This window comes from Amphiura filiformis, chromosome 16 (genome assembly GCF_039555335.1).
Source record: "Amphiura filiformis chromosome 16, Afil_fr2py, whole genome shotgun sequence".
NCBI classification, from domain to species: Eukaryota; Metazoa; Echinodermata; class Ophiuroidea; order Amphilepidida; family Amphiuridae; genus Amphiura; species Amphiura filiformis.
The window spans coordinates 22,712,264-22,784,352 of NC_092643.1; the positions used below are offsets into that span (position 1 = coordinate 22,712,264).

The 72,089-nt window shown below is 37.4% G+C and overlaps 2 protein-coding genes across 3 annotated transcripts; both read left to right on the plus strand.

The window, feature by feature from the left end:
- Window positions 1–36,674: 36,674 nt before the first annotated feature.
- LOC140135738 (uncharacterized) lies at window positions 36,675–55,483 on the plus strand. Of its 2 annotated transcripts, XR_011856565.1 has the most exons (7): window positions 36,675–36,938; window positions 44,342–44,429; window positions 44,979–45,032; window positions 46,682–46,721; window positions 48,936–49,060; window positions 53,849–54,759; window positions 55,138–55,483. XR_011856565.1 is itself a non-coding variant. In XM_072157338.1 (6 exons), the coding sequence occupies exons 2-6, from the start codon at window positions 44,366–44,368 to the stop codon at window positions 53,947–53,949; spliced, it is 384 nt and encodes a 127-aa protein (XP_072013439.1). In that variant the 5' UTR covers window positions 36,675–36,938; window positions 44,342–44,365; the 3' UTR covers window positions 53,950–54,819. The 2 variants fall into 2 exon arrangements, 1 of the variants encoding a protein (XP_072013439.1); XM_072157338.1 differs by lacking the exon at window positions 55,138–55,483 and having other exon boundaries at window positions 53,849–54,819.
- A 1,115-nt stretch (window positions 55,484–56,598) lies between these two features.
- LOC140172495 (uncharacterized) lies at window positions 56,599–59,050 on the plus strand. The gene is made up of 2 exons (XM_072195641.1): window positions 56,599–57,717; window positions 57,992–59,050. Exons 1-2 carry the CDS (start codon window positions 56,599–56,601, stop codon window positions 59,048–59,050), a joined length of 2,178 nt encoding a protein of 725 aa, XP_072051742.1.
- Window positions 59,051–72,089: the final 13,039 nt, after the last annotated feature.

Genomic DNA, 72,089 nt, shown 5'->3' on the forward strand with positions numbered 1-72,089 from the left:
CCTGGGACATCATGTGAATGTAGTGTTTCCTTCTGTTGCTGATCAGAGTATCTTCTACACACATCACATTTTTCAACATAGTCTTTGATCTGTGCTGTCATCCCTGGCCAATACATGCTTTCGCGTGCTCTTGACAGGCATGCTTGTATGCCTTGATGGGAAGCATGAATATTCTCAACCATTCTCCTGCGTGCTGCTGGAGGTACTACAAGTCTTTCTCCCTTGTAGATTAGATCTTTCTGCACAGTTAGTTCTTCTCGGATGCCCCAGTAAGTCTTTAATTGCTGTGGAACATGTTGCTTATCTTCTGGCCACCCACGAACTATCATGTTGCGTAACTGCTGCATGATTTGGTCTGCTATTGTCTCTCTTTGGATAACATCTATCAGACTCTCTTCAAGGTCTACCTCTTCAAGTAGATTAACTGCTTCCAATTCTAGTTCTTGCTGTATATTGGTATCATACTCTGGAAGGTATGCTCTGCTTAAGGTGTCTGCTAATACTAGTTTGCTTCCAGGTGTGTATTGAATTTCATAGTCATAGGTTCCCATCTTCAAAAACATACACTGTTGACGTTTAGGTGCTTTGTGAAGCAGTTTCTTCTGTATGATCTCGAGAGGTTTGTGGTCACTCTGGATCCATACCTTTCTGCCATAGGTGTAAGCATGAAATCTTTTCAATCTATACCATGCTGCTAGAAGCTCCTTTTCAATTTGAGCGTATCTTGTCTCAGTGTCAGTCAGAGCTCTGCTAGCATATGCTATTGGCTGGCCTTCTTGAAGCAAGGCTGCACCTAGACCTGTCTCCGAGGCGTCAACTTGCAAAGTTACGTCTTTCTTACTGTCAACGTAGCGTAGAACTGGATGGGCTGTCACAGCTTTCTTGATCTGGTCTACAGCTTTGGTGTGGTGATCTGTCCACTCCCATAGTACATTCTGCACAGTGAGTTTTCTTAATGGCTCACAGAGATCGCTCAAGTGTGGCAGGAACTTACTGAGATAGTTTACAAATCCCAGTAGACGCTGTATTCCTTTAACATCAGTTGGTAGAGGCATCTCTCCAACTGCTCTAATCTTCTCAGGATCAGGTTTCAATCCATCTTTGGATATTATATGGCCAATGAATGGCACTTCTTCCATTCAAGCTTGGCCTTATCTTTGTTGATCTTCAAGCCAACTTCTTGGCATCGCTTCATGAGTTCCCTGAGATTCTCATTGTGATTTTGTACTGCTTCTTCTTTTGTCTCTCCAACTCCAAATATCAACATATCATCTGCTATGGACTCTACTCATTTCAGCCCTGCAAGTGCTTGCTGTTGGCGTCTTGTGTACTCTTCTGGTGCGCTTTTCAGCCCAAATGGCATGCGCAGCCAGCGATATCTGCCATAAGGAGTATTGAAACATGTTAACTTTGAACTAGCTTCATCTAGTTCAACATGCCAAAACCCATTTCTTGTGTCAAGTACGCTGAATACTTTTGCTTGATGGAGTTCAGGAAGAATTTCTTCTATTGTAGTCATATGATGATGGCTTCTCTTTATGGCCCGATTCAAGTCTTTCGGGTCTATGCAGATGCGCAATTTTCCTGATGGTTTCCTGACTGCTACCATGCTTGAAACCCAATCTGTAGGCTCAGTTTCTTGAATGATTATCTTGCGCTGTACCATGTCATCAAGATCTGTCTTGAGTTGTTCTTTGACTGCAACTGGTACCCGCCGTGCTGCATGGACCACTGGTGTGACTGTTTTATCAATCTCTATATGATACTTGCCAGGTAATTTTTCCAGTACCATCAAATACATCTGGATATCCTGCTTCTAGTTGCTGTATTGTCAGAGGCCGTATTTGGATATTCTGCTTCTAGTTGCTGTATTGTCAGAGGCCGTATTTGTGCTGTTGTCATATATAATTTCTATCAGGCCCATGGCTTCTGAAGTTTTGCGTCCCAAAATCGGTACATATTTGTCAGAGCTCACAATTTCAAACACTACGAGATATTTTCTCTGGTTCTTCGGGTTTATCACCTTCAGTTTTGCTTTGCCAATCGGGCGTACAAGATTTCCATCATACATCCTCAGGATGGTTTCTGTCTTCTCCAATTTGTATTTCATGTTCTTCAAATGACTCTTGCTGAGAACATTGCATGAAGCTCCAGTGTCTATTTCAAACTGAATTTCTTTCTGCTTCTCTATCATCATTGTTGCTATGATGCTCTTTTCCAACTTATTTACTTCCACAACTGTTATCTTGTTAACTTCGTCATAACTTGTGGTAGACTCATCTGTGTCTTCACCTTGGTCGATTCTGTTAACTCTTTTCTGTGATAAACACACATTACTGAAATGGTGCTTCTTCTTGCATTTGGTACAGGTTTTTCCATAAGCTGGACATGCTTCTTTACTTGCTTTGTGCTCTTTTCCACAGTACATGCAATTCTGATGCTCTTGCCTTTTGTCTTTGTGGTATCTAGGATTCTGCTGGTCCTGTTTAGTATATCTGGCCTTGTTACTCCTTCTTGCATAATGTATTTGCTGTTCACTACTGCTCGCCATGCTTTTTAACTGCTGGGTTGTTGCCTCACTTATCTTAAGTGCATCTATGGCTATCTTAAGTGAGCACTCTTCTTCTTTTCGGAACAGTCTGGCTCTGGCTGAATCATCTTTACATCCCAGTATCAGAATGTCTCTGATCATATCCTCTTCATCTTTAAACTTACAGTTAATGGCCAGATGTCGTAGCCGATCCACAAATTGCTCTGTATTTTCATGCTGTTGCTGTACTGCTCTATAAAAACAGTATCTATCATAAAGTACATTGTGTTTGACAACAAAATTATCTTCCAAAGCTTTCAAGATTTCTTTGGCATCTGCCATCTTGTCATCGGACAATTTCAGCCCAAGAAGGATTCTCTTACAAGCCGGTCCCTTCAGCGTTTTTAGTGTGGCTGCTTGTACGGTTGTATTCTTTTTGTCTAATTCTGTAGCAATAGCATAATCATTATAGGCATCTTTAAATGTTTTCCAGTTTTCCCCCGTGTTGCCTTTGCATATCATATGCGGCGGACATGGCAACTGGAACTCAGCCATGATATATTTGCACTTGTCGCCGAAGCGCCTTGAGTTCGTTGAACCTCAAGATAATCGCCGAATACGCTATTAGTAATTAGTATCGCCGAAGCGCCTGGAGTTCGTTGAACCTCAAGATTACTTGCCGAATACGCTATTAGTAATTAGTATCGCCGAAGCGTCTGGAGTTCGTTGAACCTCAAGATTAATTGCCGAATACGCTGCCGGGATACGCTGTTAAGTGTTAGTATCGCTGTAGCGCCTTGAGTTCGTTGAACCTCAAGACTAATTGACGGATACGCTATTATTATCGCGAAGCACGTTTTATTGTCCAAAAAGCCTTGATTTATGCTCAAAATCAAGAAAGCGTCTGTTATGCATGTATATATGAAATTGTATGTAACTGCATGTATGTATGCCTTTTTGCGCGCAAATTTGTGTCGTGCTATGCAGATATTTAAATAACCTTGCAATATAATACACACTTGATTTGCCGAAATTCTTGATTTCACCATGGAGGTAATTTGCTGCCACCATGATTTCACTTTAAATTAAGACTGAACATGTCATGCTGCTGATCATGTTCGTATGTATACACTTACTCATGTTACTACTACTAGATCTGGAGACTGTGACTAGCTAGGCTGTAACTGCCACTTCACTTGCTATTAAAGTAAGTAAGTTGTAAAGCTTACAATTCGTGCTTATCATGCACCATAAAATACCATCAGAATACATTGAATCTGTTATTACTTTTGCTTTAATGTTACTGTACATGTACATGTATACGTGTTTACCGACACTCGTGTGCCAAATTCTGCAGTCATTCACTGCCACACAGGCTCACAGGTCTGCTATCTTCATCGGCTGTTTTCTGCAAAACACGGCTCCCGATAAGGCTGTGTATTTCCCTGTAATTGCTACACCAAATCTGACACCATGTCTTATTCTTATGCTGGGGTTCGGAGGCAAATAAGTGATTCATAACACTTGCAATCTACGTAGCAATAATCAACATTTATTCACACAGGGCGCTGCCATCTTGGAACGGGTTGCCAGCCCGAACGACGTGAGTCAGTTGCCAAACGTAATAGCCTAAATCAGATATCACCACATCATATAACAGTTTTTAGTCATTTGACCTTAAATGACCCCTGGGAGGGGGCCCCGGGGTCGGATGACTTAACGAACATAGACTTCTTGTTGCCAGGACAGAACTACACCCACCCACCGAGTTTGAGCCCCGTACGACCTACGACGGCCTCACAGTAGCAGTCACAGACAAAACCTAAATCTACAAAATATATCCATTACTCGTCGATACTCGAAAGAGCTCAAAATAAATAACTTAGAAAATTTTCTTGATGTCCTTTAACATGTTTCCATAGTTAGCCATGGGGATCTATTCTGTAGAACTGTCCGCTTTATTGGGATGTCTATCGACCATCGACGAGTAATGGTCTAGTCTGTATTTTACTTTCTTCCCCACATCAAGTTGTTGTACCTTGCTCTTTTTCTTTCCTGTTTTTCATATTCAAGGTATCCTCTTGTATCGTTTATTGATCCTTGATGTGTTTTGTGTCCTCGTCCGTTGGATTCGCCATTACCCACTTTTTCATAAAGTGGCAATTCATAAATTAATTTATGTTGGCGTTCGTCAAACTAGTGTAGTATAATACCTGTTATTTGTGACTTCTTAAGGGTACACGATGTATTGTTGGTCGAAGCAACAAAAAAAAATAGATTTTCATTATCTAAATCAATATCTTATTGGAAAATAGCACATTAATGTTTTACAAAAGTTCATTCTACAAATTATATACTTTGAAAAACAAAAGTGTTGTTGTGTCAACCTTCTTTACTACATAACTCAAGAACCACAGGACCTACAAAAGTTTATTTGTGATATTTGAATTCTTCCACACACTCGCTATGAAATGATCAGTGCAACTTTTGCCAAAGCGCACTACCATTCGCAAGATGCTGTGAACTACCAAATCGCAACAGTTTAAAATAGTTTCAAATTCTGGTTTTTACACGATTGTAATGTACTTTAGTCAATAAAGATCAAGACTTTAGGTGCTGTAGTTTTGTCAAAAGATTTTGAATAAAACGATGGAACCGGCGTTTTATTATTACGATGGAAATATTAGTCGACCACGTATGCACAGTACGTTAATAACAAATCGTAACAGTAAGGATCCAGTGCAGGTCGCCTGCACCGCTTCTTTTATAGCTTTTATGTTCTACAGGGGACCACCTGTGTTCCAATAATTTAATCTTTGAAAACAAAAACGGACAAAAACATTTCTTGAGTTAGTAACGTTAAAGAGGGTAATGAGCATGCGCAGATCGTTAAAAAGAGTCATTAATACATTCGTAGTGGGAAATATACTATACGTATCTTTTTATTGTACATGTGGTGTGGTGTGCTTAAGGCTACATGCTCTTTTTGGTTGAAATTTTTGGCGGGAAATAATCCCGCCAAAACATTAAAGTAATCTTTTTCCAAAACTAAATATCATAGTCAGGAAATTAATGATGCACCTGGTAGCTTAGAGCATAACTTTCATTATACTTAGTTGCAATTATCCCAGATAATTCTTGATTTGTTTTTACAGAGTCTTGAATTGTCGAGGTTTTTGATCAAAAAACATCACTCGGTGTATTTTGAAACTCGAGGCATTAACTCTTCTCAAATTAGCCCCAAATCGCACTTTACTATATACACGTGTAGCAAACACCAATGAGAATAATTGGACGTTGTTTGCGGAGCCTAAATTTGGTTTGAATTTATTTTACAATAATTCTAAGGTGAGAATTTTGACCTAACATTTCCTTTTTGGATTTCCAATTTAAATCCATTGATATGTGATATATTTTGAATAAATAATGGGTACGTTTACCTTTCTGCAACACTTCCTGATATCATTGGACATCTGCTGATAACCAACATTTTAGCTGAAAACAGTCCCTTCCTATCATTTTTGAACAAAATATGGTTCAAAATTACCTACACTACGCGTATATACAGCGAGGTACTGAATAGAGAGCTATTTACGGTGGGGTATCTATTGTTGCTATTAGGGTATAGTTAGTATAGTATATCTTCCTGCAAGTGACAAGATGTGTCAAGCAGGTGCATACATAAGGGCGGTATATTCAAATGGTATTGTCTGGATCATTGAGTATCGATTGCGCACGTACATACACGGATGTGTGTGGTCACTCCCCAGGTTTTGACATGAATTACAAATGACGTCGTTAATGACCCAGCGTTTTTATTATTACAAAATTAATCGTCGTTTATCACGAGTCCTAAGAGTCATACCAGTTCAATTCATCAAAATTAATTTGTATTAAATGAAAAACAAACAGACAAGTAGAGTCATATGTCTTTCTATGACTGTATTCCTACCAAAATCCGATTTTGAATGCACTAGAAACGTGTTGATATGTATATCTTTGAAAATCGCCGAATGTTAACCACAGTCACCGTGGCACAGTAGGCATCTTTAGCATTCATATTGCCTTGGCAGTGGTTCGAACCCTGGTGTAATTGTTAGTATTTTTTATTCTTTTTACTAATGCGCTGTGCCGTTTTTCAAACACGCCCCTGAATAAAATTGATGGGCAAGTACCCTTAAGCCTGAACCGCTCGGTCTATCTCGAACAAAATCGCCACGCGTGACTGTTTAAGAAAATAGTGGATTCGTCCTACTATCACGGCAATTTTTGACACGAAGATATAGGGATGATGACGCTGTGAGGTAAATAGAGCAAGAAAGCTAAAGCTCAATGCGTTGTTATCCCCGTGCTATTTATACATGCATTTCACTTTCCATTTTTATCTTCTAAAACAAATCATATTCAAGGATATAATTTAGAAACTGTCACTCAAGATTATTTGATTACATCCTCACGTAAAAGATAATGACGTCTGTAATTGTTTTGCGAATTCGCATTAAGTAGAGTTCCTAGTCGCAGAACGTTTTCTCTTTTCTCTCGACAGTTTGGCAGTCCGATGCATGCCGCTATAAAAGCAAGAAGTTAGATTTTCACATCAATGTTAAACTTTTCGTATATGAAATAAATGCAAGTCAATTTCTTCATTATACTTAATATAATTGTGGCCGATGTTAATCGACATTAGACAAATTAACTTGCAGCGATGAATACTGGGAATACTACCGTGAATAACAGTGTAAACTTGTCTGGAATATGTTTCATTGTTCCCGCTTTTGTTGGAACTCTAGGCAATCTTGTTGTTTTGCTTGTCATCGCTAAATACAAGCGACTCCAGAAGGTAGGAAATCTTTTCATTGCTGTTCTAGCCTGCACTGATCTCTCTGTATGTGGATTTGTTATGCCAATTGCTATTTGGAGGACGTTCACTAATCAACAATGGTATCTCGGAAACGCGTTGTGTAAAATCTGAAAAACGGTAAATCTTTTAACAGCAGTGGGTACTGTTTGGAGTTTATGCGTTTTGACTTTTGATAAGGCATTGACGTTCCGGTACCCATTGTCGTATCCCGCACAGTGTCATCGACCCTATATCTTCATGGCAGAAATCGCCATGGTAGGTTGAATCCACAGCCACGATTGGCCATTTGGTTCAGACCTTTGAAGCTCTTTGAGACGAATAATTAGTCGAGGGACATGACTAAAGCTACTCACAATAGTCGGGTAATTGATCTTGGTTGTGCGTGAATAAGCTTGTATACCCCATTGAGGTCAATGGTCATCGACTTTTATACTGCCTAGTAGTGAGTGCAGCTGTACTACACGATGTAGTCCATACAGGACCAACGCAATAATTATAAAATTAGAGTTTTGGTCCGATTTTGAGTTCAAAGCGCAAGGCCAATTTTCAAAGCGCATTCTAGCGACCATCATATCTGTTCAACACGTATTTTCAAGTGTATGAGACCACATCTGGTTTCTTGAGAAAAATTCATTTACGGGGATATTCATCATTTTCTAACCCGGTATCCGAAGATTTTCGTCTGATATCAAAATCGTGCATAGCAATTCACGTGTATCGATCCCGTGTATTCATTTTAGTGTCTCTGCTGCACCAAATAATTATTAGCCAGGCGGTGTCGGTGTGTCCCGCCAGTCGTACTACTCTAAAGGCATGTACTGGAATATCATGTGCATGGTTGCTGTCTGCTGTACTGGTCACCCCAATACTAGTACTATATACGGTGTTCGATGAAACTCTCCATATCTGCTTAGTATCAGTCGGTAACGCATATCGGGTATTTATTGCCTGCTTCAGTTATTACATCCCTTGTGCGATAGTACTGATCCTTAATGCCTTCATTTTTAAAGTTGCACAAAAGAGTTTCTCAATGACTCGCAAACCTTCGAATTTACAGGTGAACTTACGTAAGAACAAAATTAGACCACAAGCATCTCCGCCGGAACAGGACAACTTTAACATACCCGTTCCAATATCAACGCGCAATTCAGGCGAATCCGTGAATAATCATTCTGAGAATTCAATGGTACCCGGCGTCAGTGGAACCTTACAAGTTAATCGGCGAGTAGAGGCGAACAAACATGTATTAATCACTCGAGAACGCAAAGCAGCAATCGTCATCGGAATCATCTCACTGGCATTTGCCATCTGCTGGCTGCCTTTCAGCACCTATCTGCTCATCGCTGGTACACGCCCTGAGCCGGCTAATAAAATACCACGCAACATTGTCGAGTACTTACGCTGGTGTGGCTGGCTCAACTCGGCGATCAATCCTTTCCTTTATGGTCTTTTGAAAAGAGATCTGCGAGATGGACTGACGAAGCTACCAAGTGACCTTCGCCAGTTTGTATTGCTATATCATACTGACACGTAGAAGAGCTGAGTACTCTGATTTTAATCGAGACTTTTTTTCGAAGCTTTCTTTTCCCTCTCAATCGTGATTGCTTATGTATGTGGTTTTTATGATTTTCCATGTATTGTATTTGCCTGTGGGCAATTGACAATTAAAACACTGTTAGCTATTAAAAACGCAGTTCTAGTGTGTGGCTTTGATATGCCACTTGCTATTTGGAGGATGTTCACGAATCAACAATGGCATCTCGGAAAAGCGTTGTGTAAAATCTGGAAAGCGGTGGATCTTTTAACAGCAGTTGGTACTGTTTAGAGTTTATACGTTTCGACTTTTGATAAGACATTTTTGCTATAGATTTATACCAAATCAGAATAACGTAACAAAAACTTGATTATCAATCAATATTCTGATGATGCTTTTCGTCCATGAAAAGCGAAACCGTCAAACTAGTGAGTAAAATTTGGTTTTGTTATATAATTGTTTTGTTTTACCTATTTATCTACAAACCTGATGAATCTGTTCAGTAATCTCTTAACTAATCACCTAGACTTATGAGTGCCCATCCCTTAACACAGATGGAGGTGAAGCCATATATCCATGGTGATTTTGATCGGGTGACCGGAGTTACTAGGCGCGGAAAGTCCGTAAACGCTCTCGTTTGCCGTTCGCCGTTATCGCCCGCGTCAAATGCGTGCGAGGGGCAGGGGCTAGTTTAGACGAAAAAAGGCCTGCCTTGCAAATGGCAAAAAGTCTACACGTTGGAAAGGTTTACTTTTGTTGCAGTAGGCATCAAGTGGGGTTCGAGGGGTAAATTCCCCTAATAATATCAAAAAAATCATTTTGGTGACACATTTCTGACCTCACGTAAACTTCTATTAGGTGCGGTATTATGCGGACATTCACAGCCAGGTTAACTGGGGGGTAAGTTGTGAATGATGGGGAGACATCGGTTAGGGGAGGTACCGTATATGCAGACCAGCCAGGTGGGAGGGGACAAGTTGTGACTGATGTTGGAGACACAATTTCAGTCTACAAGTTTAGCTAGCTTTGAGGTTTTACATTTTAGAACAACTGGTTTAAATTGGTAATATTTTATATACTATTTTTAAACTTCCGTGTATGCAATAATAGTCTAGGAGTAAAATCAGTCATACTGGTCTTAATTAAGAATTGAGTTCAATACCCATGTCTACCAATATTTGCTACCATGAGGTGTTAGGATATATGCCCTCTAGATTTGGGTAATGTGCTCAAATTGTAAAGTACTGTTTTGCTAGATGACACGAAAGGTCACACAGGGCTTAAAAATTGAAAATGCTTCGATCTTGTTAAGATATGTCAAATTACCCGTCTGATAACAAGGGTTAAGAAAATGTATAGCTTGTGCTATCTACGACCTATTGTTATTGCGTTATCTTACATCTCGATATAGTGAACGTCAATTTGGCAATATTATAGGTGTCTCAACATCCCATTACCTTGTTAGCCTTCTTCACCATCAGCATCAAGGCGCAGAAGGCAGTCACATTGTTGGAACTGTGGTCCTTACGGATTTTTCCAAAGCGTTTGACTTGGTCAACCATACCATACTCGGCCCCATTGGTGTCCAGATTCTCATAAACGATGCTGCTCAAAATTCCACTTCTAGTTGTTAGAAATACGTGGATAACCTGACATTTGCAGAGAATGTAAATGGATCGCAACCCTCCAGCTTTTTACAATCTGATCTTGATCAGCTTACTGAGTGGTCCAAGGGTAATTTGCTCAAATTAAATCCCTCCAAATGTCAGGCCCACCAAGTTTGCTTCAGTAAAAATAAACCCCAGGCTGGCGACTTGAGAATCGGTGCAGAACCACTGTCATATGTCACGGAAGCTAAGGTCCTTGGAATTTATCTTCAGGACAACCTCAAGTGGGACACTCAGGTTAAGTTGATCCATGAACCAAAACCGTCATTTGCCTAATATTTGTCATCAGACGAGTAATTTGATATATATTTCAACATTGAGATCGAAGCATTTTCAGTTTTTTACTCCTATGTGACCTTTCGTGACATCTAGCGAAAAACGTACCCTACAATTGGAGTCAACTACCCACCCCGTTAAAATGATTTAGAGGGTCTATACTAACACCTCATGGTAACATGGGTGTTGAACTCAACCATTTTTCAAAACCCCTTGCTCTTAGACTAGTAGGCCTATAACAAGTTTAACAAGTCTAGGAGAAATGGCAGTCATGTTGCACACCGACATCGCCTGGCTAATTATTACTTGGTGCATAAGAGATACTAAAATCAATACGCCGTAGAAGTGACGTCATAATCGGATTAACTACCATAGCAATAGATGAATACAATTTTGAATAGACCGCCCTGCACTACAAGCAGATTGTACTGATCACCTGTGTATGTCAGCAAACATAGATTGAATACAATACCGCTGTATTCAAAGATACTAATCTTACAGGTGCGAGTGATCAGCCTTTCTTTGACATCTATGGTTCAATGCATCGGTACCGCGTGAACGTTGTAGTGCAGGGCGGTATAGTCAAAATTGTATTCATCTATTGCTATGGTAGTTAATCCGATTAACTACGTCACTACGGCGTATACCCGGGATCGATACACGTGAATGTGCTATGCACGAGTTTGATATGAGACGAAAATCTTTGGATACCGGAGTAGAAAATGATGAATATCTCCCGTAAATGATTTCGTCTAAAGAAGCCAGATATGGTTCCTTGCACTTGAATATATGTTTTGAATAGATATGATAGTCGTTATAGCTAGCGTCTTGAGAAAGAAGCTTGGTCTTGAACTCAAAAACTGACAATAATTCTGATTTTATATGTGCCGACTATATAGCGCAGTGTATAGGCCAATCGTGGCGGTAGTCTAAAAGCAGATGACATATGGCGTACCAAGGTCACTCACACACTAGCGAGGTCAGTCACCCATGGTCACCGGGCTATTGTCAGTATAGCCTTAGTCAGATGTCCTTCGGGCCATTATGCGACTTAAAACTATTAATTTAACTTTAAAAAGGGATGGACCGCGACCGGGACAGTATTGATTCCATGTGAAGTAAAAGTAATGCTTTTGATATATTCTTTTCTGCAGATGATTATAGAATCGAGTAGGTAAGATGCCATGTTGGGTAGTACTAGGTAAGCCCAAGTGAAACTACACATGAAAGAGTAGTCAGGATGAATGCTGTAACCGTCAGAGCGACTGACTTGTAACAATTCCATCAACGTTTAATGGGCTATTCCAGAAAATAAGTGCACACCCCCTATAGAGGAGTGAATTTGAAATGAGAGAAAACTCGGATTTCCAAGCTTATCACTCTACAAAAGTCTGGATTTCCGGTCACAAATAATCAAAGAAAAACCCGGATTTCCATATTCTTCATTAAAAGTGAAAATAACCCGGAAATTTTAACCACTTTCATGTTGAAGTTTCGGAATTCCAACTTCATATTGTACAGAAGGGTATAGAGGAGTGGCATTAAATATGAGGAAAAATCCGGATTTTTTAGTGACAAGTGGGTAAAAGTCCGGATTTCCCAGGGGTATAGAGGAGTGACATCAAATATGTTGAAAAAATCCGGATTGCAAGGGGTATAGAGGAGTGACATCAAATATGTTGAAAAAATCCGGATTTTTTAGTGCAAATGTAAAAAAGTCCGGATTTCCAAGGGGTATAGAGGAATGACATTAAATATGTTGAAAAAGTCCGGATTTTTTAATGACAAATGTCAAAAATTCCGGATTTCCAAGGAGTATAATAGATGGCCTTAGATACGATGAAATGTCCTGATTTTTTAGCGACAAGTAGGAAATGTTCAGATTTCCAAGGGTTGTAGAGGAGTGGCATTCAATTTGATCAATAGTCTATTAGAAAAAAAAAAAATATTTTGAGGTTATAGACATTAATTATGATAAAAGCAACACAAATTAAAAAATTAAAATTTTTTGACTGTGAGTGTATGGGGGAACAATTTGAATACAGTACAATGTATTTGTATTTTTTAGCCACAGCCTACATGGTTGATTTCTTACTGGTTTAAAAGTTTAGGACTTATAATTTCTCTTTTATATTTTTACATATTAAATAAATGTCATTTTTATTTTTAACATGATTGTGAATTTAATATAAGCTGTACAAATGTGTATGTTGTTTATTATTGAAGTTAATGGGCTACTAAAGTACTATTGAAAACTTTTGAAATTCCTTTCTTTTCAAGACATATAAACCAACTGCATGATTTTTGAATCACACTTCTGATAGTAATCTGATATGCGTGTATTAGACTATGCTTTATCACAGACACAGGCAGAGCAGGGTTGTATATCTGATCTTTAACCTTGAGCCAACCACTATTTAACCTCTAGCTCTTTGATACTGTATGTAGCGGGGAAATTTGATTTTTTAAGGTGGAGTATTTGCACTGACATACAAATTGCATGTATACTAAGTATACTAGTACATGTACTTTCTATGGCATTGGCATTATGCTTTTGGCATTTTGCATATATATATATATACTTATTTACACCTATTGAATATGTCATATAATTAAATACACAAATTTGTTTGTAACAATTTCCATGAGGTTTTTTTTGCAAAAAGGGGTTTATGGAAGTTCCCAAGGGAAGTTCATTGCTTGAAGGATAGGAGTCATAGGACTACTTCCAATTCCAGAATTTGGGATCATATTATCGGTTCTTACATTATGCAGACTGGCAGACTGGCAGACTGTGGCAGACTGGCAGACTGGATTGTTGCATGTTCATGAAATACTTTCCATCATTATAAAACTGTTATTTTTTACAACAGTTGCTGTGTAAACAGGTACATCCCAATGTCATACTTAATAATTGTATGTATTCAATTCAATTCAATTTTTTAACAAATACCCCTATTGTATTGAGCAATATATTTGGGTTGACCCTCATGCAAGGAATTCATCCTCTTGTGTTCCTAGTATTATAATGGATAATAGTGTCACTAGGATCCACAACATGCTCATATATTTAAGCGCATGCACAGATCTGTAGCGCCAAGACATGGGTACGAGCGTTGAATGAGCTGGCCGACGAAGCGGATAAAAACTCATACTCTGCAACTTCAGGTCAAATTTTGCACTATGAATGTTTAATTCAGGTTATTAGGCTATGCCATTGGGATGCGGTCTATGTGGTCCATATTGTGTGGTGGCCTAGATTTATGATAAATAGGATGGAAAGTGGTTGTCAAATCTTAATAGTGTTAGTGACCCTACAGACTTTTTATTCGATGTAAAATATTTGATGTAACATTATACATATCTACGGTATTTTTGGTATTTTTTCGCCAGCCCATACGTGGGCTGGTATCTATTTCCAGTATTTAAATGTTTAGGGGCTGTGCCATATTTATGAGCCCCCAGTGTGTATGTGTGTGGGGGTGGGGGGGTAAATTTAGAAACGGCTCGCCAAAAATTGCTTGCCCCCGGGGCCCCCCCTCTCGGCCCGCCAAAAATTCTTTGCCCCCCCCCCACTACTTGCACATCCCAATTTACAAACCTTAAATGGTCTTGATAAATGTTGCGGCGCAGCGAGCAGGAAAATTTGCATATTAAGTGTTTCAGTACCGTAACGCTTTCCTAGGCCTTTTTAGCGCGTTTTATTCAAAAGGCGCCCCATGAATGTGTGTCAAAAATCGCTTTCCCCCCTCTCGGCTTGCCAAAAATTGCTCCCCCCCTTCGGCTCGCCAAACATTTCTTACCCCCCAAATTTTACCCTCACCCAGGGCTCATAATTATTGCACAGCCCCTTATAGTTCTAACGAATGTTTGATGACGTAAAATCGATAATATATTTCTACCAGATATTATACGTAACATATATCGATTTTACGTCAGACATTTGTTGTAGCTTGTTGTCTCGCTTTCCTTGACACCAATTTTTATGAACCTGCAACAATCTGTGGCAATTTGAGCCTGTATGACCCTGACATGACCTTGATAATTTTTGTCCACCATTAGGGGTAGTTCTAACCTGACATTACTACCACTAGTATACCAAATGGTATATTTTGATTCTAGTCTCATATTCTAACCCAGTCTGCCTCAGTCTGCCAGTCTGCCACAGTCTGCCAGTCTGCTTAATGTAAGAACCGTCATATTATCCTGTTTTGCCAACTTGATAACACAAACTATTATACTGAAAAGTCATATTTAATGTTTTATTGGTTATAGGTCTATATACCAAAAACATGTTTTATAGGGTGTTTTTGTATGCTGTGACAATCAACCCTATAGTAAATTGTACATATTCAGTAAATACCAGTCTATCATGAATCATGATATCAATATGTGACCCGCACTGACAAAACCAGGAACAAGTCGCATTTTTGACATTTCATAATTTGAATAAAAATGTAAACACAAGACAATAAGCTTTAAAATGATACCAAAATTATATAGCATCAATACTTTTCAAGATGAATAATTTTGTAAATGATACCTTGATATTTTTGTCAAATTGCTATTCTGAGTAATGGGCCAATTAGTTTCATAGCATCAATACTTTTCAAGATATGGATAATTTTGTAAATGATACCTTGATATTTTTGCCAAATTGCAATTCTGAGTAATGGGCTAATTAGTTTTCTGCCTATTGAATAGGGATTATGCATATTTCAACTGTTATTTATTGATTAAATAAACCTCTTTTTAATAAGTACTTTCAATGATTTGAAAGTCCACTTAGTCCCACAGGTTTATACCATGAAATTAAGAATTCCACAATTTAATTTCTTTATGGGAATGTAATCTTTAAAGGCCTATAACTCAAAAAACATGTCTGGCGACTTGTTCTGGGGTTTGTTGGAGCTGGTCACATATGCAAAGGAGTGTTCAGAAATGGGGGTTTGAAAATAATATTTTGTAATGAGTCGAAATGGAACGTAATGGAAATGGGTCCAACTATTTACCAATAATGGAAATAGGTCCAAAATGACCCAAAATAATAATATTAATAATAATTATGATGATGATGATGATTAAGTTTTGTAAACTTAGGCCAAGTAAAAATTGTTCATTTGTGGTAGGTAGGCCCCCTCTAATGATCACAAAACCTTCCAAAAGTGTTTCTTATATAAAGCATTTCAACTTCCTAGACATCTTTCAAAAAATGTTATAACTCAATTTCAAAAAACTTTGAAATTGAAGTTACCTCAAAAAAGGAAGCGGTAGCATGCTTTGCGCGCATTTTGGACTATTTTCATATTTTTAGCTTAAAGTTATTTTTCAGGGTCACTGACAGCCAATTTTTTGCACATGTGCATAATGAACCCAATTTTCTTGGTGCCCCCTTTTTTCGACAAAAAACTGCCATAGACCCCTAGTGTTGTAAGGCACAGGTCACTTTCATATTCGAGTCCCCTGGCTAAATCCTAATCCTTTAGTTAGTTTTAACTGGCAATAAAAGTCAAATTTCAATAGTTTTGCAATTTGAGGGAAATTAGCTAAAAACATGCAATTTTGCATGATTTCTTACAATTGCAGTCACAATATTCAAAGCTCAATTCTATGTATTCAAAATTTTGAGTATAGGCTGTGAGTTTGTTCATAAATTTAATATTTTATGTTAATTTTGAAAATTGAGAATAAAAGATACAATTTTTATTTAGAAATTGTGTTTTCTGAAAATTAGAATCCATAACCTGAAATTGGTTTTAGTACAAGGCTGGTCTTGATTGTCATGGCCAGGATTTAGCTAAGCCTATATTTCATTTGCCAAAACAGGATAATATTTATTTTATTACAAAAAATTAGTATTGTATTTTTCTGGAGCCAGAGTAGTGTGAGCATCGGTATTATTGGGATTTTAGATGCAAAAATTTAACATGGACTACGAAAAAGGTCTAGTGTATGGCAATTAAAGCCACAAGACGTTCTGAGAATTACTTGGGCAAAAAATGTAAATTTAAATGAATATAAACAGACTTATAGTATTGGGACTCGCCATAAGTACAGGTACGGGTTTTGGACCATGAGTGCAGGGTACGGGTCCCAGGCCATGGAAATACGGGTATGGGTCCCAGTTCATGAGTACAGATACGGGTCCAAAGTCAAAATAGGGCATGAGTATCAGGTGCGGGCCCGAAGCCGTGGTAATGCAGTGCGGGTACTGGTACAGAAATTGGGACTTGAGTATGGGTACGGCTCCCAATATGGGTGCGGGTGCAGTGCAGGCCATGGGTACAGGTGATGTAGCTTTTAAAGTGTGGACTCGGACTCAAGTTCACTTTTTGCTGGACTCGGTCGGATTCTGCAAAAAAGTACTTGGGTTCGAAGTCGACCCCCGAGTCCGATTCCAGTCCAATCAATCCATGTACAATGTGGAAAAATTATTTATCACAAAACATCAATTGGAATTACATTAATTGTCCACAATTTTCCAAGTAAGTGGAATCATTCATGCAGTTGACATGCACATCTACATCCTCCAGATTATCCATTAGCTTAATCATATAATTATTATCATTAATTATGCACATCCAGTTTATTATATCCGTGTTTTATTAATACCGGTATTTAAAACCCCCTATAAATCTCCTAATAATCCCAAATTTCTGTATATGGTAAGGACCTCTGTATTCATTGACTCAGATCACAGACCCTCCTTCTAGGGTCTGTGCTCAGATGCACTAGTCCAAGCCTGGGCACAAAAAATACATGTGATGTGGCTGGCAGAAAATCTCACACCAGTCACATTATCATGTAGTTCCACATGTGTGCAGCATACAAGTAGTGGAGTGTATTTGGATGGGGAATATCAAAATGATTAATAAACATAAAAGCTATATTATTATGATATTTTAACATGATAACTTGAAATTCCCCACAAAAGAACAAATCTTTTTGCTGGTTTTTTTCTGTATTAATTGATCAGTCATTGTGTGAATGAGACATGTAGCATATTCTTACTATAATTCACCAGAATCTGTTTGTTTGTGTGTTTGTGTGTCTGTTTGTCTGTCCGCCTCTTTTCTCAGAGACCGGGGGTCGCGCGTTCCTCAAACTTGGTGGGTGGGTGCAGCTTGGTATGAGGAAAAACGAGTTTATATTGGTTAGTGGGTCAAGGTCACCCAAGGTCATCCAGGGGTCAAATTAGTAAAAACTGTTTTTCTCGGAGACTGGGGGTCGACGTTCCTCAAACTTGACGGTGGGTGCGTCTTGACCCGGGACAGAACAAGTTTGTATTGGTTAGTGGGTCAAGGTCACCAGAGGTCATCTAGGGGTCAAATTAGTAAAAACTGTCATATGGGCATGAAACTTGGTGGGTAGGTGCATCTTGACCTAGGACAGAACAAGTTTGTATTGATTATTGGGTCAAGGTCACTCAGGGGTCATCTGAGGTCAAATTAGTAAAACTGTTTTCCGCCTATTTTCTCGGAGACTAGGGTTCGCACGTTCCTCAAACTTGGTGGATGGGTGCATCTGGACCTCAGACAGAACAAGTTTGTTTCAGTTAGTGGGCCAAGATCCCCCGAGGTCATCCAGGGGTCATCTGAGGTCAAATTAGTAAAAACTATCGTATGGGCATGAAACTTGGTGGGTACAGTCAACTTTTAGAGTCAAATTTTTGGACGGCCATTTTGGGGTCATCTGAGGTCAAATTAGTAAAAAAATGTCCTATGGGCATAACACTTGGTGAGTACAGTCACCATCAGCCAGGTAATCGCGACAGCCGAGAACCGCCAAATACGGGTAACCGCCTAGTCTATATAATAATACGCATCGCCTGTCTATCTGTCTATCTGTCTGTGTATCTGTGTGTCTGTCCGCCTATTTTCTCGGAGACTGGGGGTCGCACGTTCCTCAAACTTGGTGGGTGGGTGCAGCTTGACCCCATACAGAACAAGTTTGTATTGGTTAGTGGGTCAAGGTCACCCGAGGTCATCCAGGGTCAAATTAGTAAAACTGTTTTTCTCAGAGACTGGGGTCGACGCCCTCAAACTTGACGGGTGGGTGCGTCTTGACCCGGGACAGAACAAGTTTGTATTGGTTAGTGGGTCAAGGTCACCAGAGGTCATCTAGGGGTCAAATTCGTAAAAACTGTCGTATGGGCATGCAACTTGGTGGGTAGGTGCATCTTGACCTCAGACGGACCAAGTTTGTATTGGTTAGTGGGTCAAGGTCACCCAGGGGTCATCTGAGGTCAAATTAGTAAAAACTGTATTCCGTCTATTTTCTCGGAGACTAGGGGTCGCGCGTTCCTCAAACTTGGTGGGTGGGTGCATCTGGACGTGGGCCAAGATCACCTGAGGTCATCCAGGGGTCATCTGAGGTCAAAATAGTAAAAAATGTCGTATGGGCATGAAACTTGGTGGGGACAGTCAACTTTTAGAGTCAAATTTTTGACGGTCATTTTGGGGTCATCCAAGGTCAAATTACTAAAAACTGTCGTATGGGCATGAAACGTGGTGGGTACAGTTAACTTTTAGAGCCACATTTTGGAAGGTCATTTCGAGGTCACAATGGGTCATTTGAGGTCAAATTAGTAAAAACTGTCCTATGGGCATAAAACTTGGTGGGTACAGTCACCATCAGCCAGGTAATCGCGACAGCCGAGAACCGCCAAATACGGGTAACCGCCTAGTCTATATAATAATACTGGTAGTCTGTGACTCTGTCTGTCTGTCCGCCTATTTTCTCGGAGACTAGGGGTCGCACGTTCCTCAAACTTGGTGGGTGGGTGCAGCTTGACCCCATACAGAACAAGTTTGTATTGGTTAGTGGGTCAAGGTCACCCAAGGTCATCTAGGGGTCAAATGAGTAAAAACTGTTTTTCTCGGAGACTGGGGGGTCGCACGTTCCTCAAACTTGACCGGTGGGTGGGTCTTGACCGGGACAGAACAAGTTTGTATTGGTTAGTGGGTCAAGGTCACCAGAGGTCATCTAGGGGTCAAATTAGTAAAAACTGTCATATGGGCATGCAACTTGGTGGGTAGGTGCATCTTGACCTAAGACGGAACAAGTTTGTATTGGTTAGTGGGTCAAGGTCACCCAGGGGTCATCAGAGGTCAAATTAGTAAAAACTATTTTCCGCCTATTTTCTCGGAGACTAGGGGTCGCACGTTCCTCAAACTTGACGGTGGGTGGGTGCATCTGGACCTCAGACAGAACAAGTTTGTTTTGGTTAGTGGGCTAAGATAACCTGAGGTCATCCAGGGGTCATCTGAGGTCAAATTAGTAAAAACTGTCATATGGGCATGAAACGTGGTGGGTACAGTCAACTTTTAAAGTCAAATTTTTGGAAGGTCATTTTGGGGTCATCTGAGGTCAAATTAGTAAAAAATGTCGTATGGGCATGAAACTTGATGGGTACAGTCAACTTTTAGAGTCAAATTTTTGGACGGTCATTTTGGGGTCATCTAAGGTCAAATTACTAAAAACTGTCATATGGGCATGAAACATGGTGGGTACAGCCAAATTTTGGAAGGTCATTTCGAGGTCACAAGGGGTCATCTGAGGTCAAATTAGTAAAAACTGGTCCTATGGGCATAAAACTTGGTGAGTACAGTCACCATCAGTCAGGTAATCGCGATAGCCGAGAACCGCCAAATACGGGTAACCGCCTAGTGATACATGAATATGGGTGGCAATGTGCACAGGCTGTTACAGTGTAGCAGCATTCATGATCATTTTGTGGAGCCAGGGCTGGGTTTATCTTTTTCAGGGCCATGGACCAAGCTTAAATAAAATTATTAAGGGCACTTGCTATAGCTTTCTATCTGGATCCATGTGTTACTCCCCACCCAACACTGACACTCCTAGTCAGGACTTATGTCTGGCCTTGGAGGAATCTGCTTGTTTTTCACCTGCCATGGTGTGAATTCACATACATTTGCACCAAAACTACATGATTTGGATGCATTTCTGTGTTATTAAGTTCACAATTACACCCACTTGGCACCACCAAGGGACTAAATTCTGTAATTGTAACTAATTATTATAATGTCAATTTTGACCAATACATATACCGTATTCGTTCCAATAAGCGCCCGTGCCCTAATAAGCGCCCACCCAGGAAATTTCCAATTTGCTATTGGGTACCATCAATGTTGAAGTGACAAATAGAAGTCGATACGGTGACATGGCTGGAGGACTACAAGTCCTGTGTAAACTTGCAATACATTTTCTACATCAGAAAAGCCACTAGAACGTCTCAGGACTCTTTTAAAACATACGTAAATTTGTCTATTCAACACCCCTTACGAAAAAAATTATGTAAACTAGGTAAAAAATAAGCGCCCACCCAAAATGACTTTGTTAAGCGCCCACGCTTATTGGAATGAATACGGTAGGTCCTATTGAAATTCAATTACAAAATTTGACCAAGCTGTAAATTACATTTCAATACTAGGCCTACATGCAGTAAGTTACACGGCAAATGAAATAAAGTGTCCAGACTCGAGTCCAACTCGATCCGGGGTGCCGAGTCCGAGCCAAGTCCGAGTCCAACAAAAATAAGGCCCGAGTCCGGTGGACTCAGTCAGAGTCCATGCCGGGGTTTGATGTTGGGAGTCATTTAACTTTATGTGACAGGTATCTGTCTACTGGCATTGCTTAGTAGGGGCCTATTTGTATAAAATGATGCTCTAAAAAGGGGTCACAGGGTATAACAAAATGAAAAAGGAGTAATTTGGTATAACATCTTCAAAAAATGGGTCATTTGGTAGAACATTTCCAAAAAATGGAGAAAAATTCTAGAGTGCTGAAATAAGAGAATTTGAATGTTTCCTCTTTATATTTTATGGCATTTTGAAAATTATAGGAAGATAGCCAACCTCAAATGCCCGGCTCAAATGGAGCCTATAGTGACAGACTCATAGGGAGACCGGGCAAGTCCGCCCTCGGGCAAGTCCGCCCACCCCATGTTTCTGATCTCGTGACTGCTGGAAAAGTACAATGATGATGTAATAAGCTGGCACACGCATAGCTAAGTACCCAAGAAAACAAGACAGTCCGACACATTTCGCCAGAGTAATATTATTATTATCGCTCAAAAACATTTTTGAGTCGAGGAAGTTTACATTTTAAAAATTAGTAATATTGCAATAATCTCAAGACCTTACAGAGACGGTTTTGGTTCTTAAATTCAGTTGGAAGGTGAACGTTTTGCCAACATATTATGCAATTAAAAGATCAACATATTGTATTTAGTCATGTTAGTAGGCATAACACAAGGTAAAGAAAAAAAAGTACCGTTGGGGCAAGTCCGCCCTGTATGTGAAGGGGCAAGTCCGCCCTGTGTTTTCCCCAGGCGGACTCCGGGCGGATTCGCCCCATCGGCGATATGCAAAATATTGATAATAATACCTTTAAGAATGGTAAAACTACATGCAAGCATATTTTTTAAGTTAGTGGTATCAGTATTACTCATACCACCGTTTATGCTCTAAAACCATAAATGTCGAAGTTGTAAATAAAGGTTTGTTCATTTTGGTCCCCTACATTTATTAGCTTACATTATACCTCTCCATTAAATTTAGTAGACTCTTTGGAAGAGAGTGAGCGCCTAATATACCCTTTACTAAACGTTTGCATTAAATTTATAATTGTTTTGCAATATTATTTCTTTTTATCAGAACGAACTTACCCCAGCACGGGGCAAGTCCGCCCTGTCATCATGATTTTTATTTACCCTTCTCCTGCCGTTACTGAAAGCTCAATGTTCTTACAAATGTGGTAGTATTTAGCTATAGTATACAGCTTAAAAATGTAAAAACTATAGCCTTCTAACATGAGAATTGCCCTCTCTAGGTGAGATTGAAGAAAATAGGGCAGACACACCCCGGTCTCCCCTACCTGTCACTTGTTAAGTTGAGTGCCCCCTGCCAAATCCATGTCGAATATTAAGTTATAATGTTATAATTTTATAGCAAAGATTCCAATAGAGAATTTTGAACCAATTCCATAAATATACATGTACACTGTCACTGTAAACAATAGACAATTAAGATTAATCAAGCTGCTGCACAGTAATGCTGTGGTCAGACTCTTCTCTGTTCTTTTACAATGAGACAACTATACCACCCCACACCACTTCCCCTGTACACACCCACTGTCAAACCCCACCCCACACAAGTGTCACAGTCATTTCCATACCCTAGGTAACTCCGAAGGTAAAAACTACATGTATCACAGGATCACATGTCAACAGTCCGTTGCAGGGGTATTTGTGTGTGTGACCAAAGTATTCTAGTGTGACACACATGTAAGTGGCCAGGTACTAGAGAAGTGTCACTAGGTTGCATGTGCAGCATACATTGTCATCATCATCATCAGCTTCATAATAATATTAATACTTATAGAAATTCACCTTTTCAGAAATATGTTTTGTGTGATATTAATCAATTATTCTAAACATCAAATTCTTAAATTGGATAAATATCCCAGACAAATGTTCAGTGACTGCCCGTAAGTAGTGAACACAAACACTAGCCCTATGGATGGGGTGTACATGTCTGTGTGCATGTTTTCTCTCTCCGAGTTTAGCTCCATGAAAGAAGTTTTAGATATTTTTATACAGTCAAAATGTTTATTAAATTCTGTATAATTATCAATTATTTCATTAAAGATAGCAGTATTGATTCTGGGAAGTGACAGATAAATCTAAATAATTTGGTGGATATGTAGGATATTATGACAGATCACAGATTTGACAGCCCCAATTAATTAGGAAAATGGGCAAAAGTGAAGTCAACAATTTTGAATCAAATTGGAGATCTATTTTGACATTTTTAGATAATCATTTCACATTTTACATGGATTTAATTGGACATTTTGTGTCCAAGTTTGAGCCGAGCCGAGTCTGTTTTTGTCCGAGTCCAACAAAAAGTGGACTCGAGTCCGGACTTAGGAAGTAGATTTCGCAACTCATTCATTTTACACTATTCAATATGCAAGCTACATTATGTTGAGAAAGGACTGGCATAAGGCAAAAAAAAAATTGTTGTGTTGCCCTCAACCGCCCGACCCTAAATCCTGAAAAATCAGGGTCGGCATTTTTTTTTTTTTTTTTGAATGATGATTTTTACAGATTTGTTCAAAAAATCAATGTTTTTCACTTAAAATTAATATTTTATTGAAAGACTAGTCTTTACTTGATGTCTAACAGGTATCCAGAAGTCAAAATTGACAAATGTCCCTAATTGAAGAAGCATTTTTAATATTTGAGGAATTAAAAAAAACTCAACACAACAATTTTTTTTTGCCTAACTTCACTGTGTAGCCGGGCTGTGCTTCACCCAGTATCAACAGGTATATTGAGAAGTTGATGCATATTTACAATTTAAGAGACTGATTAATAAATCAGCCGCTTGATAGCTTGATAAATGAAGAAATTAAACTTATTTGATTTTTTATATCCTGTATGATTTGTTTAAATTACAACCTCTTTACAAAAGAAATTTTGAACTCAATGATTTAAATTCATTAAAAGTAGCATTTCATCCAACCGTTTTAGCCTAATTATATAAAAAAAAATTGAATTTATAATTTTGACCCCAAGTTTCCAAACCTGCCAACTTGATGCAAAAAATTGTAACTTTAATCAATATCACATGTGGTTTGTTCAGGGACCTGTGGTATTGAAGTACACATACTAAAGCTGGAGCATCAGAGCTGCTGGGCTGGAGCACAGGGTGGCAGTTTGAACCAAAATCTGTGTACACTGCATGTGAAACAAATAATATTGTATTAAAACAAGTAAAATACCCCGTGTGGGGTTCTACCTGGTTGAAGGTATGTGGGGATATTCCATGATTTTGGGGTCCTTTTCAACGATTTTGGTATTCAGTGGAGACCAATATTTGGGGGGGGGGGGAAGTGCCAAATTAGGGTAAATTTGTGTGCTTTTTGTGAAAACTTGGAATACTCATAGCCGAGTGGCGAAAGCAGCAAGAAGTAGGCACAATTTTTCAGCCTGATGTGTCAGCAGGCCCGTACGCAGGGGGGTATACAAAAAGTAAACAACAAGTCCCAAAATTTCAGAATCTGCGAGAAAAAAATCAGTTTTTTACGCTTTTTTGGTCAAAGGTCCAAATTTGGGGAAGCAAGTCCACTTTTCACAAAATGGCCCCCCCCCCTGTAAAAAAAAGTCCACTTTTTCAAAATCAGCACCCCCAAAAAAAGCCTGCGTACGGGCCTGTGTGTCAGTGACGTAATGCGTTGAGGCAGCTGATCCATGCGCGCATCTATTGCGCGTCTTTAATCACGTGTGTGCGTATGCCAGCACTTTAAGCGTCCACCAGCTACATAAATAAATAAATAAATAATAAATAAATAAAGCTGTGTAGCTGTGAAGCACATGAAGCTGTGTAATGAAATGCACACTGACATCACTGTTATATCAGGGTGAAAAATGGTTTAGAGAAATGCGTGGCACATCCCTGTAATCAAAATTACACCCCCCTCCTCTGCGGGAATGCCTTTTCTTGTTTGGTTGGCGTTAATGTGTGTGTGGGGGGTCATATGATTTTCATGTAGCTCGGAGGGGGGGGGTCATATGGTTTTTATTATCGGAGAAGGGGGGTCATACAGTTTTCGGCAGTGACTTTCTGTCTGCTCCCCCCTCCAGTAGAAATAATGAACGGTCCCTAAACTTTGTGAGAAGTTGAAGTGGGATATATCTAGGCAAAATATGTATTATGATTATAAATAAATATTATGTTATTAATTGATAATATTATTACGATTCAACTATTGTGACAGATAAATCTAAATATAGACCCCTCGGCAAATAAGTGAAGCCAACCAATTTAGGATCAAATGATCAAATGACTCGGCTCCAAGTTTGAGTCATATTTTTGGGTGGTGGTGGGGGAGGGGAGGTGGTCATCTCCTATTTCATAAAAAAGGGATACTAACCCTTTTTTTAATTATTATATTTATGATCTTCTGGCCACTAGAAGATCATGGCCACTATTTTTATAATCTTCCCTGTTTTGAGACCCACCCCCTGCAGATACCAGACATTTGTACGACCCTTTCAATTCACAGACACAAATACCCAGATATCTGTATTATTTTGTACATGTACATTGATTAAAAATTGTCTTCTTGATGGTAGTAAAAACAGTGACCCACTGACCCCTCCCCTTCCGAAGAAAATGACTGCCCCTTGTGTCCGAGTGTGAGTATAGCCAAGTCTGTTTGTGTCGGAGTCCGAATCCGACAAAAAAAGTCCGAGTCCAGACTCAAAAGATGAAAATCTGGATTTCCAGAGCTTGGATGAATAGAAAAAGTCTGGATATCCGAACTCCTCTATAGGTCGAGCGTATGGCTATGAGGGCAAAATGTCTGAAAAGTCCGGATTTCCGGAGCTTGTATGCATAAAAAAAGACTGGATATCCGAACTCCTCTATAGGTCGAGCGCGGTACTATGTAGGGAAAATGTTTGAAAAGTCCGGATTTCCAGAGCTTGGATGGATAGAAAAAGTCTGGATATCCGAACTCCTCTATATGAAAAGTCCGGATATCCGGAGCTTGGATGGATAGAAAAAGTCCGGATATCCGAACTCCTCTATAGGGGGTGTGCGCTTATTTTCTGGAATAGCCCAATTTCATTCCTAAAAAATGAAACAACCTGTTAATTTTTCATCATCGTATCAACCCAAAACTTCCCTTCACATACAACTTGTTTACACGTTAAAGCATCTTATTCATATTCTAGAAACGACAATTTTTTTATTCCAAATAACACGCTGGCCTGGCACAGTGTCAACACCCTGTATTATAAATATTTTTTTCCATAGGCCTACAGCTCAATACTCCGTTGAAATCAATATTCTATTATTGACACAGATAAAGAAAGTTTACATAATATTGTGTCTAGAACGTGCACCTGGAACTTAACTAAATGGGCTAAACGCGTTCCTTTATACCTATAAAGGATAATTGTCATTCTCAAAATTAAATATATCTCAATTTTTACGTTGGATTTCAAATTGTTTACATTAAAAATGCAGTAAAAGATATCCACAGCAAGCTGCAAGGCCCCGCTAATTAGTGTACTGCTTTTCGAGTGAATGTACTGGAAACAAAATACACTGGTTTTACCTGAAAACTAATGTTTTTCTTGAATGGGGTACTAGAGCATGCCCAAATCGTTATAATGTGTAGAATATAGAAACGCTGTGGTATCTCATATGATAGTCATGGTATATATGCTTAGCCCGAGTCGCTCGGCCTATCTCGAACAAAATCGCGATGCGTAGCTGTAAAAATCGAGAGGATTCGTTGTACTATCACGGCAATTTTTAACACGAAGATATAGGGATGATGACGATATGCCCGGTCCAAAAAGGGTAAATCCGGCCCTGATTTTTTTTATTTCAGTCTATTTGACTATTGATTCACTTTTCTATGACAAAAAGGTCTGCCTTGCAAATGGTTTTTTTATAGCTGCAATTATGACAATTATTTTAGAAAAATCAAGTAAATAAAGTATATGGGAGCATTACTTGATCTAAATTACAACAAAGGACAAAGGATTCTATTTATGTCAAAGGGACTGTCCGGCAAATGGATTTTTCATAGCTATAATAATTATGATAATTCTTGAAAAATCAAATGAACAAGACTAGTTATGAGGGTATGCATGGATGGTAATTATACATGATAATGGGATGATCACTAACATGACTTGACTAAATTACAGCAGAGCCGCAAAGAGCTGTCCTAATTATGACAAATGGAGTGTCTGGCAATTGGCTATTAAAAAGCTACAATTATTTTAAACTTAAGGGATCTAAAATGAGCGTTTATTGCGTTTCGACAGTATTTTTTGTGGGACATGAGAGCACCTCAGACCTATCGAATTGCATTCTGAATACGAAGCATGTCTTTCTGATATCAAATAATTTTCATTTTTGAAAATCACAATATAATACAAATTTTATGACAAATTATAAAAATTTGATATTTTTCAAATTTTGATATATAACAGTACTCGAAGTAAATTATATAAATATAAAGATATATTCTTAAAGTGTATGTAGCAGGGAGGAAAAGCCGACGGTCAATAGAAAATTTTGACCTTTCATATTGAAGATATGGATTTTGTCCCAAAAGGTGTGTTTTGGGGAAAAAAATCCATATCTTCAATACGAAAGGTCAAAATTTTCAATTGATCGTCGGCTTTTCATCCCACCTACATACACTTTAAGCATAAATCATCAGATTTATAAAGCTTACTTCAAGTACTGTTACATATCAAAAATATCAATTTTAATGATTTGCCATAAAATGTGTATTAAATTGCGAATTTCAAAAATCAAAATTATTTGATATCAGAATGACATTCTTCGTATTCAGAATGCAATTCGATATGTCTGATGTGCTCTAATGTCCCACAATAAATACTGTCCAAACGTTCATACCCCAGCCCTTAACATGTTTAGCTGAATTTATACTCGATCGCTTTTGCAGAAAAGCGATTCTCACACATGCTCAGTGCTTACTTCCGTTTTCAGAGCGTCAAGCTGATCAATCGATACAAATCGCTGAGGCAAAATGACGGTTGCTTTTTGAAAAATCTAAACTTCTGAGCGATGACGCTTGACACGTGAATGCATCATTTATTATTTTGCTAATTAATTTACCTTTCTCGATCATTAATTTGGGGGAACATTTCAACAGCATTTGAGCAGTTTGAATTTTGACCTCTGTGTAAACGTTAACCCGCCATATCTCAAATTGCTCGATGCTGACAGAGGTCCAGTAAACTTATTTTTGAAGTTGGTGGTCCTGAGAAGCAATATCCATCAAAAACAAAACTATGGGCACCAAAACAAGCTTCTGTGGCAAATTGAGTTTGGCAGCCGGACTATATTTCCGGCTCTATTTCCTATGCTAATTGTAAAAATCCTTAAAGGGATAATTTTACAGCTTACATACTTGATGTTTCTGATCACATTAACATGAATCAAGGTAAAGTTACTGGTGCATAATTATTTATTGACCTCAAGAAGGCTTTTGATACTGTAAATCATAGTCATCTTCTTCACAAACTTGAAAAATATGGTTCTCTTCATATCTTAGTAATAGAACCCAATCAGTTAGTATTAATTCTATTTTACCAGACTTGAAAAATATTGATATTGGTGTTCATCAGAGGTCAATCTTGGGTCCATTGTTATTTATGTTAATTACCTCCCTGATTGTATCAACTCGAAAGGTGTTATATGACGGTACTGCTCTTCTTTTAAAGAAAAAATTGCTCTCTGGTTTGAAGAAAATCAGCTTAAAAATGCTCCCATTTCAACGAAAATGGTCTAAAATTGATTGTCATGTAAAAACAAGTCAAATAAGGAATAGTTGTTACCATGTAGGATGTTTTGTTACACATCACAACATAGGTTGTGATCAATAGGCTGTAATGAGGATTGACCTTTGGGCAGGGAAAACGATTCCTTCTTTGACTTGTTTGTACATGACGAGCAATTTAAGACTATTTGCATTGCTATTGGAGCATTTTTAATTTTTGGCCCCTGTGTAGCCTAAAACACCAACCACTCCCCAAGATTTGACCTTTTTGTTTATAGCTCAAGAACGGTATGTCGCAGGTAGGTATTTTTTTAATGTTTTTAAGATTTAAAAATCTTAAAACATATATTTTCTAATGCATATTGCTGTTGTTATCTTTGTACTTGTTTGTAAAGAGCAATGTTCATATTTTTGGTATTGCGCTATATTAAGGGATCTGGAATGAACGTTTTGGGCGTTTCGACAGTATTTTTATGGGACATGAGAGCACCTCAGACGTATCGAATTGCATTCTCAATGCTAAGCATGTCTTTCTGATATCAAATAATTTTCATTTTTTGAAAATCACGATATAATACAAATTTTATGACAAATTATAAATATTTGATATTTTTCAAATTTTGATATATAACAGTCCTCGAAGTAAATTTTTTTAATCTAATGATATATTCTTAAAGTGTATGTAGCTGGGAGGAAAAGCCGACGATCAATTGAAAATTTTGACCTTTCATATTGAAGATATGGATTTTTCCCCAAAAGACCTAATTTATTTTGGTGTTTTGGGAAAAAAAATCCATATCTTTACGAAATACGAAAGGTCAAAATTTTCAATTGATCGTCGGCTTTTCATCCCACCTACATACACGTTAAGTATAAATCATCAGATTTATAAAGTTTACTTCGAGTACTGTTAAATATCAAAAATATCAATTTTAATGATTTGCCATAAAATGTGTATTACATTGCGAATTTCAAAAATCAAAATTATTTGATATCAGAAGGACATTCTTCGTATTCAGAATGCAATTCGATATGTCTGATGTGCTCTAAAGTCCCACAATAAATACTGTCCAAACGTTCATACCCCTTCCCTTAAGCGCCGTTGTTATGTTATGTTATGTTATGTTATGTTATGTTATGTTATGTTATGTTATGTTATGTTATGTTATGTTATGTTATGTTATGTTTATGTTATGTTATTATCACTAGCCATGATTACTCTTAGGTAGGAAAAAAGAATAAGGTTCTATTTTTGATAGTTAAGAATATTTTCATGATTGTACTTAACGCGGCTGTGTACTCTAGCCATTGTTTCTTTCTCAAAATTGAGTTTTTATGATATGTTTGTACCTTGTTATGTTTTTTATAAATACAAGGAATGAAAATCCAGATTTGTAAACTCCAACTGCAATATTTTAAGGATTTTATTTCACTATTCCACTCGTGTTTGAAATTGAAAAGGAAAGAAAATCTTTGTTGTACCAGCAAGGTACACGCGCGCAACAACTCATCGCGTTGCGTATCGCGCAATTTGTTAACGCACAAATACGCGACGCATACGCGACGCTTATCTGCATGCGTGGCGCATCTTATGGAAACACCACGGAAGCACTTATTTCACAAAAACCTAGTGGTCAAATGGCTCCGTTTTAGCTGATAAAATGTGGGTTTTTTCAAGTTCTTTCCCCGATTTAAATATCAAGTTATGAATGGATTTCGCTCAAACTTCTCAAGGGGCTGTGGATTTACCCGATGTTCACGTAATATAAGTTACAAAAACGAAAACTGTCGCATTTTCCTGTGAGATTCGATGAAAGTGCAAAATGTGACCACTTTAAACTTCAACGGCCATTATTTCAATGTTCATTTTCTCGGTAAAGTGACGATTTAGGTACACGATAACTCAATAAATACAGCATCTATAGGTAAGCAAATATGATCATCGTAAAAAGCATGATCGACTCAAGAAACGGTTTTCTCATTTTTTATATTTTGGTCTATTTCCGATTTTGGGCATCATTTTGTGCAAATAGGCGTTTTTGAATTTTAAAAAGTTCATTTTGATGCCTTATATGGTCAATATCTCAAAAAATAAGGCCAATATCAAAAAAATAAAAAAACCGTTTTTGGAATAGAGCCTCAAGATTGGGCTAAAAACAAAATAAAATATTTTGGAAAGAGTGTTTTTTTGTTATGATGTACCTAACAAATATTGCCAAAAACTCACTTTTTTGTGATTTTCTTCAAAATTGTTGTTTTTACCCCAAATCTGTATTTATATTAAGATTTATTGATGTCTTGCCTTCATAAAAATGTATACTTTTATATGTTTTGCGCGAATAATTACAAAGTTATTGCACTGTTACTACATGCATGTCTGAGAGTACACAGCCACCTTAATGCAGAATACGATCATGTCAGAAATTAATATTTTGTTATGGGTTGATTATTCGGACTAACTTAATCCCAAATATTCCGATAGCTGTTGATTTCTTGGTTCAACTTCCTTGTAACAGCTTATGTTTTTGTGATGTATGTTAGGAACGCACAATTTTCATGATTGTTTTCGTGTTGAATAGATAGCATGTGATAAAATCTGAAATAATGTAAATAATGGAACATTTATAACTTCTTATCACAGACACATATTGCTCACGGGCATTTTCTAAGAAATATTGAAATTATTTGATAAGAAGTTGTTTTAATTGCAATTACAAAAAACACATGAACAAAGCAATAGTTCTAAAAATAATATTATAACACCGGATTTGGGGCTCACGACTTGACTGGGTTACCAGTATCAATTATTTTGCAATGCAAAACAAAATACACAGTGCTCGAACAGTTTTCACAAATTGAATCATTAAAGATTAACTAAATCTCCAATTAACATTCTCATTCTTACCTCAAGACCTACTCAATTACTTATAATTACTATTAGGCCCAATTATTAATAGTTCAAAATACCGTATAAATGCACCATAAACAAACTCTATCTCAATATCCAGAATCCTAGATTATATTTACAGCTCCGTTAACATCATATTTTTTTTTTGCATTTGCCCAAATAATCATATACGTACATCATTCAAAAAGTAGCAACATTACAGTTAATCCAAGCAAACACAGAAACTCTTCTTAATTTTCTTCATAACATTTCAAAGGTTACCAAATAATGTTAAAATGCCGATCTACTTTAGACGCTATAGGAAATGTTATGAAACGTTTTCTTATTTTTTTTACAATAAGGTTTCAGAATTTGTTGTACATAATGTTATTATTAAGTTGGCAAAACATTTATTTACATGAAATAATGTTTGACAGAATTAACAATAAATAATAATATTATAACACCGGATGTTGGGGCTCACGACTTGACTGGGTTACCAGTATACAAATATATACTGCCATGAGAGGTTCTGGTTAAAACTATGGGCCCGAGGTGAGATCAATATTACTATTTTCCTGAGGGGCGCAGCCCCGAAGGAAAATAGTATTAATTGATCTTAACGAGGAACCATATTTTTAACCAGAACTTCGAATAAAGGCAGTATATATTTGTTTTATATACTTCATTAATATGTTCTTTGTTCATTGATTGGTTAAAAGAAAATTATTTGACGTTTTGACTCTCCAGCTTCTATCCCGAGTGAACAGCACGACCAATTTAAGCACAACCTATATTTTGCCCTTCAACAAAATCGAATAGGCTAAAATCGGGCTAACCAATTACAGCAGCGCGAAATCACGCTATGGCAGTTTCGCGTGCGTGAACTGTTCCGTCGCATCGAATGCGCGCACGCGGAAGGCATGGTCAAAAGTACTATTTACGGCTTGGAGGTACTATTTACGGCTCATCCGGGACATTGAAAATACTATTTACGGCTTTGAGGTACTATTTACGGATAGGAGTACTGATGGTAGAACTATTTTTGGTCATGTGATCCACTTTTAACCAATCAATGAACAAGAACATATTAATGAAGTATATAATATCAATTATTTTGCAATTCAAAACAAAATACACGCAAGTATTTTCTGTTAGTTCCCCAATCTTCGTTTAATATGGAACTCTTAAGAGCTTCGGCATACAGGCCTATTTCATTACGTTTCTCTTTTTTCTTATTCTGATATCCAAACATGAACCAAGAATCTGTACGACCACTTTTCGGGTCAGTTTAAGAGCGAACTGCTATTTTCTGATAAGACCAACGGTTTGACTCACTTCTGAGTTTTGGTGGCTGCCTAGACTATGCCTTGGTTGATTTTTGATAAATAAAAATGTTATTAATCATGATGAACGCATTCAGTTGAACGCGAAAAGTTGAACTGATATTTATTACATCAAAATACTAGTATAAAATGGTTATGGAAAAGTTTATATATATTTTTGCTGCCATGTCAGCAGAAATATTTGTTATGAAACTTGTTTGCTGCAATGTCAGCAGAAATATTTGTTATGAAACTTGTTTGCTGCAATGTCAGTAGAAATATTTGTTATGAAACTTGTTTGCTACCATGTCAGCAGAAATATTTGTTACGAAGCTTGTTTGCTGCAATGTCAGCAGAAATATTTGTTACGAAGCTTGTTTGCTGCAATGTCAGCAGAAATATTTGTTATGAAACTTGTTTGCTGCCATGTCAGCAGAAATATTTGTTACGAAACTTGTTTGCTGCCATGTCAGCAGAAATCATTGTTACAAAACTTGATTAATATACCAAATCGGGTTACGATAATACGGTAATAGCATTTATTCCTCCCATTGTTTGGAAGACGGAAGTTCTGGTGGGAAAGTATGTACCTATTGTTAGACGTTTCTGATCAAAAGAGTTGTAAACATCTATTTCCTTGAGGAAACATGTAAAGATCATGAGAGACCTGACCTGGGAGATAATCATTTAGTTTGTCCTAAACCTATAATTATCATAATCACTCCTCCCTACGTCATACATAAATTCGCCCAGCCCCATTTCCCTAATATGATTTTTTTTAAAGAAGCAATTTCATTTCATTTCATTACCGTATTATCGAAACCCGAATTGAACAACTTTTTTTGCTTCTTCCTCACCTTTCTTTTGTTTGATCAATATTTATTTATATTTTGATTTGCCCCTTTCTCTCGTCATTTTGTAGTACCAGTAGTAGTAGTGTAAGATTCAATATTGCAGTCATTGCTATGATTGCTGTTGTAGAGTATACTGTAGACTGTAGTGATAACACACTGAAGATCATTTTTTAAATCGAAAGCTTTGTGCATAACTTTCGCCTATTAAACGTTGTTGGAACTCTTAATTGAGATTATTGAGTTATTGTTGGTGGCCGCAATTAGGCTCTTGGATCTTAAAGCAATAATGTACGATCTTATTATATGAAATTGGTTAATTTTTTTTTCAAACCTGAGTTTTTGGCATATTTGTAATGTTTACACATGTCCCAACTTACACCTAAATGGAATCGGCCAAATTTGTTGTGTTTGTAGGTCAACAAAGCAAAGTTCGACATATTATTAATGCTTTAACCCTATCGTGATTGGTGGAAAGTTGATCGGGAATACCCTGCCACACCCTGGTCTGAGAAATCAGGGTAGATCCTAGTGTCTTTGATTTGTGACCACCATAAGATTAAGACGTCTCATCAAAACTCTCTCGCATCTAACTGAATTATTTATCTTCAAGAACATCTTTAACTTATCATCAAATGTTGATTGGATCTGAACTTAAAAGACTTACGGCCGATATAAAATAAAACAAAACAGCCTTGTCGATTTATTATTTGATTTGTGCCTGAACCTGACGGTTACGAAATGGAGAAAAAGACTCAAAAGTCAAACCTTTCCGTAACAATATCTTATATACATATAATACAACCCAATTAGTTACTAGTAGTATTAATTCTAGAACATTGATATTGATGTTCCTCAAAGGTCAATCTTGGGTCCATTAATATTTGACTAGAATTCTCTCACGCAGTCAGGGTGTTCCGCAGTTTAGCTTTCACTTCAGCTTTGCACTTTCTAGATGGTATAAAGTCACGTAAACTTCAAAGATTATAATGCAATAAATAGGGGAAAAATACATTTATTCTATAAGGACATGATATACATTACAAAAAGTTGATTATTCAACTAATTTAACCCAACATATATTATTATTAAAAGTTACGAGACGTCATCATACTCCCGAGTCAAGCTCTGCCTGTCCGAAATATTAACGCCTTCAAACAAGGTCACAACGTCATTTTAATAACAATACGCTACACAATAAGAATAGGGACATATGTGACCATCCACCACGAAGTCGTAGTAAAGTCGGCTCTGTGTCATTTTTTGTTTATTACAGATTTTGAAAGAATGCATTTTTAGCTTTAAAATGACACCTCAACAAGCTTCATAGGACATCTGGAAGTGAAGTTATGGTTCATCAAAGGTCAAATTCATAATATATTTTACATAGAAATCCATTACTGTTTTTGATTGTATCTCAAAATGGAAAATGCCGACTTTACGACCGGTTTGTGGTGGATGGGCACATATGCAAATGAGCTAGTGCCACATCCTGATTTATTGATCCATGATAATATGATAAGGAGATTAGCACTGAGTCCCGACATAATCCTCGTTGAGTGGCATCGCGAGTTCATTCTTGTTTATTCAAACGAAGCGCCTGAGATAGAGTCTTTTGTCTTGAAGTGGGACTAATAACCACTTGACTAAACAAAAGAGATACATTTTGATGCACTCGGTTACAAGCTCTTACACATGCCCTTCCTTTGAACGCGCATTGATACACATGTCCCGAGTTTAAGCGACAAGACGCTATTGGTGCAGTAACCAATCATACGTTCGAGTTGGAGTACATTTGAGCAACTTCATTTCGGAAACTCTCTATTGACTGGCCAACGCCAACGCCCTTGTGTCTGCGTTCGTTTAAGCCGCCTTACACTTACGTAATATATAGCTATGTTATGCAAATAGGGTTCCTGGCTCATAACAGAAAATCCATTTCGCAAGTATGCAAATGAGGTCATTCTTTGTTGTAGAAGGAATAAAGAGCATCTTATTTCATGCATGACAACATGATGACAATATATTACGCCTTATTTACATAATTTTATGACAAACCTATGAAATCGGCCAATCGGCATTGGGCTTGGTCAACCCAACCAGGAGGGTGAAAGTGCATAGGAACAATGCCGGAAACTACGTCACGCTATTGTTCGACTAAGGCTACATCATTTTTAACGCATGCGTGTTCGTCAATACAGCTTTAGTCTCCTCCACCTTCGCAACACGGTACGTGGAGTGACTGGAATCACACTGACGGCGGAGGAGAATACTAGCTGGTCAGACAATTTAATTATATCAAGCATATAATACCTGAACAACTCATCGTCATTTGATCGATTTACTACAGAATATATTGTATACACAAAATATAATTTTAAAATTGTAAACCTGTTAACTTATATACTTGTGTACTAAAGTATAAGGACACGTGAATAAAATCATGTAGAAGACAAAATGGCCGCTAATCCGCCTATTGTCTAGACTTAGGCTACATCTTCCGGTTTGTTACGTAATACTAGGATGCCCATCCCTTTGTATCGATCCCTGACCCAACCCAGGCCAATCTCCCGTAGTAGCCAACTCATCATAGAACCAGCAACACAGAGAGCGAGAGCAAGCGAATTATTTCTAAATTCGAGCCAATGTGAGTTGAAAATGCCTTGGAATTATTATGTTCTTTAATGTTCTGTTAACATTTAATTCTTATACTAATTTAAACTCGCTTGCCATACCTATACGCCGTGCCTATGTATTAACATACCGTACTAATTAGTCACGATTATCGCACTTTCAGTTTCCCACGCGTTTGAACGGGAATTGGATTGCGTACTTTTTCGATGTCTAGTGAGCAAATTTTTTCAATATTTTGAGAAAATGATGTCAAATTTTCTATTCTGTATTGTTTGGTAATAATGTCTTTTGCCAATAGTATGTTTAAAGTTGTAATTTTGTGTTTTTGATCGCAAAGATCGGATATTTTCGTTCCCGATTCGAATTCTGAACCCTTCGCAAGGGTGCCGATTTCGGCAGAACTTTGACGATAATTTTGCCTTTTTTGACACTAAAATGCTTTCGATCCTTAATTTTGTTTCAACCGAGTCTTAAATTAGCAAGCACAATACGGTTGGTACCACTTTTATATACATTGATGAAATTTTAAAGATTTTTTTTTAGTTTTCTAACCGGCGCAAATCGTTAAGTGTGTATTTCCCATTGACATCCAAAATGGCGTAAGCCAGTCCTCAATATACATAGGTACGGCGTATATAGGACTGGCAAGCGAGTCTAGTACTAATTATCACTCGCCATGATTACTCCTAGGTAGGAAAAAAGAATGAGGTTCTTGTACTTAAGGGAAGGGGTATGAACGTTTGGACAGTATTTATTTTGGGACATTAGAGCACATCAGAGATATCGAATGACATTCTGAATACGAAGAATGTCCTTCTGATATCAAATAATTTTGATTTTTGGAATTCGCAATGTAATACACATTTTATGGCAAATCATTAAAAATTGATATTTTTGATATTTAACAGTACTCGAAGTAATCTGATGATTTATACTTAACGTGTATGCAGGTGGGATGAAAAGCCGAAGATCAATTGAAAATTTTGACCTTTGGTATTGAAGATATGGATTTTTTTCCCAAAACACCAAAAAAAATTAGGTCTTTTTGGGAAAAAATCCATATCTTCAATATTAAAGGTCAAAATTTTCAATTGATCGTCGGCCTTTCCTCCCAGCTACATACACTTTAAGAATATATCATTAGATTTATAAAATTTACTTCGAGGACTGTTATATATCAAAAATTCGAAAAACATCAAATTTTTATAATTAGTCATAAAATTTGTATTATATCGTGATTGTCAAAAATGAAAATTATTTGATATCAGAAAGACATGCTTCGTATTCAGAATGCAATTCGATACGTCTGAGGTGCTCTCGTGTTCAATAAAAAATACTGTCGAAACGCTCAAAACGCTCATTCCAGAACCCTTAATGTTCCGATAGCTGTTGATTTCTTGGTTTCATCTTCCTTGTAAGTTGTAACAGCTTATATTTTGGGATGTATTTTAGGAACACATAATTTTCCATGATTGTGTCCGTGTTGGGCGGTAAATACCAGGTCGAAAAAATAGTAAATACAGGTCCACCATTACCATCCAGGGGAATTTGACTGAACTGAAAGATCGGGAAATACTGGAAAATAAAAATGTAAATGCATTTCAAACGATTGATAATTTACTTAGATAGCATGTGATAAAATCTGGAATAACATGACAGTTAAAATCCAGTAAAATTACCATTGGTAGAAGGCTAATGTTTTATCTGGTATAGTGAAATAATGTTTTGGAACTTTTATAGCTTATCGCAGACACATATTGCTCACGGAAATTTTCTAAAAATAGTGTTGCAATTATTTGATAATAAATTATTCAAATTTGTTTTAATTGTAATTAAACAAAATGAACAAAGCCATATTTCTAAAAATGTATTATAACGCCGGATGTTGAGGCTCACGACTTGACTGGCCTTAATACCGATATTAATTTATTTGCAAGGTAATGCAAAACGAAATACACGCAAGTATTTTCTGTATGTTCGCCAATCTTCGTTTAATATGTAACTCTTAAGAGACTCGGCACGCAGGCCTATTTTAGAACGTGTCTCTTATTTCTTATTCTGATATCCAATATGAACCAAGAATCGGTATGACCACTTCTCGGGTCGATAATAAGAGCGAACTACTATTTTCTGTCAACACTTACAACGCTACTGACCATCATCTATTGTTATGCATAGTCGTGCTAAAGTCGAGCGATACATTTTGAAATCAATACAATTCAGAGATACGCCTTTGTGCTTTTTCTAGCTCAAAGAAAAAACTTTTTTTTCAGTAATGTCATATAAAAACATAGTACATGGATATACCTTTAAAAAAAAAAATCCTAGGCATAAAATGGTTTCTTTTACGGTAAGATTTTTTTTTATTTGTAAGCACCTGAACTTCGTCCATGAGCTTTTTCTGGGTTATAATTGTTAGCGTTTTCATAACGCAATTGCCTTTAAAGATTTTTTGTTTAAAATGAAAAGAACTGACTCTCCAGTCTGTTCTTTTTGTCAGAAAAAACTGAAACAATAGTTCCCATTTTTTGTGAATGTGATTTAGTTATTCCACTTTGGGATGAAATACAAAATATTTTTTATTTATAGACAGGAGATGTCTTTCAATTTAATAACTCCCATAAAATCTTTTGTATTACTGGTAACTTCTTTTTAACTTGAATAATTTTATGTACTAAATTTTACATTTTCAGATGCAAATTCCAGGATAAAATTCCCAATTTAAGTGGTTTAAAATCATTCCTTAAAATTCAAAGAGACTGAATATCACATTGCATTGAAGAGATAAACTTTCTCTTCATTATAAAAAGTGGGCTTAGTTGTTACAATGTGCAAGTTCTTGGTAGTTGTTGACTAAATGTTGTTATGCTGTTTTTTGTCTTTGGTTTTGTGGGTTGTTGTTGTTTAATTGTTTGTGTGTGTCCTAAATGTCACGCCTAAGTTTAACACAGGTAACATTCATTATGATTTTCTGCTAATATTGACTGAAAAAGTGAAAATAATTGCTTTTCATTAAGTCGAGAAAATATATTTTAACGTGAAAAGGTGTAGCTCACAATTTTGGCAATTTCAATAGCGAATTCAATCGCTTCCCGTGCCAAATTAAATGACTGAGTGAGCCTTGCACAGCGTCATCATCCCTATATCTTCGTGTCAAAAATTGCCGTGATAGTACAGCGAATCCTCTCATTTTTCAACAGCTACGCATGGCGATTTTGTTCGAGATAGGCCGAGCGACTCAGGCTAAGCATACCATTTACACCATATGACTATCATATGAGATACCACAGTTTCTATTCTACACATTATTACGATTTGCGCATGCTCTAATACCCCATATGATGTTGCTATTACAAGAAAATTCGATTTGTTTTCAGGTAAAACCCAGGTTTTGTTTCCAGTACACTAACTTGAAATGCAATACACTAATTAGCGGCGACTGCTGTTTGCTGTGGATATATTTTACCGCATTTTATCCGTAACGATTTTTAAATCGTTCATCAAAATTGTGATATATTTAATTTTGAGAATGACAATTATACTTTATAGGTATAAAGGAACACGTTTAGCCCATTCAGTTAAGATCCAGGTGTTGTATAGAATATTCAATCACACGTCTATAACACAATGCATATGTAAACTTTCTTTATCTGTGTCAATAATAGAATATTGATTTCAATAGAATTGAATACATTTTGAGTTTGTACTTTACCACTGAGCGATCTAGCGATCGATTTCTAGCCAATCAGATAGGACTCCTTTCTTGCGTTCGGTGAAATACCAATCGCCCGTCGCTCACCAACGGAGTATGGAGCCGTATGGAAAATATATTTATAATACAGGGTGTTGACAATAACAATAGCCATCGAGTGACTAGCGTGCTGAGTGATCAACGGTTTGACTCGCTTCTTTGTATTATTTTAAATATTTTTGTTATTATATTTGTATTGTATATTTTGTGCAATGAGATGAAATAAACTGTGAAAGTATGAAAGTATCAGATGAAACTTGTTTATCAAATCGTGAACATTTGTACTTCCAAACAAGTTATATAAATCACAATTCATATTACTTATATATTATCTTATTAAATTGCATATACCATAATCACACATTAACATGGCTTCTCTGTTTAAATTACTAGTATACCAAATCGGGTTTCGGTAATAATAAATGTCTATTCCTCCCATTATTTGGAACACGCAAGTTTTGGTGGGAAAAAGATGTACCGATTGTTAGAGGTTTCTGATCAAAAGGGTACGGAGTTGTAAACATCTATTTCCGTGAGGAACTAGTTTTTTTATGTGATCTAAATGAAAATAACTTTGCACTGAAGAACTGTTTTGTTAAACTAATTTTTATCAAATTTAATGAACTTACAATGAGCTTCCCGGTACAAAAATAAAGTATTGTCAAACCAGTATTTGACTAGGTATTTACTAGTAGATTTTATGTTGACAAGTATTCCCCAGGATTTCTGGTATTCAGAGATGCCATGCACTTTCTTTCTTCTATCCGAATACACAAAGTCAAAATTTTCACAACTTTATTCATCTTCGGGCCAGTGGCGGCACCAGGAATTTTTTTCGGGGGGCAAAATTGCCACAAAAAGTGGAAATATACGTACCTGTACTTTGGGGGTTTGCCTCAAAAGTGTGGGGGGGGACTGGGGAAAAGAAAAGTATGGAGGGCAAAGTGGCATCTTTGTGGTGTATGTTGCTTGGTGGTATTCCGAGTTATCATGGTTGAAGGAATATACTATTAGTATTATTTGGCAGCTAGTATATTGGCCAATCCTGAATTATATCGATTAATAATAAGCAATTAATCCTGTTACATCACTACTTCCACTTCGAATACGCTTATTACGTACAGGTTCCATTGAAGGATGTATAATAATACCACTTTATTCCTTTGATTTGTATTTGCTGGATGGTGAATCATATTCATGATATTGTCAGGCTCTCTTGTAACATCAAAATTGATCCCCGTTGTGTGTTTCTTTTGTTCTGTTTCACGATGATTAACTCCATTTCCGGCTCTATTTCATTTAATTTTTTTTTTTAAACCATTTAAATAATACCACTTTATTCCTTTGATTTACATTTGCTGGATGGTGAATCATATTGTCCGGTTTGTGATTTCAATTTCCTATTGTAACATCAAAATTGATCCCCGTTGGTTATTTTGTTTGTTCTGTTTCACGATGATTAACTCCATTTCCGGCTCTATTTCATTTAATATTTTTTTTAAACCATTTAAATAATACCACTTTATTCCTTTGATTTACATTTGCTGGATGGTGAATCATATTGTCCGGTTTGTGATTTCAATTTCCTATTGTAACATCAAAATTGATCCCCGTTGGTTATTTTGTTTGTTCTGTTTCACGAAGATTAACTCTGTTTTCGGCTCTATTTCCTTTAATGATAATTTAAAAAAACACTTAAACTTGATACTGTAAATCATAGTCATCTTTTTCACAAACTTGAAAAATAATGGATAATTACCAAATTTCTGTAGCCATTTATAACACATCTGCTTACGGAACTGGCACTTGCAGTATTATTATTATTGGAAGAAGGGCCCAACTCCGGCTCATATTAAGACCTGTACCGTTTCCATGGAAGAATCATATATAACTTCGAATGTATGTAATGTTGTATGTTCATGTATTAAAGGTCCCCTGAAGATGAAAACATTCTGCCTATAAAACTTTTCTAAATATTAAGTTTTTTCTTAATATCTCAAAACAGTTTTAACGGAGTTGGGCCCTTCTTCCACTCAGGTATTCAATTGTAATTCCTGCCTGGCAAATCATACAAGGCAAACGTACTTTTCGCAATAACCTTCGAACCGATGTTAGAAATGGGAAATTTTGGAGGGACAAGGGGAAAAAAGAGAAAGGAAAGGGAAAAGAAAAAAAGAAGGGGAGAGGAAAGGAAAGAAGAAGAAAAAAGAAAGAAAGAGGAAGGAATGAAGAGAAAAGGAAGAGGGAGTGGGGGAAGAGAAAGGATAAAGAAGGAATGAAAAGCAACAGAGACGAAACGAGAATAAATAAAGAGGGAAAAATGAAAAAACAAAACGGAAGCCTAAGAGGGAGGGAAGAAGGACTAGGGAACGGGAAATGAAAGGGAAAATGAGGTGAAGAAAACAACTTGCATGTTTATTGTGGAGAAGCAATTCACAAGGGGAAGGAGTGAAAGAAAGGGTAAGAAATTGAAAAATACGAAGAACGAAAGGAAATTTAAGGAGAAGGGGAAGTAATTTAGGGGGAAGTAATTTAATGGAAGGGGAAGGAATGAGAGAAAGGGGGAAGGAATTGAACCTTACACTTTTTACATGGTAAAATGTTCACATAAAAATGGATAAAAACGTTACAAATGTATTCAAAGAGGCCAATACCAATATTGGCCTAGAAAAAGGGGTCATTCATAATTATATTAAAAGGCCGAAAATGCTACCCATGTTTCCGGCTACCCATGTTGGTTTTTTTCAAAATGTTCACAACGTTTTCTGAAAATAGCTAAATTTGGGATCAAGTTGTAAAAAATAAGACAACTTGAGTTAAATTTGGTTGAAATTCTTTACTTTTGGTATATCGATGGGTCCAAATTTCATGAAAAAATTTGTATATTGATGGGTCCACTCTCAAATTCTCAGCGACACACCCCTGCCCAAACCAAACAGGCGGTAACATGGGTATGTTTATTTCAAGGCATTGATAGTCTTGCAAATATGGGATAACTTTACTCTGGGATATCCAATATGATGGTATAAACTGGCAAAAACAGGTTATTGCATTTCGTTTTTCGTTTAAAAACGTCAATCCATATAAATCAAGGAGGGTTCCCACCTGACCCCTCAGATTTGGTTTATATTTTTACGTTGTACCTGTAGAAATATTAAAAACGAAGTTTGAGGTCTGTAGCTCTTACTGATTTTCTGTGGCAGCCATTTTCAGACTTTCTCGATGACAGAGCCCTAAAATTCACATTTCACATGTTTTTGTTCGAGTTGCAACCCCCTCCCACACCCCTTACCAAAAATTACAATTTTTTTGTACAAATCACCAAATACGTGTAGTGCAAATATTTCCGGTGGAATCTATACAGTTTTTAATCGTATTAATGCGTTTGATATATGTGACTCCTCGCCACAACTGAGCCCGGATGTCGCCAGTGCCACTATTGAGATATGCTCCATCGAACTTAACAATAAACAATAGGAAAGAAAGGATTTATTGACTGTTTTATTGATTTTTCACTACTTAAATGTCAAGTACTATAGACATGATATACATCATTTTAAAGCTAATTTCAAGCAGAATATTTTGGTTGAATATCTCAAAAATGATGATTGGCGACATCCGGGCTCAGTTGTGGCGAGGAGTCACATATATAATTTCGTTTTCAGTATACAACAATAATTATTGACATCATGAAGATCTTGTCGACCATATTCATTGGAGTACTGGCAATCTCCGTGGTTGCAGGTTATCAAGGTAAATAATATAATATTCAACCAAAGACACTTGATTGGACCCATCAATAACGCTATGTGAAATCCACCATATTTTACTGTTACGGACCAAAATAGAATATTATTTATTTTTCAAAATCTGGTATAGTCTGAAAAACATGAAAAGGGGGGGGGAGGGCAAGCGGGGAAAACATAATAATTGAGGGGGCAGGCATCGTTCATGCTGCTTGGGTTTGTAAGCGTGTCAATACCCTCGTCACACTGGTGACACGGGGGGGGGGGGGGGTCTGAGGAGTCTTGGAATCTGCCTAGAATGTGTCCCCGGAACAGTGGCGTAGATGTCTTTTTGACTTTGGAGGGATGGTTTTGGACCAGCACCTTTTTGGCGGCAAAAGAAGTTTATGGTACAAATGCGCATAATGTGCATTATAAGGGCTATCATTATACCAATTCAGAGCCATGCGGCTGCTTTATTTGGTCTATGTGGTACATATCCAATCATAATGTCTTCTCATAATTCATAGGGAACAATGTCCGAAAAAAATTCAAATCCGTTTTATTCTATGTGTAGACACTGATCTGCGAACGTTGCTGAATGAATTGAAACAAAGAGCCGATTCTCGTGGTAAGTTAGACAATTCCCTATAATAATTGAAGACCGAATTAGACTAGTTTGCATATGACGTCCTGTCAACCAGACCAAAAATGCTGTACTGCGCAGGTCAGCAACCAATCACGTCGCGCCTTTGCCCTGACATCAGACGCAAACTGATCTTTTTAATTCGGTCTTCAATTATAGCTGGGCCTTAACAATAGTTATGATTCCAAACTTGTTGTAAACATAAGTCAGTGTTCTGTGTTATTCCCTTCTGTTGTGAAAAAAATGCTATTTCCAGACTGAGTATCCCCAAAAGGGTTACAAAGTAGAAAATGAATCGTATTTTGAGATGGTACAACAAAACATGTAATTTTCCTGATGTTATTTTATTCATCATTTCTGTGTCTGCTAAGTTTCCAGTCCGCGTCTTAAAAGGGCATTTTGTCGTGATCCACAACCTCACACCTCCCCACCCCACCCCCTCCAACCCCACCACCACCACACCCGGGATTCATGACGAAAAATTGACTAATTTTGATTGGTGACATCAAATGTGGCGATCATCTTAAGAATATTGAATTTAAAGGGCCTTTTTAAAATGATTTGCTCTGATTTGGTGTGTGGTGTCATAGATGTGCTAACATAGCCTGCTAACATGGCTAGTGATTAAGCTGAAAGTCGTGTTACTGTGTGTTAAAGACAAAATAGACATTTTACATAAAATTGGAAGGTAGTATGAACGGATAATCAGGCTTGCAGCAAAATAGCCACAATAGCAAATCAGAATTGTCTATTAAAAATAAACTAAAAATAAGTCTTCACTTCATCAATTTTAAGAGTTTCATACAAATTCTAACATTTCTTATGTAAGCTTATTTTTTTTATTTTTTGAAAATTACCTAAATTTTTCCTCTTTTTAGCCTGCATGGAGTGTGCTATGGTTTCTAAACTTTCGGGGATGGTGTATAAACTTAATACCTAAATTTTTTCTACAGCATTTTTAGATTAAATGTTTAATATCTTCGAAAAACAAATTTTCATTTTAATATTGGGGAAATTTATAACTTGAAAAAGAAACATTTAATTAACAAAAAGCTGGCAAGAGAATGTTTGATTACCTTTCAAATGACACATTGATTGTTAGCTCAAAAATATTAGAATTTAAGTAATTTAGTATTTCTAGAAAAAAGCACTAACATTACCATTAAATATCTCCTTTGATAAGACTTAATATCTTGGGAAAAATAATATTCTTGACTTATGAAGAAGAAAACGCACCATTATCAATACGATTAGGCTTACATATTAGGCTATATTAATGGGTAATATCTAAAAGGCGTTGTTTGTCACTATTCCGGCAAGTGCGTTAAAGCAAGGTGCGTGGGTTCGAATCCACCCGGTAGAAAAACTTGCGTGTTTTTTAATGATCATTTTGGGAATTGGATATACTGGTATTAGTTTCATGGCCATGATAGCGGCAGGGTGCGGCCTCCGGGTTCGAGGCCCTCCTGTGCAAAGTTTCCTGTTTAAAAGTGGGGCTATAGGCGACCTCCCCCCCCCCGCCCCATTACATTTTTATATACAAAATTGATAGACACAATCTCTTGAATAATACACGGAACCAAATTATTGAAATTGTACTACTTATTGAAACAATATTGTTTTCAATTTCTTAGACGCAGCAGCTATAGATACGAACAAGAGGGATAATGAAGGGTAAGTAGAAAGGAAAGTACGTACGTATAAAGTATGTCCCCCAAATAGCGAATGCTCGTATTTTGTTAGGGTCTGTGCAATAATTATAAACTTACAAATGGCATGCCAAACAAATGCTTTCCCCCGGCCTGCCAAAAATCCCTCCGCGGGCTGCTAAAAAATCTTTACCCCCCCACCCTTTGCACAATTGTTTGGGATCCCAAATTGCAAATCTTAAATCGGTTAGATATCGATCGCAGCGACTAGGAGAATTAGCATAATAGCGTTTCCGTATTTTTTCCTATCTTGGAGATTTAAAAAGCGCCCCATGTATGCAATAAATCAGCCGCACCCTTCTCGGCGTGCCAAAATTGCTTACCCCCCATGCTTTTTTCTTGTTTAATGACTACACAATTCTTACCCGTCCCCAAAGGAATATTGTTGCACGCTCTGCTTAGTGTAAATTATTTGCGTCGATTTGGTTCAGCGTTAGGTCACCCATCTTAGCATAGTAGCCTACTTTTTGTGGGACCTGAGAGCACATCCATGCGCGTATTTTGGTGGGGGCTTTGGGGCGCGAGCCTCGGGGTAAAAGCAGTGCGCGGCAAAAAAGAAGGGGCGGCGGAAGAAGGAGCGGCAAAAATAATTTTTAAAGAAAAATAAACCTTTTCTCTCCCTTTTGTTAAGGGGGCGGCAACTTCTGACCCCCCCGAAGAATCGGCCACGGTACGCCACTGCCCAGATAACATGCATAAGTTGGCCCAACGTTGGTTTTCGAACGCCAATCTTGGCATCGGCATTATTTTGCTGCCCGTATTGGGCCAATCTTGGCTTACCATCGGTAATCTTCATATTGGCATTACAGTGGCAGCCTCAACTGGTCCAATATAGGCCCAATATTTGGCCCAAGCCCAATCTTGGACCAGTCTTGGGGCCCATGAGCAAATGATATTGGGCCATTATTGAACATAAATTGGGCCACCATCGGACCAATATCGCCATGTTATCTGGATGACATCAGACAAACCAAATTGCATTCTGAATACAAGGAATGTCCTTCTGATAACAAATCATTAATATACACCCCATTCAATCAGACACTTTGATTTAAACAGGTCCATAGTATTACCCTGAACTGATATATGCTGTCTTCTGAAGGTATTTATTTACCTCCAGTGGTTCAAAGGGTTAGACCTACAAAATGAAAACCTGTAATGATAATAACCATGTCGTTAACTCTCTTCACGCGGGTGTCGACTGCAGACGACATGTTTAAAAAAAAATTCAAAATTCACAAATTTCATAAATGTAAATTTTCATGACCATATTTGGAATCAGCATGCAAAAATGCATTAAAATGAGTACAAACAAGCCTAGTATTGGTTCAGTAGTTCTTAAGATAGCTCTTGATATTTTGAGAAAATATTTCAAAACTTCAACTCTTTCCGTTGAAGCGCATGGCTAGCACGCAGAGCATTAAGTATTAATTTGGGACACTTAAAGGGGTATTTCCCCGGGGGGGGGGGGGGCACTCAACTTTAGAAGTGACGGGTATGTGCCTACCGGCGTCCCGAAGTAGGGGCCTATCGGGTACAAAGCGTTATTTAAAAAAGGGGTCATTGGGTACAAACAAAATAAAAAGGGGTCATCGGTTATAATATTTTGAAAAAGGGGGTCATTGAGTATAAGATTTCAAAAAAGGGTCATCAGGTAGAAAATTTTGAAAAAATAGAGCAAAATTTTGAAAATTTCGGCATAATTTTGAAAAAATTGAGCAAAATTTGAACGTTTCGGCATTATTTTTTGGCATTTTGATGATGGTATAGAAATGATGCTCTCTAGAAAAAAAAGGGGGTCATTGGGTAGCCGCAACCAAAAAAGGGGTCATTGGGTAGCCGCAACTAAAAAAAAAAAAAAAAAAGGGTCATCGGTTATGACTTTTAAAAAAAGGGGGTCATCGGGTATAGTCGACTTCAAAAGAGGGGGCCTATTGACAGGCACATACCGTCACTTCCAAAGTTGAGTGCCCCCCCCGGGGGTATTTCCACTTTCTCCAAAAAGTTGAGATTTTAATACCACTGTAAAACCTTTTCCTATGAGCTATGTTGTCATTCATTTGCAGTTTGACAATATATATTTTACTGGCTTAAAAAAAGAAACCACGAAATGCTGTCAAATTGCTCCAAAACCCATATGCGCACACTCTACGAGAAACAAACTTTTATCTCACTACAGGAATGAAAAAAGATTCATATCAGTGAGCCATTCACAAGCATGCTTCTCGGACTTAAATACTTACCGTAAACCAGGTATATGCCCCACACGGCGTAGCGAAGATATCCAGCAGTTGGGCATGCAAGGTAAGGTATATATCCCTACACAGCGGTGTAGGTCCTTCTTGGGCGGTAGGTTTAAAAGATTAAAGACCTTTTTCCCTCTTTCCCATCATGCACTATTCCAGGGGGGTATGAGTGTCGCAAAATACATCATCTCCCCGGGGGAGTACAGAGTTATGTTCATTACATTCTGGAATACAGACATTTCGGCTGGTGCCTTCATCACAAAAAAGGAATCCCCGATCATCACGATAATGGCGCGCGATCACTAATACCTTTCGGGGGCAAAAAACAACATTTCTATGCCTTATGGACATGGCGTCGTCGCCAAAAAAAGTTTCCTGCTATTGAAACCTAACTTTCTATACATTTTATAGACCTAATGGTGAAAAACTAATGACGGGACACGCAGTGATATTTTGTCGGCGTCCGTTTCACTTTTTTTTCGGAGATGAAAATAAGACGTAAACAGAATCTCTTACACAGATGTTCTGCATCGCTTCGTAACTGCATCACTCGTATTCAATAATTGCATAATTAGTAACATCGATGGCCTTTACGATAATCCGCATATATGGAATCAGTATGCCCATATTAAGACAAAATAATTGCAAAGGCCTGGCAAAGACCATCGGATGCACTAGCCTGAGTCCCTGGCCTATCACTCGCAAAATGGCGGACAAACATGGCGGCGGCGATACAGCACAGTGTAACGGCCGTGCGTATATTCGAGACTGGAGGATTTAGTCTACGGATGCACACGATCTATGAGGATGAACTACGTCATACCCCCCTGGAATAGTGCATTGTGGGATACAGGGGAAAAGGTCAATAGAGTACCGAAGTGTGACGTCATGAAATTTTCTTTTTTGCATTTCAGCATTTTCATGACCATATTTCAGTAGAACATGATGAAAAACATCCACATTCCAAATTTGGTGGGAATCGGATCATGAGGGCCCGAGATATGACCGCATGAATACCTAATTAGCTCCATTGAAATCAGTGTAAATTGGCCTGGTTCATATGACTGTTTAACGGCCATATCTCGGGCCCTCATGATCCGATTCCCACCAAAGTTTTTCATCATTTTCTACTGAAATATGGTCATGAAAATGCTGAAATGCAAAAAAAGTTTTTTGTGACGTCATTATTTCGGTACTCTATAGGTAGTCTCCACGGCAGCCAGTTTGGTTCCGCTCCCTCCACACAAACAGTCTGCCAATGATAACGAACTGGTCCTTTTTGATTGGCTAACGGTTTTTTTGGGCGGCGCGGTCACTGGACTTTCGCGATTCGTCTTTCTTGCACCATGTGAGATAGTGATCATAGTGTGAAATGAGTATAGTCTGGTAACTTAGAAAAAAAAGGTCCTACTCGTCGGACTAAGTCGACGTCTAAAAATGCATGCCGCCATGGTCAGAAGATCCCTCTTTTCAACAGAATAGTGTGAATAAAAAATATTGAGATATAAACGTTTGGACGATTTCAAATTGACAACCTACAATCCCGGTCACAATTGTTAGAACACTTTAACATGAGTACTTCAATTATGCCCATTATGCCCCCATTCCCCCGATCAATGTTGGTAGTTTTTTTTTTTTTTTGGTCATGCATCCCTAAAGACATCAAACATTGATTGGTGATGAAGGGGAGGGTTGTAGTATATACTATAGCAGCAGGAAACGAATCAGACTTTACATTAAAGAAAGCTAAATTTTAGTATGTTATTTTAAAGTATAACCAAAATAGGGGTTAAAACAATCCTGCTTTTACACAAGTGTTCAAACAACTTATAACCGGGATTGTAGCTCTGCCTAGAGACGAAGAAGGGGGAATTCTTTCTAATAGTATATTAACCAGGGAAGTGACTTCCCTGGTAAAACGTACGAACTCATGATTTTTATGGGGGTCATTATGTTGTAATAGGTACACAAGTCCAGTGTGGAAGAAAATGATAAAATAGTGTATTAAAAGTAAATCTAGGAGAAAACCACGTGGTTTCTAAAAATCTGTTAAAGCCTTAATGTACGATTTCCGTCAAATTTTAATTTTGTTATTCTTTATTCAAAATGTTAAAATAATATTAGTAATAACTGCCGGGAAGGGTTGCTGTCCATTTTAAGTTGAAATAACAAGTAAAAGTGAAAGAAACCCCACTGGTTATTTTGGACATTTAACATTCAGTTCTATGGGAGGACTTATTCGATTTATATATTTTAAAAAGTATTTAGGGGGGAACTTAAGTTGTGGACCCTATGGTTATAGGTACGTATCAAATTTGTCCCTTCCCATCGGGTGATACTTTATCCGGAAAAGTACAAGTTACCTCACTTTTTGGATAATGAGGTATTTTTGTATTTTATATTGTTCAACTTGGCAGCAGTCTCAATTGAAAAAAAAGTGCGACCTTTATTTGTACTCTTCTTCTTTTTCATAACGTATGAATACTTAATTTTTAACCCCTATATCTTGAATATGAATGTGTTATAGAACCTTATAAGGAAGCTACAAAAGTTGATTGATTTGGAAGAGTAATGGGGTGCATATTTTTGTTAACATCTTGAATGTGTTATAGGACCATAAAAGGAAGTCAAACTTGGTTTTGTAGAGTTCTGGGGAAGATGCACACTAAATCCCCGTATACTGGACTAAGTTGAATACTTCCCAACGTCTTATAACGGGCCCCGGGTAACGGGCCCTTCTTAGGGCGAGAGGGATTTTGGTGTGCGATGCGTGGAGCGATGCAATGTTATACTGACTGAGGCTGTGGAGTATTTAAGTGATTTGTGACTGATTTCTTTGTTTGCTTAATTGACTATAATTTTTATGCTTATGATTTCATCATATTATTCGGCCCAGCCCTTTCGATTGGGCAATGACACGCCTTTTCAAGAGGGGGAGAGGCATTTTCACGGCGGTATAATATATAGTAGGACATGGTTTGTTTTTGGTCATAGTTGGGTAAGGATTAAAAACATTTAGTGTATTATTTGAATCTGGTTGGGGAGGTGTTTGTTTTGATCATAGTGTGTCAAGTTTTTGTGGCTCATACATGTCATAGTAATAGTTAGTGATTTTTTTTCAAATACCGTCCCCCTCCCACTTTGAAGTCTTCCTCCAAAGTATAATGGTTTATTCCATAGATACCACAACCAAGCACGCGACACTCCGGAGGACAGAAAATGGGACTCTCGTGCTGGTCTCCTGCATAACGTGTAAAGTCTATGGAGATCAGAATCCCGCTATCTCTAATAGAGAAAAAGGTTCACTATACCTAAAAAAAGGTCCGCTACTTCTAAGGTTCGATATCACTAATTTAGAATAAGGTTCGCTAGTTCTAAGGTTCGATATCACTAATTTTAAATAAGGTTCGCTATCACTAATTTAAAATAAGGTTCGCTATCACTAATTTTGAATAAGGTCCGCTATCACTAATTTATTGAAGGTTCGCTATCTTTAAGGTTCGTTATCACTAATTCCAATAAAGGTCCGCTATACCTAAGGTTCGCTATCACTAATTTTGTTTCAGGTTCGCTATCCCTAATTAATTAAGGTTCGCTATCTCTAAGGTTCGTTATCACTAATTTCGATTAAGGTTCGCTATACCTAAGGTTCGTTATCACTAATCTTAAAAAAGGTCCACTATCTCTAATTTTAAATTAGGTCCGCTATCTCTAATTTCAAATAGGTCCGCTATCTCTAATTTTAAATAAGGACCGCTATAGCGAACCTTATTTGAAATTAGAGATAGCGAACCTTATTTAAAATTAGAGATAGCGAACCTTATTTAAAATTAGAGATAGCGAACCTTATTTAAAATTAGAGATAGCGAACCTTATTTAAAATTAGTGATAGCGAACCTTAGAGAGATAGCGAACCTTAGAGATAGCGAACCTTAGAGATAGCGAACCTTAGAGATAGCGGACCTTATTTAAAATTAGAGATAGCGAACCTTAGGGATACCGGGATTGTTAAAATGAGAGATAGCGGACCTTATTTTAAATTAGTGATAGCGAACCTTTGAGATAGCGAACCTTCAATAAATTAGTGATAACGGACCTTATTTAAAATTAGAGATAGCGAACCTTATTTAAAATTAGTGATATCGAACCTTAGAAACACCGAACCTTTTTCAAAATTAGTGATATCGAACCTTAGGTATAGCGGACCTTTTTCGTAATTAGTGATAACGAACCTTAGAGATAGCGAACCTTAGAGATAGCGAACCTAGAGATAGCGAACCTTAGAGATAGCGAACCGTAACCTTGCAAGTTAATTGTACGGAGTGTCTTATCTCATAGTATAAGATCTTTTACTTTGCCACAACTCATTATTTTGTATTCATTATATATTGAATATACCTTAGAGATAGCGAACCTTAGAGATAGCGAACCTTAGAGATAGCGGACCTTATTTGAAATTAGAGATAGCGAACCTTAGGGATACCGGGATTGTTAAAATTAGAGATAGCGGACCTTATTTTAAATTAGTGATAGCGAACATTTGAGATAGCGAACCTTCAATAAATTAGTGATAACGGACCTTATTTAAAATTAGAGATAGCGAACCTTATTTAAAATTAGTGATATCGAACCTTAGAAACACCGAACCTTTTTCAAAATTAGTGATATCGAACCTTTTTCGTAATTAGTGATAACGAACCTTAGAGATAGCGAACCTTAGAGATAGCGAACCTTAGAGATAGCGAACCGTAACCTTGCAAGTTAATTGTACGGAGTGTCTTATCTCATAGTATAAGATCTTTTACTTTGCCACAACTCATTATTTTGTATTCATTATATATTGCAGGTGCTCTCGCTTTCCTGAAAAGAGAGATGGTGAAACGAGACCTTTTTCACGAATGCTGTGTTGAGACCTGCGACACTGAAGAAATTAAAGAAACTTGCTGAATGAATACGAGCAAAGTTGATTTAACTCTTTCCACGCGGGTGTCGACTGCAGACGACAAGTTAAAAAAAATACAAAATTCAAAAATTTCGAAATTGTACATTTTCATGACCATATTTGACATCAGCTTGAAAAATGCATTAAAATGAGTACAAACAAGCCTAGTATTGGTTCAGTGGTTCTAAAGATAGCTCTTGAAATTTTGCGAAATTATCGCAAAACTTGGACTTTTTATGTTGAAGCCTATGGCTAGCACGCAGAGCATTAAACTTTCATTCAATACAAGTATGGGATATTAGGTCAATATTTAATGTAACAACACATACGAGCATACACAGTATACGGCAAGTAATATAATTCGAATTTAGGCAATTCATCAATTAGCCACGGGGAAGCATGTTAGACGACCAGTAAATGGACTATCCATCCACACACTAAAGAAAATGCCAGTTTTTGAAACTTTGCATGAAATTCCTCAAAACCAAACAAGTTTCTTACGCCACGGGGGACTCTGAAACTTTTATATCTTATGAAAAACCTAATTTACAGAATATTTACCTACGAATATAAAAATCTATTGACGGACATTCTTGTTATACACTTACAAACTTGGGCAAAACCCACATATTTTTGGTCTATGGTCACGTTACTGCTTTCCTATCCAAAAGTACAGGAAGACCACCCACAGAGTAAAGCTCACATTTGACTTTCCATGCTTCCTGTCTGTAAGCAGTAATGGCTGCCCACAGTTTTGGCATCAATGAATTGTTTGATACGAATTAATCAATTACTGGCCTGTACTTTCTCATAAGGCCAAAAAAATATTGTTGTGTTGCCCTCAAGTAGAAAAATGGGAAATTTGAGTAAAACGATCGAATATTTTTTTTTTTCTTTTCTTTTTTTTTTTAAACCTTCAGTTTTTAAAAATCCCTCAAATATTAAATAATGCTTGTTCAAACAGAGGACATTTGTCAATTTTGACTTCTGGCTACCTGTTAGACAACAATTAAAGACTAGTCTTACAATGAAATATTAATTTTAAGTGAAAAACATTGAGTTTTTGAACAAATCTGTAAAAATCATCATTCCAAAAAAAATAAATAATAATAATAAAATTGCGACCCTGATTTTTCAGGATTTGGGGTAGGACGGTTGAGGGCAACACAACAATATATTTTTTTTGGCCCAAGCTCGATTCACAACATGGCACGTGACTCCCATTACAACTTGCTCTGGTACAGTGCATTACCTGAGTGAGTGTGTCTGTCGTGTAATTTAGAATAATATTGTAAATAAAACTGACAAATTGGTAAAAATATGAATATTATGGAAACTTATCTTTATTTTCAAACTAACATGTCACATGCTAAACTATAAGCAATTTATTTAGACAATAGTACATAGTAAGTGTAATTGATAGAATTATTTCTTTTATCGACCGAACTGTGTTTCTACCTCAGCGCATAACAAATTGATCATATTTATATATAGTATAGGCATGTACTTGTCTGTATACTGTGCTTATTTTGGAGAGTGAATTACTGGCATGCAGTGCATTGTCAATGTTTGGAACTGATTACAAACCATCATAATTATGGATATTCTTTTCCGATTTTCCTTGAGTGTCTCCTCACTCTACTACGTGTGGGTCATATGTGTATCCCCTACATGCTCTACCAATCTACCATTTGAGACCTTCGAGAACAATGCTTCTTTCAATAATGAGCCACAGTTTGACAAAGCCCAAGATAGCTTTAACCACCAGTTATCACTGGCTCATTATACTAGATCCAAAGAGCATAACTATCAGGCCAGGGGCTTGATGAAGTCCAACTTAAATGGTTTACGCACACATCAAACAATCATATTAATTCTTATCTTAAGTGGTGTTGAGCCCAACCCAGGCCCAGAGTATCTGTGTGGAATTTGTGATCACGAAGTTGAAGATGGGCATGTAGCCATACAATGTGACACCTGTGATGTTTGGTATCATAAAGACTGTGCCATTATCTCAGACCAAATTTACCAGCTGTATGTGCATCATCCAAATTTGTCTTGGCTCTGCAACAAATGTGGAATGCCCAACATCGGTTCTGCATTCTTCAACAGTGATCAGTTTTCTAGTCATAATTCCTTTGAAGCATTAACTGACGAATCTGAACTTAATATAAGTAGCAATTTTGTTCCTCAAGACACTTCTACTCCAACAAAATCTAATGATCGTAGATCCAAACCGTCCCTGAAAACAAAGAAACGTAGCTTGCCAAAGCTGAAAACAATGGTGATAAATTGCGATGGATTGAAAGGTGAAAAGGGAAGACTGTCTTTTCAAGCAGTTGTGAAAGAACATAATCCGGATGTCATCATAGGTTGTGAGTCTAAATTAGGATCAACAATTCCAACGTACTCAATTTTCCCAGAAGGGTATAATGTCACCCGTAAAGATAGGAATGAAGCAGGCGGAGGGGTCTTTCTTGCTGTGAAAGATTGTTTTGTCTCGGTGGATATGCCCGAGTTAGATACCCTTGTGAAATATTGTGGTCATCTATGGAATTTGTCAATGCCGGGAAGATCTACATTGGTAGTTTTACCATCCACCTAAAAGTGGATCTGAGCCTTTCGACCATTTATTTGACAGCTTAGCCAAGATTATGAACAAGAACAATGGAAGTCACACAAATATCTTATTATGTGGTGACTTTAACCTTCCTGATATAAATTGGGATCTTGGTGTGACCAAAGTTGGAAGCCCACGCAAAAAGCTGCATGATGGGTTCCTCGACTTCCTCACTGAAACAGGGTTGACCCAGCTGAACAGACTGATTACAAGACCCCGTTCTCAAAATGTTTTAGACTTGGTGTGTACAACAAACCCAAATATCGTGAACAATATTAGAGTTGCTTCCGGCATCAGTGATCACGATATACTAATCTTTGAAATCAATCTGGCACCTAAACGGCAAAACAAATGCCCACATAAGGTATTCAACTTTAAGAAAGCAGACACAGAAAATCTAAAGAACATACTTGAACAGAATTCAACTGAGTTTTTCCAGAGTAAGCCAGACACAAGAACAGTCAATGAAAACTGGAATATGTTTAAAACGTTTCTGTTGGAAGCTATGGAAAAGTCTGTCCCCCATCATATGTCCAAGGGGAAACCATCCCACCCCTGGATAAACCATCATATAATCAAGCATATGAGGAAACGGGACAAATTATACAGTGCTGCAAGAAAATCCAAATCTGAGAGACTCTGGAGCTCTTACAAGAAACAGCGTAATCATGTAACCAAATTACTCCGTGAATCGTACCATCACTACATGGAAGAAATCTTAGGGCCTAGTCTTGATACCAGTCCGAAAACATTTTGGTCATTTATAAGATCACTGAGGCGGGAAGCTGTTGGCATACCTACCTTGGTAGTTGATGGAGAGTCTTTTACATCTGACAAATCAAAAGCGGAGGCGCTAAATAGACAGTTTTCATCGGTTTTTACACATGAAGACCTGACATCCGTACCTGACAAGGGCCCCTCGCCATTCTCCAGCATAGATGACTTAGACATCGAACTGGCTGGAGTGATTAAACAACTGGCGCAGTTAAACACATCTAAAGCTGGGGGACCTGATAGCATTCCTGCCAGACTTCTTCACGACTATGCCACTGAGATAGGTCCAATGTTGCATTATATCTTTCGGCAATCGTATGCGACTGGCCAGCTTCCAGATGACTGGAGGAAAGCTCATGTGACTGGGATATACAAAAAGGTACCAAATCCAATCCAGCAAATTACAGGCCAATCAGTTTGACGTGTATCTCATGCAAGATAATGGAGCATATTGTTCTATCACACATGTCCAAACATCTCTCTGCAAATGACATCATAGTAGACAACCAGCATGGCTTCCGGGAAAAAAGATCCTGCGAGACGCAACTTATCGAGGCAGTTCATGACTGGGCAGAATGCTTGAATAGAAGTGGGCAAATGGATGTCCTGTTGCTGGACTTTAGTAAGGCCTTTGATAAGGTCCCTCATCATAGATTGGCCACAAAGCTAGACCATTGTGGCAACAGGGAAGAACACTCAAATGGATACAAGGCTTCTTGTCAGATCGCAAACAGTCTGTTAACATCAATGGTCAGTGCTCAGCTTGGGCCCCAGTACAATCAGGGGTCCCACAAGGATCTGTCCTTGGTCCTACACTCTTCTTGATATATATTAATGATATTGCAAGTGGGATAAAGTCCAACATCAGATTATTTGCAGATGATAGCATCCTATACCGAGAAATCCGGGGACCTGAAGATCATCAGATATTACAGCAAGATCTGCAAGCTGTCTTTGCATGGGCTGACAGTTGGCAAATGGCCTTCAATGCATCAAAATGTCAACATCTCACCATCACCCGTAAAAAGCAGCAGTCTGTCTTCAATTACTCTGTAGCTGAACAAGTCATCCAAAAAGTTGCTAGTCACAAATATCTTGGAGTCACCATTTCCAGTGATTTGACTTTCAAAGAGCACATTGCTAACATTCGATCTAAGGCAGTGAGTACCCTTGGCATCATCCGAAGAAATCTTGGACCATGCTCACAGAAGGTGAAACTAAAGGCTTACCAAAGTTTAGTAAGACCTCAGCTTGAATATGCTGCATCAGCATGGAGCCCATATACATCTAGGGACATCAAGTCATTGGAAACAGTCCAGCGCCAAGCAGCCCGATTTATTTGTGGAAACTTTGATAGGCGGGCTAGCGTCACACCACTACTTCACCAGTTAGATCTGGACCTTCTTAAAACAAGGAGACTGTTCATTCAGTGTTCAATGTTCCACAAAATACATCATGGACTCATAAATGTCAACTTTCCACCCATCATCAAACTGCATCCAACCGTTGGGAGATTAACCCACCATCTCCGGTATCAGCCCATCCGAGCATCTCGGGACACTTACAAGTATTCATTCTTCATTCGCACAATACCAATTTGGAACTGCCTGCCTGTGGAAGCTGTAACATCAACATCAGTCCAAGCCTTCCAGTCAGCAGCACTCCCTGCAGTTAGAGCTTTACAGCCTTCTGCAGTCCACCAGGTTCTCTAAGCATCTAGAGTTCATTTTACTCGCACATCTTGTACATATCCTGCACTATTGGCACATCTGCACCTGTGTTTTGAGCAGCACATTTCTCCTTGGACAAGCTATCTGCTTTATTTAGGAGCATAAAGACTGAAGACTGAAGACCGTGTTGAGCTGAAGTCGTGTTGGCCTACAGTGCGTGAGCAGATGAGGATGACTTTTTGAAGCAGCGCCCGCAGGCGATGCTTCCCTATTTAATTTCACTGAAATGGCTTGCATACGATTAGGTGATATTCCTCAACTTTCGTTGATACACCATTCAAAATACATTACGATAATCGAGCTCAAATGAGCCTAGAATATTGCAGGTTAGGCGCATGCACATTCTGTATTTTTATGAGTTTGTTTTGTATGGCAGTACATGACTGAGAAAGAGAATAAGCATAGTTTGTCTTTTTAACAGTCTGTGCAAGGGTTGGCCGGTTTGTAGTATGTATTAACAGTCTAAGTAGAGGTTAACTAAGGTGAAACCACCAGATTTGGAAGGGGTTATATTATATTATTCATCGTGAGTTCAAAGAGTTTGCACTATACTCTGATTAAAAACAAAACGAAACGCCATTTTATAAAGTGATTGTAGTGCCCTTAGTGAAACCAGGTGAAAACTTAGTGAAACTTGACAGGGCCTTACCAATTATAATGGTGTCTTTTGTGTGTAATTTAGGAACACTCTTGATTTGCCAGATTACAATTTTATGTTTCCCTAAAAATATAATGGTATGTCTTTTATAACTTACGCAGATCTTCCGAGTGACGTAATGAGCATAGTAACATTCATTTATGGTGAAAGCTTCAGGAAATTGTACACGGGTATATATGCAGGGGGTTATTCCGTGAATTTAAGAGTTTGCACTATTAATAATGAAACAACACGCCATTTTACAAAGTTACTTGTGTACTTAGTGAAACTTGAAAAAGCTTATCAACTATAGCGTGTCTTTTGTGTGTATAAATTTAGGAGCAAACTCTGATTTGCCCGATTACAAGTTTATGTTCCCTAAAAATATAATGGTATGTCTTTATAAGCTTGGGCAGATTTTTCTAGTTACTTAAGGGCTGGGGTATGAACGTTTGGACAGTATTTATTTTGGGACATTAGAACACATCAGACATATCGAATTGCATTCTGAATACGAAGAATGTCATTCTGATATCAAATAATTTTGATTTTTGAAATTCGCAATTTAATACACATTTTATGGCAAATCATTAAAATTGATATTTTTGATATTTAACAGTACTTGAAGTAAACTTTATAAATCTGATGATTTATACTTAAAGTGTATGTAGGTGGGATGAAAAGCCGGCGATCAATTGAAAATTTTGACCTTTCGTATTGAAGATATGGATTTTTTTCCCAAAACACCAAAAAAAAAATTAGGTCTTTTGGGAAAAAAATCCATATCTTCAATATGAAAGGTCAAAATTTTCAATTGACCGTCGGCTTTTCCTCCCTGCTACATACACTTTAAGAATATATCATTAGATTTATATAATGTACTTCGAGGACTGTTATATATCAAAATTTGAAAAATATCAAATTTTTATAATTTGTCATAAAATTTGTATTATATTGTGATTTTCAAAAATGAAAATTATTTGATATCAGAAAGACATGCTTCGTATTCAGAATGCAATTCGATAGGTCTGAGGCGCTCTCATGTCCCACAAAAAATACTGTCGAAACGCAATAAACGCTCATTTTAGATCCCTTAATGGACACAGTAACACTTGTGGTATAGGGGTTCAGGTAATGGTAGGGGTATATCAATAAAGTGATTGGTGTATCATATCTTCAGAGTTACGTAATGGCCACATTAACATTCATTTATGGTATAGGGTTTCAGGAAATGGTAAGGGGTATCAATTACGTGATTGGTGTATCATAGTTGACACGATTGCTCTTCGTGTATCATGAGCATGATGAGGGCTTCAGGAGGTATATCAATTACGTGATTGGTGTTCTGTATGTAATCTTTCAACACAGCCTTACTTTTGCCAGTAACTAATATTTTTATATGTACATCTGAACGTTATATTTTTCCACCAAATAAACTGATACGAAGTACAATTTCTGTGTTCAAGTGCTTTACTCCAAAGTGTTCTTACAGTATATCGCTTAACTTCTTTGCTTCCACTTCAAACAGTGTTTATAAAACACAAACTTATTTAATGCCCAACATTTCGTTGAACATACACTGTAAATCCAAGTGTTTAGAGTTTTTGTAACACTTTTGAACACTGAAAAGTGTTTATTTAGGCCTATCCAATTCACACTAAGTGTATAAGACAACACCAAAGCAAACACAAAGTTAACACATAAACACAAAGAATAAACATATGACAGTATTAAGATCCTAAACATCGGACATGTTGAGTTCCAAAATTGTTTAAAAAGTAATGAAATAGAACAGTAAACATCTAAATACTCGTCAGTCTTTACTCTTAAGGCCAAGTAAAATACAAAACATGTTTCACGTCCGGGTGTTTGAAAAAAAAGGAGGAAGAGGGGACTTTTTATTTTTTATTTTTTTCGGTGTAAATGCCCATAATTAGAGCTGTTTTAGCGCACACAATAATACCTGGAAAAAGGAGGAGGCCTCTTTTTATTTGTTGTTCGGAGAGATCCCCTCTTATTATCACAAAACATTCCAAAAGTGTTTCTTGATTATCAGCAAGGCTTTAGAAAGCATATCTCTACTTCTTAGACATATTTAAGTTATGACTGAATTTCAAAAATAAAAACATAATTGAAGAAACCTCAAAAAAGGACGCGGGAGGGGACGTGAAACATGGGTATTTTTTTATTTGGCCTAATATTTATGTGTTAACTTTTGTGTTTTGGTGTCATACCTTTACTGTATAATGCCAAAATTGTTACAGACACCCTAAACACTTGGACTCACAGTGTACATTTTTAACCCATCCTAACAAACTTATAACATTCGTGTCAACACATTATTACTTTGGTCCATTCTCCTCCCCCACACACACACAAAAAAATCACAGTTTTCAAAATTTCAAAGATTTCCTTTGACGCTGCTTAACCCTTTTAAAGGTTTTTTTTTAAATTTTATTATCATACGTAGTTGTAAATTACATGTATAAAGGGTTAAATGGTCTATTCCAGTTGAAATCCACTTGTGTGGAACATTAAGGTAATGTCTTCTGTAGGGGATGTGAAGATTCCAACTGTTATGGCCCAGTGTGATAAGTTTATAGTAATATCACCAATATTCACAATTACAAATGTGCCAATTTTTGAGCGCGAATTTATTCAACTTCTGCACCATATTTCACCAGTTTAGCTTCAATATGGCAAGATTTTTCTTGGGCTTTGAGCACATTTGTGCAATAAACTTATTCTGTCGCCAAAAGGTGCTGGATTCCCTATACTTCAAGGAATTTTTCCAACCACATCCCCCATGTCAAAAAGGATACGCCACTGAAAACTGATCATATTTACAGGAATCTATTTTGCTAATATATACTTTTATATACATCCTTATTTTATTTTGAGAGATAATGAAAATCAATATTTAAATAATTACTACCTCGAGGAACGCATATGGAATAGCACGTTGGGTTCGTTTTATATTTTTGTGTGATTTTATTTATATGATCATAATGACGGAAATTACACAGCCGAATTTGATATTAATCTTAAGGGGGCGCAACACTAAATAAGCGTCCCATAGGATAACGTGTGATTTCGGCCTACTTCGAGCGCCATTCCTGGCGTCCCTGCAATACTTGGCAAAATAAATTTGGTATCAAATTAAAGCTCTGTTTCTGTAGATTCCAAAACTTTTTTCGGCATATATCGATGACCGTTGACTTTTTTCGCTATTTCGCGGTGCAGAAAATATGGCCTAAAAATTTACTAAATTCACCACTCACATTTCAAAATCGGAAGTTGTCTTCATCCGCCACAGAGAATTGCTTTTGAGATTAAATGTCCGGTTTTTTCTGCATCTTATCATTGAAGACACTTGTCGAATTCATATGAGCTGATTTTGAGTGATTTAAAGTGAACATGTCGGTAGATATGGTCGCTACAATCTCATATTCACTATGCACTATATTAGCCGAATTTCGTTGTTACATAAAATGCGTAGTGATTTAGTGTTGCGCCCCTTATAAGGATTTAAAAGTTTTCAAAATCCACATTTGTCACTTGTTAATTAAACTAGAGACAATTTGTAGCTCAACACCGAACATTTCATGTCTCTGCGACATTTCGTTCAAGAGAAATGTTGTTTTAAAGATCAGTGCCGAAACGCGGAAAATCGCATATTTCGACTTTTCCTCCAATATGCGAGAGTTTGTACAAAACTCACTAAACTGGTGACAGACAACAATTTAAGCTCGTCTTTGAACCAAGTTTAATTTCTTTTCTAGATTATCTGTCTTGCCATTTTATTTTGGAAAGCACTTGTTAATGAGTGTGAAGTATAAACACACCCCCCCCTGTTTCAGTAGTAACAATTATGATCTTTTTGCATTTGCCTACTGAATATGCAGCAAAAAGGCTTCATGCAGATTAACAATGTCTATTAACTTTAAAACCCGTTTTTGAGCCTTTTTGAAGATTTACGGTACCATTTCTAGACTTTGAAGGCGCCTGCTCGGCCAATAAAGCGTTTTTCCCAATAATAATTAATCAGGGTGACTTTTTGTAATACTTGTTTATCATCATGATTGAAATAGAACACATTTCATGAAACGCATTTCTTATTTTGCGCGAAGAATGTAAAAAGAACGCGTTCATAACGACGGCCGTGACAAGGGGGCGCAACACTAAATAAGCGTCCCATAGGATAACGTGTGATTTCGGCCTACTTCGAGCGCCATTCCTGGCGTCCCTGCAATACTTGGCAAAATAAATTTGGTATCAAATTAAAGCTCTGTTTCTGTAGATTCCAAAACTTTTGTCGGCATATATCGATGACCGTTGACTTTTTTCGCTATTTCGCGGTGCAGAAAATATGGCCTAAAAATATACTAAATTCACCACCCGCATTGCGAAATCGGAAGTTGTCTTCATCCGCCACAGAGAATTGCTTTTGAGATTAAATGTCCGGTTTTTTCTGCATCTTATCATTGAAGACACTTGTCGAATTCATATGAGCTGATTTTGAGTGATTTAAAGTGAACATGTCGGTAGATATGGTCGCTACAATCTCATATTCACTATGCACTATATTAGCCGAATTTCGTTGTTACATAAAATGCGTAGTGATTTAGTGTTGCGCCCCCTTATAAGGATTCAAAAGTTTTCAAAATCCACATTTGTCACTTGTTAATTAAACTAGAGACAATTTGTAGCTCAACACCGAAGATTTCATGTCTCTGCGACATTTCGTTCAAGAGAAATGTTGTTTTAAAGATCAGTGCCGAAACGCGGAAAATCGCATATTTCGACTTTTCCTCCAATATGCGAGAGTTTGTACAAAACTCACTAAACTGGTGACAGACAACAATTTAAGCTCGTCTTTGAACCAAGTTTAATTTCTTTTCTAGATTATCTGTCTTGCCATTTTATTTTGGAAAGCACTTGTTAATGAGTGTGAAGTATAAACACCCCCCCCCCCCTGTTTCAGTAGTAACAATTATGATCTTTTTGCATAGGCCTACTGAATATGCAGCAAAAAGGCTTCATGCAGATTAACAATGTCTATTAACTTTAAAACCCGTTTTGAGCCTTTTGAAGATTTACGGTACCATTTCTAGACTTTGAAGGCGCCTGCTCGGCCAATAAAGCGTTTTTCCCAATAATAATTAATCAGGGTGACTTTTTGTAATACTTGTTTATCATCATGATTGAAATAGAACACATTTCATGAAACGCATTTCTTATTTTGCGCGAAGAATGTAAAAAGAACGCGTTCATAACGACGGCCGTTACAAGGGGGCGCAACACTAAATAAGCGTCCCATAGGATAACGTGTGATTTCGGCCTACTTCGAGCGCCATTCCTGGCGTCCCTGCAATACTTGGCAAAATAAATTTGGTATCAAATTAAAGCTCTGTTTCTGTAGATTCCAAAAGATTTGTAGGCATATATCTAAGACCGTTGACTTTTTTCGCTATTTCGCGGTGCAGAAAATATGGCCTAAAATTTACTAAATTCACCACTCACATTTCAAAATCGGAAGTTGTCTTCATCCGCCACAGAGAATTGCTTTTGAGATTAAATGTCCGGTTTTTCTGCATCTTATCATTGAAGACACTTGTCGAATTCATATGAGCTGATTTTGAGTGATTTAAAGTGAACATGTCGGTAGATATGGTCGCTACAATCTCATATTCACTATGCACTATATTAGCCGAATTTCGTTGTTACATAAAATGCGTAGTGATTTAGTGTTGCGCCCCCTTAATACTAATTACGGCGTGTCCGTCCGTCCTCTGTCCGCGCGCTATGTCGCGTGCTCGCGGTGCGCTATCGCGTTGTATCAACGGGAGTGTGCGCGGAGTACAGTGCGCGCATCGGAAAAACATTACAGTGTGCATGCATCTCATCGGACCAATAATTATAGGCCTTATTTTCAACACATATTTCAATACCGAACACGTGCACACACCAAACACGTGCATATAGGCCTATTTCAGCAGAACATTACTATTATGGTTAACATAAAAATTATCCGTTGTGGTAAGGCCTATAACCGTTTTTGCGTTCACGTTTCTCGCGATTGATTTCATTACTTTAGTAACGGCCTATCCACGTCCAGATGCTAATTTCGGTTTCTTTAAATGTGGTAACAGGGCAGGGCGTGGAAGAAGCGAATGATGGGTTTCCAGATTATGGGTAGGCCTACCGAACTACCGAAGTAAGCATCACACCTATAAAACAAACAGAGTTGATTAAGTTGTGTCAAGTTGGGTCTTGATCATTGAGAGACGCATTTCATAGTAGTTTGAAAAGTCAGGGCAGGTATATGGGTAACGGGTTTGGGTTATTAGCAATAGGCCTATCACGAGAAGCGCCCGACCCGAGAACCGCGAAATCTAGTTCAATATAATTTCATAAACATATTAATAGTGTCTATAGTAATTAACTGTTATAGATGTATGCAATTATGTATGTGGTGGTGGTGATTGAATATATTCATTAAATTACCCGGCATGTCATTAACTTGTGCTTCGCCTTTGACATTCATTTTGGCCTCCGTATCATTGTATGTAAAAATCCCGGACAAAAGTAGTCACACTTGTCGCATTTACTCGAATAGTCTCCCCCGTGGGCGTTGCATTTTCCAAAAGGGGGCGTTTATATTAGAGGTCATGTTAAGAACGATAATTCCCGTTTAAATCATTAAGTAAACTCTCGCTGAAATGACGAAATATGAACTTAGGAACGATGACTTCCGGATCACTTCAGGGTTTACGACCAGATTTCCGACAATTACCGACGCCATGTGTGCACCTTGTTAAGCTTACTACACAAGATAACAAACACGAAAATACCAGCATTTTTTAAACATCTTGATTGAAAAGTGATGGGGGGGACTATCAGATATAATGATAAATTATGTACTGAAGATAGCAATATATTCACAACTTTAACACAACATAGCTATCAGACATAATGCGATCTACTGAAGATAACAAAATATTCACAAATTAAACACAACATGGACATGCCATCTACTGAAGATAGCAATATATTCACAAATTTAACACATTTTATGGCAAATGATTAAAAATTGATATTTTTGATATACTGAAGATAATAATAATAATAATAATATTTATTTCTTATATAGCCCATTATATACAAAATCTCAATGCGCTTTACAATATATTAAAAACACCAAAACTACAAAGATTAATTGCACAAATACATTTCAACTATATCAAAAATATACAACTGATACCCAGATAAAACTCAGAACCAGCTGAGATGAGACTAGGTTAAAAGGTAAACAAATTTAAAAGTTTAAGAAACATCACTAAATGCATTGGTAAAAAGGTGAGTTTTAAAATACTCTTGAAATGATTGATGGAATCTGCAGATCTGAGTTGTATAGGCAAGTTGTTCCACAAGACTGGAGCTGCATTACAAAAAGCTCTCTCACCATAAAACTTTGTATTGCACTTTGGGACACTCAACAACTTTTGTGTAGTAGAACGTAGTGAACGGGTGGGTTGATATGTATTAACCAATTCTTTTAAATACAATGGGGCTAGATCATGCAAGGCCTTGAAAGTAATCAGGAGCACCTTGTACACGATACGCTGTTCAATCGGAAGCCAGTGGAGATCGTATAAAACTGGCTTCATGTGGTCACGATATTTTGCACGAGAGACCAGACGTGCAGCAGAATTCTGGATGCGCTGTAATTTGGCAATCTGATGTTTTGGAAGTCCAAACAGAAGACTGTTGCAGCAGTCTAGTCTCGAAGTGACGAATGCGTGTACAAGGCGCTCAGTTGATTTACTATCAAGATACTTGCAGATCTTACCAATCTTGTAGATAGCAAAAGAGGCTGATCTTGTTCAAGCTTTTACATGCTCTTTCATGTTAAGTGCACTATCAATCACAACACCAAGATCTCGGGCTGAGGTCGATGGATCTATAGCTGCATTACCAATGGAAAGTGGTGGTAGTGGCAGGGTCTTGACAAATTGAGATGACAGATGAATAACCTCAGTTTTTGTATCATTCAGCATTAGCTTATTGGTAACTGCCCATGCCTTAATATCTGAAACACACCGTTCAATTATATCAATACTCTCACTACGCTTGGATGGATCAAGAACTATATACAACTGTGTGTCATCAGCATAAATCATATGACTCAACCCATAGGATGAAATGATGTCACCTAGTGGGGCAGTATACATGGTAAATATGAGTGGACCCAATACGGATCCCTGAGGTACGCCCTCATGAAGAAAGAATTCATCAGAGGTGACACCACAAACATCAATGCACTGAGAACGGCCCTTCAGATAGGATGACATATATTTCAACGCAGTGCCTTTAATACCATAGCGTTGACGCAGTCGATGCAGCAGGATGTCATGATCAATCAAATCGAACGCAGCCGAGCCGTTTCAGTGCTGTGATGTTTGCGGTATGCTGACTGCATTGGAGCATGCAAATTGTTTTCATCAAGATATGAATTCAACTGAGAAGCAGCAACTTTTTCAATTGTCTTGAACATGAATTTAAGATTTGATATAGGTCTATAATTATTTAGTACTTCTGAAGCTAGACCGGATTTCTTGAGCAGTGGAACAACTCTCGCGACTTTGAGTTCTTGTGGCATTTGGCCTGAAATAAGCGACATATTGACCACGCGAGTGATACTTGGGAGAAGAGACTCCAAGCAGTCTTTCAGCAGCGATGATGGGATCGGGTCCAAAGGACACGATTTGATTACCGAACTTGATATGATGCTACCAACATCCTCCTCAGTTACAGCGCTAAATGAGGTTAACTCACTAACACATTGGCCGCGTATTTCAGCAGAAATGTTGAGCGAGTCCGAGTTGTCAAGTGCACTCCTGAGATTTTTGATCTTGTTTTGGAAGAATGTTCCAAATTTGTTGGCCAGCTTTTTTGCGTCATCATGTGGTGGTAAAATTGGCGCAGAAGTAGGCAAGTTGACAAGTCGAAATAATTGCCGATCATCACATTCGGAGATCTTGTTACGATGGTGATCACGCTTCGCTTGTTCTAGTTGTCGGGTGTAAGCTTTGCAGCTCTCAATAAATACTTCACGATCACATTCTAGTTTGGTTTTCAACCATCTGCGTTCATGACGACGTTTTTCTTGCTTTGCAGAGCGAAGATTCTCGTCATACCACGGTGCGTTAGGTCGTAGTACCATTGACTTCGATTTCAATGGCGCATGTTTATCCAACAAATCTCCAAGCGTCTTTTCATAATTTGAAACAAGGCTGGAAAGATCATCAGCTGGATCTGTAGACACAGGAGAGTTTCGGATATCATCCTGAAACTTCAAAATGTCTACCTTCCTTAATTCACGAAATTTCACAACTTGCTTCACCGATCGCGGACGTGAAATGTCAATATCACACTTGACTGCGTAATGACGAGGGGGTACATCACGGACTACCTCAATGTTGGAAACCACGTCTTCCGCTTTCCTGGTGATAATAACGTCAAGTGTACGCCCATCACAGTGTGTCGGCTCTGTGACAAGCTCTGTTCAAAATCAGCAGAGTCGAGCAAGTCTTTCATGATGTTTGCATTTCTGTCATCACTGATGTCGAAATGAAAATTCATATCACCAACCATCACTACCCTTGACGGCTCAATTGTAATCAACTCCAAGAGCGAAGAAAAATCGTTGAAAAACATGTTCGGTGTAAATTTATTTACTTTCGAAGGTGGTGGTCGATAGATAATCAGAAGTCTCAATGGCGGCGAAACTTGACCGGTATTGGTTATGAAGAAGTCCATATATTCAAAGGATGGATAATGACTCGCTTGATTTTCTTTTACATCAAGTCCTTTAGGAGCCAGAAGACAAATTCCACCGCCTCGACTGCCCTTACGGGGCAGGTGATGAACTTGAAAGTGAGACAGAGAATTTTGGAGATCAGCAATTGGATAACAATAATATTCACAAATTTAACACATGGCTATCAGATATAATGCTATCTACTGAAGATAGCAATATATTCACAATTTTAACACAACATGCCTATCAGATATAATGCTATCTACTGAAGTTGGCAATACATTCTCAAATTTAAAACAACATAGCTATCAGACATAATGCGATCTACTGAAGATGGCAATATATTCACAACTTTAACACATTTTATGGCAAATTATTAAAATTGATATTTTGGTACACTTCTGAAGATAGCAACATATTCACAAATTTAACACAACATAGCCATCAGACATAATGCGATCTACTGAAGATGGCAACATATTCACAAATTTAACACAACATAGCTATCGGACATAATGCGATCTACTGAAGATGGCAATATATTCACAAATTAACATGATTAAACACAACATGGATATTAAGGCCAGAGTAATGGAAGACACATTCGTCCACGCCCGAATTTGAGATTTCTTGATATTTATCAACACTAAGATGTATTCTTTCACTTGAAACTGATAAAATACAACTTGTTAATATTTACACGTATTTTTGCTTGATTTATTTCACTCTTTTCAACTCTAAAAAGTCACATGGCTCAAGACAGCTTAGTAAATTGGCGGGAAATAATGAGTCAGAAATGCGCGAATGCGAAATATTGTGATTACGCGCGCGATTCGCGTCGCGTGACGCGGCACAACTCTGCGCGTATGTCCAACGCAGTCAAGGCGCATTCGGTATGTTTTTAACGCCGGCAAATGCGGTGTAAACAAAACACAAATTTGCAGTCAAAATGCCACTTGGATTTTTTAATTATTTTGAATTTTGGCGCACTAAAAGCAGACATTATAAATTCATTGTTGCAAAAAGATGCATATTAAGACCATGCACCAGATACAGCTTTTACAAGCGTGAAAGTCTTGCCGTTTTAAAATATAAGGACATTTTGTGCATAATTTTGACATTTTTTACTAAAACGTCGATTTCTCATAGTTCACTTTTGACAATATTGCACGATTTTTGTGACAAGATAACTCGAAAAATATGCAAGCAAAAGGTAAACTTTTTGCACTATCGTTTAGAGTACATCAAAGTCTAGGAAGGTTTTCTCATTTTTTCAAAATATTTGTTTTAAACAAAAATATACACCATTATGTGCAATTTTTAGCTGAATAGAATGACAAAATTGCTCTTTTCACATGTTTTTTCAATATTTCGAAAACAGAGACGAATTTCAAAAAAATAAAAAAACCTTCCCTAAGTTCATGTCTCTTCTTCATTAAAAGCTAACTGATTTTTTTTTACTCCGAACTGATTTTTTTTTAAGTTGTCACAAAAAAATTGGGGTAAAAAAGTGATTTTTTGTGATTTTATCAAAAACTCGAGATTTTTGAAAAAATCTGACGTCACCATGGGATTCCTTGACTCATTTTCTTTCCAAAAATGTATAGTTTTATATACTTTGGAGATACAATTCAGAAATAATGATGCTCGAAAAGGTCCATGTTCTCTCCCATTACTCTGCCCTTAAACATATATAGCAATATATTCACAAATTTAACACACATTTATGGCAAATAATTAAAAATTGATATTTTTGATATTTAACACTCCTCGAAGTAAACTTTATAAATCTAATGATATGTACTTAAAGTGTATGTAGCTGGGATAAAAAACGGCAATCAATGGAAAATGTTGACCTTTTGAAGATGTGGATTATTTTTCCCCAAAACACCAAAAAAAATTAGGCTTTTGGGGGGAAAATGTATATCTCCAATATGAAAGGTCACAATTCCAATTAACCGTTGGCTTTTCATCCCAGCTACGTACACTTAAGTACATTATCATTATAATTAGATTAATAAAGTTTACTTCGAGGACTGTTAAATATCAAAGAAATTTAAAATATCAAATTTTAATAATTTGACATTATATTTGTATTATATCGCGAATTTCCAAAAAATCGAAAATTATTTGATATCAAAAGGACATACCTCGTATTCAGAATGCAATTCGATATGTGTGGTGTACTCTCAGCTCCCACAAAAATACTGAGCAAACGTTAATATCCTCAAAACCACGTTACGAAAATGGTACCAAACGCTGCGACTTCTGCCTAACGCAGAAGCTATTCATCATCAACGGGGACAATGATAAACTACACAACAGGAGATCGGCATTATATTAGTATCAAACAAAGTACCGCCATCAGAACAAGTTCAATCTCGCAATCACGGTTTTTCGTGGGGATTCCGTGGAGCTTTGGCATGTTTGAGAAAATCACGGATTTTAGAATTCATGGGAACCATAAGTAAGGACACTACTTCGCGCGCATTTGTACCATAAACTTATTCTGTCGCCAAAAGGTGTTGTATTCACTTATACTTCAAGAATTTTTTCCAACA

Coding starts and splice junctions, on each gene's coding strand:
- LOC140135738 (XM_072157338.1), top strand. CDS start 44,366: ATGAAGATCTTGTCGACCATATTCATTGGAGTACTGGCAATCTCCGTG. Junction 44,430..44,978: donor CGTGGTTGCAGGTTATCAAG/GTAAATAATATA, acceptor TTCTATGTGTAG/ACACTGATCTGCGAACGTTG. Junction 45,033..46,681: donor ACAAAGAGCCGATTCTCGTG/GTAAGTTAGACA, acceptor TCAATTTCTTAG/ACGCAGCAGCTATAGATACG.
- LOC140172495 (XM_072195641.1), top strand. CDS start 56,599: ATGAACAAGAACAATGGAAGTCACACAAATATCTTATTATGTGGTGAC. Junction 57,718..57,991: donor TGACTGGGATATACAAAAAG/GTACCAAATCCA, acceptor CCCTCATCATAG/ATTGGCCACAAAGCTAGACC.